The sequence below is a fragment of the Nicotiana tomentosiformis genome, chromosome 5, assembly GCF_000390325.3.
Source record: "Nicotiana tomentosiformis chromosome 5, ASM39032v3, whole genome shotgun sequence".
NCBI classification, from domain to species: domain Eukaryota; kingdom Viridiplantae; phylum Streptophyta; class Magnoliopsida; order Solanales; family Solanaceae; genus Nicotiana; species Nicotiana tomentosiformis.
Window position 1 is genome coordinate 96,348,488 of NC_090816.1, and position 72,089 is coordinate 96,420,576.

At 37.4% G+C, this 72,089-nt stretch overlaps 3 protein-coding genes and 1 pseudogene across 6 annotated transcripts; 2 read left to right on the forward strand and 2 right to left on the reverse strand.

Annotated features, from left to right (window-relative positions):
* Positions 1–21,002: 21,002 nt before the first annotated feature.
* Positions 21,003–34,343, forward strand: LOC104107422 (uncharacterized; annotated as a pseudogene).
* A 20,355-nt stretch (positions 34,344–54,698) lies between these two features.
* On the forward strand, positions 54,699–55,883 carry LOC104107420 (salt stress-induced hydrophobic peptide ESI3). Its single transcript, XM_009616220.4, has 2 exons — positions 54,699–54,890; positions 55,723–55,883. Exons 1-2 carry the CDS (start codon positions 54,810–54,812, stop codon positions 55,804–55,806), a joined length of 165 nt encoding a protein of 54 aa, XP_009614515.1. The 5' UTR covers positions 54,699–54,809; the 3' UTR covers positions 55,807–55,883.
* Positions 55,884–57,365: 1,482 nt separating this feature from the next.
* Positions 57,366–64,560, reverse strand: LOC104103542 (uncharacterized). Of its 4 annotated transcripts, none has more exons than XM_070175119.1 (4): positions 64,377–64,550; positions 63,866–64,101; positions 60,900–61,019; positions 57,366–57,690 (listed from the first exon to the last, which is right to left on the reverse strand). In XM_070175119.1, exons 2-3 carry the CDS (start codon positions 64,097–64,099, stop codon positions 60,906–60,908), a joined length of 348 nt encoding a protein of 115 aa, XP_070031220.1. In that variant the 5' UTR covers positions 64,100–64,101; positions 64,377–64,550; the 3' UTR covers positions 57,366–57,690; positions 60,900–60,905. The 4 variants fall into 4 exon arrangements, with proteins under 4 accessions (XP_070031220.1, XP_070031222.1, XP_070031221.1 ...); XM_070175121.1 differs by having other exon boundaries at positions 64,394–64,545; XM_070175120.1 differs by lacking the exon at positions 64,377–64,550 and adding an exon at positions 64,297–64,318.
* A 5,976-nt stretch (positions 64,561–70,536) lies between these two features.
* Positions 70,537–71,337, reverse strand: LOC138892834 (uncharacterized). The gene is made up of 2 exons (XM_070176580.1): positions 71,052–71,337; positions 70,537–70,907 (listed from the first exon to the last, which is right to left on the reverse strand). Exons 1-2 carry the CDS (start codon positions 71,335–71,337, stop codon positions 70,537–70,539), a joined length of 657 nt encoding a protein of 218 aa, XP_070032681.1.
* Between the last annotated feature and the right edge of the window lie 752 nt (positions 71,338–72,089).

The window sequence follows — 72,089 nt, forward strand, 5'->3', positions numbered from 1 at the left end:
TTGGGTTTTGACCAAGCGGGCCCGGGGTCGATTTTTCGACTTTTTGGAGAAAAATTTGGAAAATTTAATTTATGCAATATAATTGATTCCTTTAGCAATATTTAATATTATTGAGTCATTTTTGAACAAATACAAGTGATTTGAAGGTGAATTCTAAAGGAAAAGGTGTGATTGAGAATTTAGTGGCCTTCGAAGTGAAGTAAGTGTTGTGTCTAACCCTGACTTGAGGGAATTAGGAACCTTAGATTATTTGCTAAGTGAAATTCATGTGAGCGGCGTATATATGAGGTGACGAGTACCTATGCGCCGCCAATTTACCTGTTTTTCCATGTTTCTCTGTTTTTCTGATATTGTCTCATTCCTATCCCAAATTGTTACGTGTTATACTAGTGTTGTTCAAATTATCGTTCTTATCATGTTTACGGAATTTTCTGGTGATAATTGAGTTTTTATTTCAAATTTAAGATTGATATTATGGAACCAAATGTTGAAGTAAGGTTTGTACTTGTTATTCTATCTCCCTGTTGTTATTTATGTATTGCATTATGGTAAGGGAGAGTGTTAATGCACAAAGGGTGATGTCATGCCGTATTATGAGTATTAATGTACGAAGGATGATGCCGTTCCATATTGTGAGTATTAATGCACGAAGGGTGATGCCATGCTATATTGTGAGTGTTAATGTACGAAGGGTGATGCCGTGCCATGATATGAGAGTAAAAGCACAAAGGGTGATGTCGTGCCGTTTCTATTAATTTTATGGTGAGATTGAGAGTAAAAGCACGAAGGGTGATGCCGTGCATTCTTCTTTACTGTATTCACTATTCCTGTTGATTCATGGTATATTGACTGATGCTGCACTCTGCACTTTCTGTGCAGATTTTGATATCGGCTCAGGTTGATCGAGATTTGCTATTGGTCCGCTGTCCGGAGACTCAAGGTAGATCTGTCGGCATTCATAGACCTTGAAGTCCCCGTCTATCTTTTTATGTCCTACTGTTTTCTTTCATTCAGACAGTTGTATTTCTTTCAGACTATTACCTATAATAAGTTCTAGAATGCTCGTGAATTGTGACTCCAGATCCGGGTGGTAGTAGTTAATACAGATTTATGATATTCCGCACTTGTTATATTTCATCGTAATTAATTATTGCTAATTACTGAACGGAAATAAGGAATTGGTAAATGTTTCTCTAACGTTGGCTCGCCTAGTAAGTGAAATGTTAGGCACCATCACTGTCCCGTCGGTGGGAAATTTTGGGTCGTGACACACACTCACTCTCTCTCTCTCTCTCTATATATATATATATATATCAACTTCTATATTTTTTCCCAATTTTTCTTCCTTTGATATTCTCTGTTTTTAATGCTTTCTTGTTGCATAGAGTTTTGATGGAATTCATCAATAGATTTCAATCGTTTTACTATAGAGTTTTAACTTAGCAATTTCCTTTCATGTTGCACAATTGATGTTCGAATTAAAAATGTCAATCAATAAATTTTGAAGGGGTTTGATTCTCCACCATTGAAAGCCATTAAAAAGCTTCGAATCTTTGAATTCGAATTTGGGTTTTCAAAAACTACTATTTTTTTGGATTGGGTGTTGTTGCAAATAATTAAGAATAGTCGTTGGAGTATATATATATATATATATATATATATATATATATATATATATATATATACTTCTATGTTTTTTTCCCAATTTTTCTTCCTTTGATGTTCTCTGTTTTTAATGCTTTCTTGTTGCATAGAGTTTTGATGGAATTCATCAATGGATTTCAATCGTTTTACTATAGAGTTTTAACTTAGCAATTTCCTTTCATGTTGCACAATTGATGTTTAAATTAAAATTGTCAATCAATAAATTTTGAAGGTGTTTGATTCTCCACCATTGACAGCCATTAAAAAGCTTCGAATCTTTGAATTCGAATTTAGGTTTTCAAAAACTACTATTTGATTGGATTGGGTGTTGTTGCAAATAATTGAGAATATTTGTTGGAGTTTATATCTCAATTTTGAGGGTGTTTGGTGAAGATTAGACTCGATTTTGGCCTATTTCAGATTGAAAATCGAAGAAGAAGAAGAAGAAGAATATATGACATACAATATACTTACGAAATTCTATTAAACCTATATTATAGTTGTATATAAATTGTATTTAATTTGTATTATGTTGTAGTTATATATTTTTTTATTTGAATGTTGTATGAAAGTTGAAATATAGTTGTATAATGTATGAATCGTCGTAAGAAATTTATATTTAAGTTATAAATACTATCTTTTTACATAAAGTTGTTGATATGTATCAAAATTGTATAAAGGAGGAAGTTTTTGGAGTTTTAGAGAGAAAGAAGAACACACCACATACAAAATATATACAAATCAGACACAAAAGACATATTGCATAAAATTATATGAAAATTATATTTAAGTTGTATGATATTATAGATGTATTTAACTGGGTAAAAATAATGTATGAAAGTTGTAAATATGTTGTATACTATATAATTAGTTGTATAAAATTTATTTTTAGTTATATATTTGTGATGACCCAAAATGACATCATTAAATTTAATAATTAATTATGTGATCTAAGCACTATTTACCATTACTCGACTTGCGTGTGCATTCCGTAAAAATTTTCCGGAAAGTTTTCAGGTGAAAAATGGATTAAAATGTGAATTAGATGTTTAAAATACAAATGAATTGACTTTGATCAACATTTTGAGTAAACGGACTCGGATTAGTATTTCGACAGTTCCGGTAGGTCCGTATCGTGAATTGGGACTTGGGCATATGCCCGGAATCAAATTTCGAGGTCCCTATCCCGAGATATGGAATTTTGATAAAAAATTAAAGTTTAAGTTCAAATAGTGACCGGATGTCGAATTATGTGCAAATGACCTGGGAATAGAATTTTGATGAATCCAACAGCTCTGTATGGTGATTTTGGATTTAGAAGCGTGATCGGAATTTTATTTGGAAGTCCGTAGTGGAATTAAGCTTGAAATGTCGAAAGTTGAATTTTTGGGAAGTTTGACCGAGGGGTTGACTTTTTGATATCGGGGTCGAAATCTGATTCTGAAAATTTTCATATCTCCGTTATGTCATTTATGACTTGCGTACAAAATTTGAGGTCAATCGGACTTGATTTGATAGGTTCCGGTATTGTTTGTAGAAATTGAAAGTTTCAAAATTCATTAGGCTTGAACCTATGTATGATTCGTGATTTTAGCGTCGTTTGTTGTGATTTGAGGTTTCAAATAAGTTCGTATGATATTTTAGGACTTGTTGGTGTATTGGGTTGAGGTCCCGAGGGCCGAGGGTGAGTTTCGGATCATTAACGGATCAAAAATGGACTTAAATAGCTGCTGCAAAAGCTACTGCAAATTCTCTTCTGCTGTGCAATTGAGCCCCCAGAAATCGAGCCGAGGATCAAAGGCATGCTCGAGATCCATGATCGAAGGCAGGCTTGAGATCCATGATCAAAGGCAAGCTCGAAGGCCAGTGATTGATAGCCAGGATTGATGGCTATGATCGAGCCCCAGGGTCGAGGGCCATGATCGAAGCTATGATCGAGGACCATGATCAGACTCCCCTTAATCAGACTCCCCATGATCGGACTCCCATGATCGTGGTCTAGGATCGGACCCCACGATCGAGGTCAGCCTGGTCAGATCCGTAAGTTATAAAAATAGGGGAGGGGGGGCTTCGTCCCATTCGCCATTTTTAACAACTTTGAGCTTGAGCAGAGGTGATTTTTGATATATCTTCAAGGAAAAACATTGGGGTAAGTGTTCTTAACTCAATCTTGGTTAGATTACCCGAATCCATCACTGTTTTAACATTTAGTTGGTGATTTAAGTTGGAGAAATTTGAAAACCCTCTTGGTTAGATTTGTGGATTTGAGGGTCGAATCATTATTGGAATTTAGTCATTTTGGTATGGTTAAACTCGTGGTTGAATGGACGTTCATATTTCGTAACTTCCGTCGGATTCCGAGATGTGGTCCCCACAGGCAAATTTTGAGTTAATTTCGGATTTTATTGAAAAACAAAATGTAATATTTTCTTATGAAATTGATTTCTATAATTTTCGTTGATTGTATCGAATTAATTATGACTAGATATGAGTCGATTGGAGTCGAAAAATCGAGTAAAAAGCATAATACTTGATTAAATTGGAGCAAGTCGAGGTAAGTGACTTGTCTAACCTTGTGTGGGGGAAATTTCCCCTAGAATTGATATTAATGTGATTATGGAAATGTGTTGAAAGTCATGTACACGAGGTGACGAGTGTGTACAAGGCTAAATATGAAGGATTATATATTTTTTAAATTGTGTAGATCATTGTTGCGCATTTATTAAATTATTTTATCTTGTTATATTCTTCATCATTGATCTGTGATATATATTTTAAATTTATTTTCCTTTTTCCTGCTAATTATTTTACCTATTTAATTGAAACATGGTTTCTTTCATACTGTGCATTATTTGAAGGTTGATTTTCTTTAAATTAAATATTATTAATATGAAGTATTTGACTTTTAAATTTTGATATTGAAGCAACGTATTAAAAATTTGGAATATTATTTTTCTGAATTATTTATTCTTGAATATTTTCGTAAGATTGTTTTTGGATTATTCTGGCATGAGCCGTGAGCTCTTTATTATTGAAAAATATTGTTGTTGATTTTTTTTTGTGGAAAATTAAAATATTGGACACTTGAGGTGCAAATTGTGATATATTGCGATATTGATACGCATGCGGTGGTATAAGGTCTGGGTGTTGAAACACATGTGGTGAGATAAGGGTGGCTTGATACGCTTGGCTAGTAGGGGTGACTACTAGAAGTCATGTGGTGTGATAAGGGTGGCTAAAACGCGGGATGCTATTTCGGGAAAAAATATTTTCTTTAAATAAATTGTGAAGGCTCCCGCGGTGATATAAGGAAATGAGATATTGTGAAATTATTTATAATTTGGGACTACGAGACGGTACCTCGGTAGTGCCCTTGTTGATATTGATTTATGGCCATAGTTGCTTTCGATGAATTGTTGTGATTTTTATAAAGTTGAAGGAAATTCTGTTTTAATTCCACGAGATATTATTTGCAATTATTTGGTGTCATTAAATGTGACATATTATTTGATTCATTTCCAATGTCATTTTATTTTACTACATTGATAAACATTTTACCATGCCATTATTATATTCCAGTAGAGCTTCACCTGACCTCGTCACTACTCTACCGAGGTTAGGCTTGACACTTACTGGGTACCGCTGTGATGTACTCATACTACGCTTCTGTACATCTTTTTGTGCAGATCCAGGTACATTTTACCAGCCTAGACGTTAGTGAGTTACCTGCGCACGGGAACTTCGAGGTATATCTGCCAGCGTCCGCAGACTCCGGAGTCCCCTTCTATCATTTTAGGTTGTTTCCTTATATTTTATTTAGACCTTGACATATAGAGACATTGAGAATAAATTCTTAGAAACTTGTGATTTATTTATACCGGATTTTGGGAGTTGAAATTGTTTGAATTGTAATTTATTATTATTATTATTATTATTATTATTATTATTATTATTATTATTATTATTATTATTATTATTATTATTATTATTCTGCATTGATAGGCTTACCTAATCTTAGAGACTATGTGCCATCACGACACTCTACGGAGGGAATTTGGGGTCGTGACAATATTGTTGTAGATGTATCAAATTTGTATCAATTTGTACGAAGTTTTATTTTTAATTTGTATGTTGTTGTACCATACAAATTTATCACTGTCAAATTTCTATTGATATTGTTGATGGTGCTTCATCGACGGAGGTGGAGGCATTGAACATTTTACTTAATTTCGACTCACGTGTTCAGTCACAAAAATCAGCAACTTAAACAACTTTTAAACCCAACAAAACTGTCGACAAATCGCACACTTTTACACCTAAAATCAAGCCCAAAACCACCCATCAACAACCGCAAAAATCCGCTCGAAAACAGTCCAAAGAGCTTACAAAAACCATGAAAAACCAGTTGAAATTACCTTTAAAACGCAGCTTAAAAACAACATAGGGAAAGAGGAATTTTTCCTTCTTATTAAAAGTTAAAAACTTTTACGTGCAACATAGGGCAAGGGGAATTTTTCCTCATTAAAAGTTAAATTTTTTTACATGGCCGAGACTAATTAAGTAACAACTTTGAAAGAAAATATGATTTAAATCCAAGTGTTCCTTATTTCGTAACGAATCATGATTGCCTGTAATTGTCTAAGTTATCCATGATGTAATGTTCTCCAATATTTTTCTCAATTTTTTCACTTTGATAAAATAGAAAAATGGTGTAACTAAATCCCCTAATTTAAGACATTAGTAATGGATTGTATATAGAGAGATAAAGAGAGAGAATAGGGAAAGAGGAGAGTAGAGAAAAAAGGAAAAAAATATAACTAAATCCCCTAATTTAAGGCACTAATAATGGAATATAAATAATTTATAAGTAATCCTTAATATACAAAATTAGGACAATTTTGGTAAATAAATTTCAAATATTGTATAAGAAGGAAAAATCCCTTCTTGATACATGATAGGACAGATAGATGTGGGGAAAAATTAGGTTGTCACATACTCTTTCTTCATTTATAAATTCTTAAAATAAAGCAAGGAAATGAAAACTTGTGCCTATTAAAATGAACTACTGAATATTGATTATTAAAATAACTGTAGAATTTTTATAGTAAAAATACTTAATTACTTGCACACTCATATTTATCAAACCAATAAGTGCATGACATATTTTTTTTACATAAGAGTTATTACTTATACATGGTTAATTGATATATATTCTTATCACTTAATTATGATAAGTTAAATGATTTTATGCATTGACCTAACCCGAATAAATTGTTTGCTTTACTAAAAAGATTTTTAAATGACATAAAATTGGCCAAATATATCGTATGTTAAATTTAGAAATTAAGTAGGTCGTAAGCTTCAACGTCTATTAAAGGAGCTCGATCGAGCTCCAGATTCTTCAAATGGGAGCAGAGAGAGAGAGAATATTCTGCAAATGCAGAATGTAATTTAGAAAAACGTAAAGTATCTTATTTCATGTAATGATATATATATATATATATATATATATATATATATATATATATATATATATATATATAGAGAGAGAGAGAGAGAGGAAAAGGAAAAATATTTAGACTATTCTCTAACTAGCTAAGTGAGTTGTTCATAGCTGGTAACGAACTGCTAACTAACTAACAGATGGTGTGAGAGTTAAATACGGCTATAACTAAGTCTTAATCTCCCTCCTCAAGTTGGAGGTGAGGAATTTACTACCAACTTGCTAAGGACAGAGGTGTGCTTGATCCCAGTTAGGGCCTTGGTGAGGATGTCAGCTAGCTGATCATGTGGAGATATATGACGAAGAGAGATTAGACCATCTTGGAGTTTGTCCCTCACAAAATGACTGTTGACATCTATGTGTTTTGTCCGTTCATGAAAAATAGGTTTCCTAGCCATATGTACAACAACCAAACTATCACAAAAAACTGAAATAGGATGTTGACAAGGGACTGTAAGTTCCTCCAACAATCTCCTCACACATACTAACTCTTCAATCACATTGCGCACATATCCGTGTTCTGCTTTCTGTAGAAGACAATGGATTGTGTCTTGTTTCTTTGACTTCCAACTAATAGGACTACTGCAAAGTAACACAATGTATCCACTTACTGATCTTCTTGAATCAAGGCATGCAGCCCAGTCAGAGTCACAATAGGCTTCTAGTATGTAGTCACTGCTCTTTGATAAAAAAATACCCAATGTTGGATCATTCTTTAGGTATCTACAAAATATGCATGGCAGCCTTGGGGTACGGTTCTCTTGGTACTTGCATAAATTGACTTAGGTATTGCACATTATATGCTATGTCCAATTTTGTATTGGTAAGAAAGTTTAGTTTACCAACAAGCTTTCTATAATATGTAGGGTCTGCTAGTAAAGACCCTTCCACTGTACAATAAAAGTGAGGAGGAAAGTGTTGAATATCCCAAGCAATCATGTTCCTTCAGCAAATCAGTAGCAAACTTCTTTTGGGAATTTATCACTCCATTAGCCTTGTTGAAGACTTCCAATCCTAGAAAATAATACAATTTTTCCAGATCCTTTATTCTAAATTAGTTATGCAGAGAGGCTTTTAAGTTTTTTATTTCTTCCAAGCCTGCCCCTGTGAGGATAACATCATCCACATATACTGCTACAAATACTGTTGAAGTCCCAGCTTACTTATAAAAAAGGGAATAATCATTTGTTGAGTGTAAAAAACCTCTAGAACAAAGTGCCTCTGTTAGTTTGTCATACCGTTGCCTACTGGCTTGTTTTAGTTCATACAAAGACTTTTTCAACTTGCATAACAGACCAGGAGAATCCACTTGCAGACCTTGACGGACCTCTATATACACCTCTTCATGTAGATCTCCTTGCAGAAATACATTGTTTGAATCTAGTTGGAAAAGATCACAGCCCTTCTTCACTACTATACTAATTAAGGTTCTAACAATTTTCATCTTCACTACTGAAGAGAATGTTTATGTATAGTCAATTTCAGTCTGTTAAGTATACCCCTTCACCATAAGTCTTGCTTTGAATATTTCCACACTCTCATCTTCCATGTGTTTGAGTTTGTACACCTACTTGCATTCTATAGCTTTCTTTCCTGCAGGAAAAAGTACTAAATCCCAAGTTTGGTTAGTATACAAAGTGTCACGACCCCAATTTCCCTCCGTAGGGTATCGTGATGACACCTAATCTTTAAGACTAGGTAAGCCTAACACTTACTGAATAAATGGCAAAATTCAACCAACAACTATTAAATATGAAATAGAAATTTCTATACAAAGCCAACAATTCCACAACCGGTAGTACAAGTCATAAGCTCTACTGAGTTCGCTAGAAAACTTTTAAGTACAACTATTCCGGAATAGAAATAAACTGTACACAAAAAACTTCCAAAGGAGACTCCAAGGCCAGTGAACGCAATGACAAGTATATCCTGAAGTCTCCACAACAATATTTGATCCGCTATCAAACAATCCACAGACTCCGAAGTACCTGGATCTGCAAAAATATATGCAGAAGTATAGTATGAGTACACCACGGTCGGTACCCAGTAAGTATCAAGAGTAACCCCAGTAGAGTGGTGATGAGGTACAAGTCAAGACACTTACTAGACAAAGTAACATGTGCAGTATAGAAGTATAAAGCTAATAATGGGAAGCTGATATCAGTAAATGACTAAAAAATCAACATGTGATATAAACAATAAAGCAACAAGAACATCGAGAAGTATCGTTGAAACAAAATAAAGAACACAGAGTACAATAATATAATCAAGCCGTGCTAATAAAAGATTCACATTGAAATCACCCCGCGATACCTCATCTCATAGTCACAAGTCACGGGTCTCAACCCACCATCATGTACCGTTACGTGGTTCCTTCCTGAGATTTCTTGGAAGGGTAACGTAAGGCTAAGTAACCGATATCAGTGCAGTTATTTTCTGCTAACTGAGGTCCCGTCCGTACGCTAAATGAGATTGTTAATGCCGTACAGGAAAACCAATATCATGAGCATTTGAGAGAAATGAAATGAGCAATTGAGAATGAAAGCTGATTGCATTAATGAATGAAAGTTATTACAAAAGGCTACGCGGTATCGAGGGGAAGAGACACCAGTACAGAGAAATGTTTGCTTGCTTGAATGTATGAATGCTTGATCCCCCCTAATAAGGCTTAAAAAGAATAAACCAAAGTTATATGACTTGACCTATATAAGCTGTAGAAGCACACTGAAAGTAAATGAAGTAAAACTACTCTATATTTACAATGAAAAAGACTTAATCTTATGCAAGGTAGAAATAAGTCCGTCACGCGCAATGCTGTTGGAATCTACCTGTGGTTGGGCGCTGGTGAGGCATCAGGATATGTGTGCACGTCACTATCTGTGCGCGCGACACTCTTGGCATCATCATGGTCTGTGCACGTGGCATTGTCCGTGTGCACACATTGTTGGCATCTGCTACCTGATGGGCATTGGCGAGGGCTATCGGTGGGGCGATAGAGGCACATGCGTGCTTGTCACTTGGCGCTGCCGAGACCACGGGGCTGACCATGGCGCTAGGCATTGGGAGGCTTGCCAAGACGCCACGAGGCACGTCCAAGGGGTCATGTGGCATGACTGGAAAGCAACCGATGACATTCTCCCCCACCTAAGTTGGCGATGCCCTCTGAGCCTTACCTGCAAGATGATGATTGATCGGGCTCTTGTGGGCTTGGAGGTTTGTTCCCCTCGGTCTTGTGAGGTGGCTTTGTGACTGATGCTCCATGTATTTCTGAAATGATTTGAGGCGGCTGACATGGAAGACTGGGTGGATCTTCCACCATACTTGCTATTCACCCGGTATGTGGCTTTCCCAATGCGTCTTTCAATGGATAAGGGTCCGATGTGTGTTTGCAATAGGCGAGGGTCATGGGTCCTCTCTGCAAACAAGTACCACTTTGGTATTCTTACCATCACTTTGTCTCCTACTTGATGTTGGTCAAAGCAAAGATTTTGGTCGGCATACCTCTTTGCCCTTTCCTGGGCTTTGACAAGATAGATTCGCACTATCTCTAAATTTCGCTCCCATTCCTTCGAGGGCTGAATGTTCGGGGCAATTTTGGCATGTTTGGTTCATTCAAAGTTTGTAGGAGTAGCGGTTGTTGTTCGGTAACAATTTCAAAAGATCTTTTGTTTGTACTAGAGCTCTTTTGTGAATTGAAACACAATTGAGCAGTATCCAAAAGGTTCTCCCAATTCTTCTATGATTTGGTTGCAAAGTGGTAGAGATATTCCTCCAGCATGTCATTGAACTGTTCTGTCTGGCTGTCTGATTGTTGATGAAAGCTTGAGTTGTGACTCAATTTTGACCCGAGGCACCTAAAGAGATGGGTCCAAAAGTTGCTAGTGAAGCGTGAGTCGCTGCCACTAGCGATGTCTTTGGGCAGGCCTCAATATTTGACAATATGAGAGAAGAAGAGTCGAGCTATATCTTCTGCTGATATGTTATGTGGGGCTGATATGAAGGTGGCATACTCGGAAACCCGGTCTACCACCACCAAGATAGCTGCAATATCTCCGACCTTGGGTAATCCTGTGATGAAATTCAGGGAAACACTTTTCCAAGGTCTCTTTGGGATAGGTAGTGGCTCCAAGAGTCCCGCTTATACCGAGCGGTCCGACTTGTCATTCTGGCATGCTTGACAAGTCTTCACAAACTGAGGGGCGTCATCAGTCGTTTGAGGCCGATGATATGATTTCTGATTCTTTTTGTTTAGGGTAGCCAGAACCAAAGGTTCATGTCTTTTGACTCCCTTCTTTGACTGCATGGCCGAGATGTTTTCAGCGGCCATCTTTATGGGTATGCATGGTATGATGCGAGGTTTGGCCCCATTTTCTCCCATCATCAGGAGAATGTCGGCATAAGGTACCGGTATGGTGTTGGTTTGCCTCAGGAATTCCAATCCTACTATCAGTTCGAAGTCATCTATGATAGCTATGCGTAGGTTGAATTTTCCTTCGTATGGGACAAGCTTCATTGGCACTTCTTTGGATATTCCACTCACTGGCTGGGGTGGTGAGTTGATAGCCTTGACACGACCCCTACTCTTTTGCACAACTAGACCGAGGCGCTCCACCTGAGTCGAGGCTAAGTAGTTGTGGGTAGAACCTGTATCTATCATTGCCCAAATGGGTCTGCCGTTTACTTTCATTTAGATGAACATTAAGGTCCTCTCTTGTGTGGGAGGAGGCCTCTCATCCGCCTTCTTTTTCCCTTTCTTGGCGATTGGGCATGCGTCTTTCGTAGGGCTACCAGCACTGGTTCCCGCAAAGGTATTAGGGATGGAGCCAATAATGGAATTGAAGGAACCTACTTGTTATGCCTCGTTTGAGTCATCATCTGACTCATCTTCAACAGTCTGATTAGCATTGATCTGTGTATGTGGGCATTCATTGTTCAAATGTTGCCCACCGCAATGACGACATTTTGAAGGGGACTTTCTCCCCTGATTGTTGTTGACGGATACAACATTGTTGCTGCTTGAGGAAGGAGTCTTAGATTTAGTTGCACTTCGATTTCCTCCATTTCTGCTAGGGCCACCATTTCTAGGTTAGGTCCCGTTGTATCCCCCTCGGACAGGAGGTTGAGGCCTATCCTTCTGAGTTTATATATGATAATCGCCAAGGCATTCTGCAGCTTGAATCGCCTTGGGCAGGGTATCTACCCTTTGTCTTTGCAGCTCCATATGTGCATGGGGTTTCAAACCTTCCATGAATGCGGAGAGTTTGTCTTTGTCCCCCATATCCCATATATTTAGCATGAGCGCGGAGAATTTCCGCACGTAATCCCGTACTGACCTATCTGGTAGAGTTTCCACAGCTTTCTCTTTGCATTGTATTTCACGTTTTCGGGGAAGAACTACAGGCATATGGCTGCCTTTAGTTCTGCCCATGTCTTGAGAGTATCTTCCCCGGCCCTGATGGATTTGTTTTTCACCAACCACCAGAGTTTAGCATCACCCTGAAGATACATGGCAGCAGTTGCTACCTTTTTTGGCTTCTTCCAACTCTTCCACGACATCGAAGTACGGTTCGATGTCGAAGATGAAGTGCTCCACTTCTTTAGAATCCCGAGCTCTATTGTATGGCTTTGGCTCCGGAATTTTCAGCTTTTGTGGCATGGGGGCAAGGTTCACAACACCCTTGATTTGGTTTTTTCCTCCTCTAAGAAGGCCTTGTAGGGCAACATTGCAACATTGAGCTGGCCGGTCAAGTTGTCTATGGTTTGTTGCATGGCAGTCACCCTGTCTGCCTTTAGTTCTCTATGGGCTAAATCCTCGGCAAGCTCCTATTGGAGGTCCTCAAATTTTCCATGAATTTGGGCTGCCTCTACGGCTGCCGTCTGCCGGTCTCCCTCAGAGTCGCGACTGATGTTTTCTATGTCAACTTCGACCTGCCATATTCTGCGGTCCAGGTCGTCTAACCTTTGCACTAGGCTGGTCCTTACATCAAGAACTGTATCCACAATGGTCCGTAATACGTCAACCGTCTCTTCTAGGGTAGTGATGCGATCCCCATAATTCACCATGGTCATAAATGGTGGTAATGGAAATATGTTCCATCATTCGATGTCGAGCCTAGGCTATGATACCAATTGTTACACGTCATCTTCCTGAGATTTCTTGGAAGGGCTACATAAGGCTAAGCAACCATTGTCAGTGCGGTTGTTGTCCGCCAACTGAGGTCCCCTCCGTACGCTAGATGAGATTGTCAGTGTCGTATAGGAAAACCAATGTCATGAGTAATTGAGAGAATTGAAATGAGCAATTCAGAATGAAAGCTGATTGCATTAATGAATGAAAGCTATTACAAAAGGCTATGCGGTGTCGAGGAGGAGAGATACCAGTACAGATAAATGTTTGCTTGCTTGAATGTTTGAATGCTTGATCCCCACTAATAATGCTTTAAAAAAATAAACCAAAGTTACATGACTTGACCTATATAAGTTGTAGAAGCATACTAAAAGTTAATAAAATAAAACTACTCTATATTTACAATGAAAAGGACTTAGTCTTCTACAAGGTAGAAACAAGTCCGTTGGCAGCAACTTTGTCTTTAGCATCGGGGTCTGCGTGCTTGGGGTTTGCGCGTGCGCGACACTATTTGCATCTGCCTGCGGCTGGGCACTGGCACTTGGCATCGGGGTTTGAGCACGCAACATTATTCGTACGTGCGACGCTGTTGGAATCTGCTTATGGTTGGGCGTTGGCAAGGCATCAGGATCTGTGCGCGTGGCACTGTTGGCATCATCATGGTCTGTGCATGCGGCATTGTATGTGCGCGTGGCACTGTTGGCATCTGCCAGCTGATGGGCACTGATGAGGGCTATCGGTGGGGCGACAAAGGCACATGTGCGCTTGTCACTTGTCGCTGCCGAGACCACGGGGCCGACTGTGGCGCTGAGCATTGGGAGGCTTGCCAGGACGCCACGGGGCATATCCAATGGATCATGGGGCATGGCTGGAAAGCAGCCCATGACAATATCTCAATTCGCCCAGCATGATCACATGCTCACATTTACAATCCGCCCGGCGTGGTCACATGCTCATAATCACAATCCACCCGACATGCTCACAATCACGATCCGCACGACATGGTCACATGCTCACAATCACAATCCGCCCGGCATGGTCGCAGGCTCAATATTAACATGAAAACATATAATACAAGAACATATGGGCATGATCAATAAATGTCAAGTTTCATACTCCTGAGCTAGTATAAGTGGCACGCTACGGTGTATGCTTGTGCGAGTATACTACTATAGCCCAAGTCAACAAGTAATATCAAAGACATCGAGTAGCTCATCGAAACAACAAAGCAAGTCACGTAAGGTGTATGACAAACACAAGGAAAAGCATACCATCACACGAAAATCACCAACATAATGTCTCCAAACCATCACACATCATCCCTGACATTGCTACCCTTATCTATCAGATAGCCACTCGTATCACTCTATGTAATAGCCACCCTTATCACTCCGCCCTAATAATAATATTTGCCACCCTTATCTCTCTGATAACCACCCGTATGACTGCGTATAATAACCACCCTTATCACTCTGTACATTCAACAACGGTGAAATTCCACCCTTATGCTCCGCATAACAATAACAGTGAAATGCCACCCTTATACTCCGCATAACAACAAGGGTGAAATGCCACCCTTATACTCCGCACAACAACAACCAAAACCACACAACAATTCACAAATGCTAACATCATAACAACACGACGTATCAACTCATAACACAAGTGCCCATAGGCCACAACCTTTCCAAAGATCCAACAATATCAGTATTTCCACAACAAATAGCCCACGGCTCAAACACAATGTATATAAAATCTCAATAACAACAAAAGGAATGGGAAAGTAACTCAACAAGGAATGACACCCCCTTTTTACACAACTTCAATTAAAATTGATTAATGACTTTCGATAACCTCAATTCCAATTAATTGTTTAAGGATAAACTCAATAGTGAAAGTATTTCCATGAAATGGCAAACTTCTTCTCCTAGTGTATAAATTAGGCTAACAATAAAAGATATGGCACGAACTAGTACTACGTCTAAATGCATGAGAATAACCTGGCAACAAAAGGGATATCATGTACAACAACTTTAACTAAGAATAACTCCACAATAAAAGAAATCACATAGTGATAAAAGTGATAACAACTTTATACAAAGCATATAAGAGCAAACTCGACAAGTAAAGAATGTGATATGTAACGATAACTTCAAATAAAGCATGTGATTATAGACATGACGAATGAAAGATACAACATGTGCTAACAATTCCAAATGAATACATGAAAGAAGCCTAAGAGTCTAAACTGGTCAATTTCCACATATAAACCCTAGTACATACTAATCACCCCACGTACACGGCTTTCACATGACACAAATAGCACAAACGACTCGAATCCTAAGGGGTAGTTCCCCCACACAAAGTTAGGCAAGATACTTACCTCAAAAGGCTAAATCGATACTCTAAAATGACCTTCTCATGTGAAACAATCTCCGAACGGCTCAAATCTAGCCAAAATAATTTAATATCATAAATAAAAACCATAGAAAATAATTTCGGATAATAAAGATTCGATCTTTAATGAAAACTAAAAGTCAACCCAAAAAGTCAACCTCGAGCTCGCACCTCGAAACTCGACAAAATTTATAAAATCCGAACACCCATTCAAATACGAGTCTAACCATACTAATTTTATTCAATTCTGACTCTGAATCAATGTTCAAAACCAAATTATTCTCTTTAGAATATTTTTTGATAACCCCCTCTCCCCCAATTCTCCAATCAAAATATGGATTAATTTACAAATGAACTACTAGAATCATGTTAAAATATAAAAATTAAGATTAAATACTGACCCCCATGAAAATACAAGAAGAACGTCGCGAAAATCACTTCAATCAAAGCTCTAGAACTCAAGATATGCTCAAAATACCAAAAGAACGCAGTCTGATTTTTTTATACACATGCATTTCCGCTTTTGCACCCAAAAGGCCGCACCTGCGCATTTCCAGCTGTTATTTCCGCTTTTGCGGACCATTTTTCACACCTACGGGGTCCTAGATGCGGAGGCAACTTCGCATCTGCGAAGCACCAACACTAGTTCTCTTTTCCGACACTTAAATGAGCATAATTTCTCATACGATGTCCAAATTCGACGACTGTTTTTGCTATAGCTCCGTAATTGCGATAAGGATCTAATGCTTTGATCAAAACAGAAATTGGAGCTCATTTGCTTAATGTGGTACTATTTATTCTTGAAGAAGCGACGTCGAAACATAAAAAATGAGTGCATCACAATCCAAACCTATCTGAAACTCACCCGAAACCCTCGGGACCCCCTCCGAACATACCAATAAGTTCCAAAATATAATGTGGACCTGCTCGAGGCCTCAAATCACATCAAACAATATCGAAACTACCAATCGCACCTCAAATCGAACTTAATGAACTTATGAACTTTCAACTTCTACAACTCGTGCTGAATCATATCAAATCAACTTGGAAAGATGTCAAATTTTGCATGCAAGTCCCAAATGACGCAATGGAGCTATACCAACTCCCGAAATTGAAATCTGAATCCGATATCAATAAAGTCAATTCCCTAACGAACCTCTCAACCTTCCAAACCTACAACTTTCCAACTTTCGCCAAAATACATCAAATCAACCTACATACTTCCAAATCCAAATTTAAATCCGGACATTTTTCTAAGTTCAAAATCACCATACGAAGCTATTTAAATTATTAAAATACTATTCTGGATCGCCTACAAAAAAGTCAAACTTCGGTCAACTATTGCCACTTAAGCTTCTAAAACAAGAATAGTCTTTCCAAATCAATCCGAATTATCCGAAAAGTGAACCTGGCCACACACGCAATCCATGATACATAATACGAAGCTGCTTGAGACCTTAAGCCACCGAACAGAATGCTAATTCTCAAAATGACCGGTCAGGTCGTTACACAAAGCTTCAAACTCTAGTGTCATGGCTGCTTGACATACAAGGTTCATGACTACCTCCTTATATGAGCATTGCTCATAATCATGAGAAATGTCTCTCATAACCTGCTGACTATTTGCACTCAGTGCATTAAAAGAAATATGTCAGTTATTGTTAAAAAATGCACTAAGTGAAGATGTGTGTGTGCCTAATGTTTTAAATTTGGGAGAGAGTATACATACTCCTTCAAATGAGTAGGTGGATGAAGTGTTATAGAGGATTTCCTAGGCTCTAAAGGTGTAGAATGAAGGTTGTTATTGGGACTATTGGATAGGTTCAGGGCATTTAGAGTAGTTGGTTGTTAACATAATCGGTAGGCAAATTCAAGGCATTTGAAGGTGTTCTACTGTCAGTAGAATTATCTGATGTATTTTTAGTTGCAGGTTCTTCCCGCCTCCTAGATACATGAGTGTTGGTAACATATCTGGATACACTTTCATGCTCATCTAAGGTCTTACCCATAGGCTCTAAACAAATAGGTTCAACATGAACTAGCTTCAGCATAGAAGGAAAAGTAGAATGGTTAGAAGAAATTGCAAAAGGGAACACATATTCATGAAATTGAAAATCTCTAGAAACGTGTATCTTCATAGTTGCCAAATCAAGTACTTTATAAACTTTTGTATCTAAGGGGTATCCCACAAAAACATTAGATTTAGTTCTTGGTTCAAATTTATCCTTATGAGTTTTTAGAGTAGTGGAGTAACACAAACAACCAAAACCTTTTAGGTATGAGTAGTTTGGTTTTCTTTTACAAAGGATTTCAAAAGGACATTTGTTATTGAGAACAGTAGAAGGGAGCTTATTTATCAGATAGGTTATAGTTAAGATACATTCTCTCCAATATCTTAGGGGCAATTTGGATTGATATAATAATGCTCTAGATATCTCAAGCAAGTATTTGTGCTTTCTTTCTACTACCCCATTTTGTTATGGTGTGTATGGATAACTTTTTTGATGAATGATTTCTTTTGACAGATAAAACAATATAGTCTCACTGCTTGTAAACTCCAAACTATTATCAAACCTTATAGTTTTTATAGTAGTTATGATTTGATTCTCTATCAATTGGACAAAGGCTTTAATGACCTGAAGTGTATTGCTTTTGCAGCTTAACAAGTGCGTCCAGATTGACCTGCTGAAATCATCAACCATGATCAAGAAATACTTATGGTTGTTATGTGTGGCTAAGTGGTAAGGCCCCTATATGTCTACATATAGCAAGTCAAATACTTTGGTGAAAGTTGTAGTTCAATGAGGAAAGTTAGTCTTGTTTGTCTGGCCATAGGATAGACAGTGCATAGAAAAGGCTTTTGGGGTGCAAAGGTGGATAGTATGGAGGAAATCTCCGTCATTATTATAAAAGTCGCATGCCCTAATCGATTATGCTACAAGTAATCAACACAATTTTTTAGAGATGAAGATGAAGAGGACAAGGAAAATTTGACATTAGAACAAGCTTTATTAATGTTTGAATGGAGCTTATTTACAGTTAGAGGTGAATGAGATTAAAGACTAGAACAGACTTACTTACTGATTGGAATGGAACTATTTATAGCTGAAGATGAATGAGATGGAATACTTTGCACTACATCCTTATCACAATTAGTCACAGAACAATAATGCAAACACTTAGAAGTAGGAACAGAAGCTGAACCAAGGAACTGAAACTTCGAACAAAGGAGGTATAGACCATTCCTTGCTCTACCAATCTCCAGAGTCCTCTTCATTGAAGGGTCCTGAAACACACATGAGTAAGAATAGAAATTAACATTGGATTTTAGATGCATTGTTAATGAATGAACAAAAATAAGGTTGAATTTGAAACTAGGAACAAATAATACTGTGTTTAGAGTCAATTTTGGACTGAGAGAATCATTTCCAATTTCTTTACCTTTACTCTATATGCATTTGGACCAGAAAAGAATAGGTCAATGTTCTAGTCTTAGTTAGCAAAGCTTTGTTATAGGACATATGGTTTGAGGTTCAAAAATTCAATATCCAGTAGTCTGCAGATGAATGGAGACATTAACATGAAAGGTTACCAATTATTTTAGCATGAGTAGAGCAAACCAATATACCTGCAAAGTTTGCAACTACACTAGTAATATTGTTTGAAAGTTTATCTGTATTTTTAACTTGGAAGTTCTCCAACAAATACAACAATTGATTGTACTGTTCCTTGGTCAAGTTTTGGATCCCTTGATTCTGGACTCGATTATAATTCTGGATGCTTTGATTTTTGACTCGATTTTGACCATAATTTCCAGATAACATTTCTTCAGATTTTCCATGTACATTTGCTACAGATGTTGTATTCTTTCCTTTAATGAACCTGGAGTTCTATGGGAATCCATGCAGATTATAACATTTTTCTTTTATGTATCCAAGATTTTTATAGTAATCACAAATACATGTGGCATGCTCGAGGAATAGCCACCGCTACCTTGAGTATAACTTCTCCCTTACTACTCAGATTTTAATTTGTCTTGAAGGTGTTGTTCCGTGGCCTATTAACATTCAGAGATGTGGACTCTAGGATCATCTGATTTCGTGGCCTAACTTCCCTTTGCTTTTCCTATTGAACAGGGATGGAAAATGCATGTTCGATAGAGGGCAATGGATTCAACATTAAGATGCTTTCTCTAACAACCGTGTATATTTCATTTAGTCCCATCAAAAACTTGAATCAAACTCTGATCCTGTTCAGCTTTATGCATACTCGTTTTAGCTCCACAAGTGCATTGGCATTTGTACTAGGCATTTGCATTTAGTATGTTTAATTCTTCTCAAAGTTTCTTCATTTTGTGTAATATCCAGTAATGTCTGAGGCTCCTTGAGTTAGATCATTAATTTCTCTCTAAATTTGATAAAATTTGACTTCATTGGTTTGATTGTACCTATCGTTTAACTCTTGCCATAGTTCCTTTGCATCACTTACTTACTGCCAGCAATATGTTATTTCCTTTTGGAGGGAATTTAAATTCCATAATTTTACCATACCATCACATCTTTCTCACTGACTAAAAGTATTAGAATTAGGATCTGGCTTTTTGCATTTTTCATTGATAAATCCTATCTTGTTTTTTACTGAGAGAGCTTGAAGTATTCCTCTTCTCCATGACCTATAGCCAATTCCATCAAATGTCACTAGTACTAGTGCATATCCAATACTTTTGGATGGATGCATGTACAATGGGCTACTAGGATGCAAAGTTTCCTAATCAATCGCAGATGAACTTTCCTCATCTCTAGCCATGGATGAATCAGCAAAAAAACGAATTTGAAAAAAATATAGTTAATCAGGTAAAACAAAGTAAACAGCTAGCTAAAGGAACCAAATTTCTAGATTTCGATTTCGTGAACCCTAATTGAACAGAGTGATAATGAAATTGAGAAGAATAATGAGAAGAAGGTGATGCGAAACTGAACTCGATGCTCTGACACCATGTGAGATTTAGAGATTGTCTAGGTCATAAGCTTCGACCTCCATTGGACTCAAATATTTGCTAAGTTGCAAGTTTTATTCTTGTTTATTGGCAAGTAAAAAGTTTTTCAAATTTTAAAAAATAGCTTTGGTCCGAAGAAATCAAAGAAACAAAAAAATATACTAATTAACGTTATACTCCCTTTAAGTTTCTATAAGAGTATTAGTAGTTCAGAAGGATACATAAAAGTTCTTTCACTTCTTTTTGTTTGTTCTTATGAGTTTTTGTGTCATTCACAGTCAAGAAAGTAATGTATGCCATTGGTATTTCAAAGTCTTCAAGAAATAATCAAACTCATGGAGAAGAATGCTCAATTTAGTCCCTCTAACACTGAACTAATAATGCAATTATTGAAGTTTGTGTCTGGAAAACGCCTACCAACTGAAGGATTGATTGTCTTTATAGATGTTTACAGCAATGAGCCACGACAATTGATTGTAGATATGAGTTCCAAGAAAACCCACTACTTCATCACCCAAGTGACGAAAAAGAAGAAGACAAGTGTGTCACGACCCAATTCTCACCGGAGCCGCAATAGTGTCTAACACTACTCGCTAAGCAAGCCAATAGTCGCCAACAATAATGAAATTGGAATAAGCATGCACAAATAACTCAACAACGGAAAAATACCATCAATATCTAATAAAATAAATGAAATACAACTACAACCACCCCAAAATTCGGTGTCCACAAATGCATGAGCACTACTAAATATCAACATAAACCAAAACTCTAGTATAATTGTTTGAGTAATAGAATAGTACTGAAGGAAAATAAAAAGAAAGAAAGTCAAGATCTGCGAACGTCATAACAGCTACCTCAAAGTCTCCAGGAAGGTACTAGCACGGATCTAGCAGTCACCACGTCCGAAGGCACCTGGATCTACACACGAAGTGGAGAGTATGGTATGAGTACAACCGACCCATGTACTCAATAAATAACATAACTAACCTTGAGCTAAAAGCAACGACAAGCTTAGAGGGATACTGTCAGAACCACTATAATGACAACACAAGTATAATAATGACAATGACAATAATTAACTCAGAGAAATTTCCATAATCAGCTCGTCATGGTATAGAAATTTAGACATGCTTTCACATTCACAACTAAAGACCAATACTGATAAGAACATGACATGTATAACTAGCATGAGGAATAGTACATCTCTATGCCTACATGCCGAATATGAATGACAAATGTATGATTCCACAATGATATTTCTAGGTACCCGCACTCTTATAGTACTCAATCTGTCTATCTCAAGTGCCCACTCATCACACATACAAAACTCAGCACTGTATGAGTGCCTGGCATTAATGCCCCTCACCAAAGCACATGTATATATCATTGTGCATGTGCTCACTGCTGGTGTCAGACTCCGGAGGGGAGAATCCTGTCCAGGTGCTAATATAAATCCTATAAGGCCTACTGCGGCGTGCAACCCGATCCACAATAATAAATATGCCAATAAGGCCTGCTGCAGCGTGCATCCTAATCCACAATAACACTCACAATCTGACTCTCAGGTCCACCTCAGTCATCAATCTCTCAAGTATTAAGGGCTCACAAATCTCGTACCACTCAGCCCAAACAATGATAACATGTGATGTAATAGTGAATGATAATAGAGATCGAGATATGATATGCAAATGCAAAATCATGTATGAGTACATAATTGCAGTTAAAGCAAATAACTCAAAACAACAAAAATAACCTCATTAGGTCTCAAACAAATAAGCATATAGCCTAAACATGATTTCTAACATGAATCACAGCTCAGTAACTCTAACAAGTAGGAATTACATAGATAAAACAAGACTTGATAGCAACCCAGTACAAAATCAACTCGGATCATGTTTATCACGGTGCATGCCCACCCGTCCGTCACCTAGCATGTGTGTCACACCAACACAACACAAATAACGCATTTTTAGGGATAAATACCCTCAATTTCAAGTTTAAAAATATTACTTACCTCAAAACGCGCAAATCCAAACTCCAACAAGTCCTTCCCATGCGTATCAACATCCAAATGACGCGAATCTAGTCACAAACAACTCAATATCAACAAATAATTCCATAGGAAACAACTTCAAACAATAAAGTTTTAATCTTTAACAAAATTAACAAGTCAACCCAAAAAGTCAATCTTGGGCCCACACCCCCGGAACCCGATCAAACACATAAATTTAGAACACTCATTCCGATACGAGTCTAACCATACAAAAATCATCCAATTCCGACTCCAAATCAACCTTCAAACCCTCAATTTTTATTTTTGAAAAGTGTTTACAAAATCCACAAATTTCTCTACTCTAAATCACCAAATAAATGATAAAAATAAGGATAGAATCATGATAAATGAATAAATCCAAGTAAAAAACACTTACCTCAATCCAAGACGTGAAAAGCTCCTCCAAAATCGCCCAAACCAGAGCTCTACAACTAAAAATATGAAATAATAACTCTTAACCCTTGCAATGGGATTTTAAATCTGCTGCCCAAGTGTTATGCATCGCGATCGCGAAAAACAAATAATCACTACCCTCCAAAATAGTTTACGCGAACGCGGAGACACAGTGTATACCTACGTGATCGCGTAGGCTTAATGTCTGATGCTCATGCTGACCATTCATCTATGCGAACACGTGCACTATCTTGCGTTCGCGATGACCTGAGCCTCACAAAGCTACGTGAACGCGGAAACCAGATACACAGAAAATCAGCAGTCCAACAAAGTCCAAAATAAAGCTGAACTTCATCTGAATCACATCGCAGGCCCCTTGGACCTCATCCAAACATACCAACAGGTCCCTAAACATAATACGAACTTATTCAAAGCCTCAAATCACATCAAAAAATATCGAAATTATGAATCACACCTAATTCAAGCCTAATGAAACTAATGAACTTCCAACTTATAAAATCAATGCCGAACCATATCAAGTCAACTTCAAATGACCTCAAATTTTTTACAATAGTCCCAAATGACACAATGGGCCTATTCCAACTCACAGAACCAAAATCCGAATCCGATATCCATAAATCCAACTCTCTGTCAAACCTCTCAAACTTTCAAACCTTCAACTTTCCAACTTTCGCCAAAAAGCCTCAAACCAACCTACGGACCTCCAAATCAATATCTGAACATACGTCGAAGTCCAAAATCTTCATACAAAGATATTGGAACCATCAAAACCCCCTTCCGGGATTGTCTACACAAAAGTCAAACTCCGATAAACTCTTTCAACTTGAGCTTCCAACCTTGGGACTAAGTGTATCAATTCACTCCGAAACCTCCCTGAAACCAATCCAACCAACCCAGATAGTCAAACAACCACAAATGAACATAGAGAAAGCAATAAATAGGGAACGAGGCTACAATATACAAAACGGATAGCCCGGTCATTACATTCTCCCTCTCTTAAATAAACGTTCGTCCTCAAACGGGTCTAGAATCACACCTGGAGTCTCAAATATGTGTGGATATATGCTCCGCATATCCCTCTCGGTCTCTCAAGTAGCCTTCATGACTGGTTGGCCTCTCCATTGATCTTTCACTAAAGCTACATTCTTTGATCTCAATTTTACATGCCGATCCAAAATGGCCACCGGCTGCACATCATAAGCCAAATCCCCATCTAACTGAACCGTGCTAAAATCCAAAACATATGACAGATCATCATAATACTTCTGGAGCATAAAAATATAAAACAATGGGTGAACACCCGATAGACTAGGTGGCAATGCAAGCTTGTAGGCCACCTCTCTAATCCTCTCAAGCACCTCAAAAGGGCCAATATACCGAGGGCTCAACTTATCTTTCTTTCCGAACCTCATCACACCCTTCATGGGTGAAACTCTGAGCAACATCTTCTCATCCACAATATATGCAACATCACGAACCTTCCTATTAGCATAACTCTTTTGTCTAGACTATGCTCTACGAAGACGATCCTGGATCAACTTGACTTTATCTAAGGCATCCCGAACCAAATTAGTACCCAACAACCTAGCTTTTCCGGATCAAACCAACCAACTGGAGAAGGACATCACCTGCCATATAAGGCCTCATAAGGAGCCATATGAATACTCGATTGGTAGTTGTTGTTGTAGGCAAACTCTGCAAGCGGTAGAAACGGATCCTAAGAACCCCCAAAATCCGTAACACAGGCGCGTACCATATATTCCAAAATCTGAATGGTGCGCTCGGACTATCCGTCTGTCTGGGGTGGAATGTTGTACTCAACTCAACCCGTGTGCCCAACTCTCATTGAACTGCTCTCTAGAATTGTGATGTGAACTGCGTGCCTCGATCAGAAATAATGGACACGACATGCCATGAAGATGAACAATCTCGCGGATTTAGATCTGAGCCAGCCACTCTAAAGAATAGGTGGTCACAACCGGAATGAAATATATAGACTTAGTCAACCAGTCCACAATCACCCAAACTGCATCAAATTTCTTCAAAGTTTGTGGGAGGCCAGCAATGAAGTCCATGGTAAAACGCTCAAATTTCCACTCGGGGATTTGAAGTCTCTGAAGCAAACCGCCCGTCCTCTGATACTCCTACTTTATCTGCTAACAAATCGCCTGACCTCTAATGCTCGTACTTCATCTGCTGACAATTCAAGCACCGAGCCACATATTCTACTATATCTTTCTTCATTCTTCTCCACCAATAGTGTTGCCTCAAATCCTGATACATATTGGCGGAACCCGGATGAATGGAATACCATGAACAATGGGATGCCTCAAGACAACTCACGCAACCCATCCACATTGGGCACATAAATCTGACCCTGCATCCGCAACACCCCATCATCTCCAATTAAAACCTCCTTAGCATCATCGTGTTGCACTGTGTCATTAAGGACAAGCAAATGGGGGTTATTATATTGACGCTCTCTGATGCGCTCATACAAAGAAGATCGAGAAACCACGCAAGCTAGAACCAGCTAGGCTCCAAAATATCTAACCTCACAAACTGATTGGCTAAGACCTGAACATCTGATGCTAGCGGTCTCTCACCAACTGGAATATATGCAAGGCTACCCATACTCACCGCCTTTCTACTCAAGGTATCGGCCACCACATTGTCCTTCCCGGGGTAATATAAAATAGTGATATCATAGTCTTTTAACATCTCTAACTACCGGAACTGACTTAACGGTATATGTATCAGCACTAACATCCCTCACAAAGGCCAAATATGCCAAACATCCCTTCTCAACCATCTGTTAAGCCTTCAAGTACGAAATCTCTCTACTGGGAACATAATCCAAGGAACCTCTCCACTCTAACCTCGGCATCCCTAGCATCGCTCACGTCACGGTCTTAGCATGACAATCTAGAATAGCATGAGACGGCGACAACCATTCCATGCCCAATATCACATCAAAATCAATCATGCTGAGTAATAAAAGATCAACGCTCGACTCATAACCCCCAATGGTCTCCACACACAACAGATATACACGGTCCACAATAATAAAATCACCCAACGAGGTAGATACATGAATAAGCATAACTAAAGAATCACGATGCATGTCCAAATAACGAGCAAAGTACGATAAAACATATGAATAAGTGGAACCAGGGTCAAATAATACTGAAGCATCCCTTTGGCATACTGAAACAATACATGTGATCACTGCGTCTAAAGAAACTACCTCTCGCTTGGTGGGAAAAGCATAGCATTGAGCCTGACCACCACCTGATCGACCTCCCCCTCTAGGGCGACCTCGAGCTTCCTGAGTTCCACCCTGAGTTGGATGAACGGGTGGTGTAGTAACTGGTGCAGAAGTAGCAGCCTAACCTTTTTGCAGAACGGAACCTCCCATAAGACGGGGGAAATACCTTCTCACATACCCCAACTCCCCATACTTGTAGCTACCTTGATCTAAAGATGGCGGCGGGGCCTGAACTGGACCCCGAGAACTAAAATAGCCACTAGAAGTAGCCGGTACTGACGAATCCTGAACTAATGGAGCATGGTATGAACTCTGAGGTGGGAGTGCACTGAAATATGATTGAACTGGACGAGTACTATATGAACCATGGCTAGATGATGCAACATGATGAACTGAATGAGCCACCTGAAAGGGACTAAGAACGACCCATGTTGTGATGGAACTAACCTCCATATGAGGCACAACTAAAACCACCTGAACTACGAGGCCTCTTGGCCTCCTTCTCCTCACGCTCCTGACTGCTAACCAGCTCCAAGTGTCTAACAATATCTTGAGCATCCTCTGACTATGTTCCACTGAACTCTGGAGGCTTAAGCCTCCCAAACCGTTCCAGTCTCTTCTGCTCCTCATCCCTCATAGGTGAGCCAACCTCGGCCCGAGCAGTAGCAACTGGCTGAGCTAGGAATGGACCTGGTGTCTGGAGTCCCTGAGGTAACTTCTCTGGAGTACGGGCGGCGGGAGACTGGGCACCTTCCCCGGCTGGAACTGGGACTGCCTGAGCCAGGCTCGTGCACACAGTAGACCTTTTGAAGGCCTGGAATCAAATTGGGCACAACTAGTGCCTGAGCTGGCCCTACAAGCTCAACAACATCTGGTATCTGCTCCTCATCTAGAGCAACTGGAGGCTCAACAGGTGCTACTCTTGTTGTAGTATGAGCCGTAACTCTAGCACCTCCGAAAATTTTTGAAGTACTTAGGCGCTATTAAGAAAGTTGATGTGTGCTAATTATATTATTATGTGTGCAGACGAGGACTATTAATATGATGTATATCAATTAGATATGATAATAAGTGTACGAGGCATATTATAAGTGATGTGGGGTCTATGGAGAGCCCTAAGTCTATGTCAAGTTGGAAATTACATGATAGACTAAAGTTCCAAATGGGTACTCACAAGACCATATTTTGGACCAGCATATATACATATTTATAAGGAGTTATGTGATGTTCAACATATAAAATGAAAGATCTTCAAGTCTAGTTTCTAACGCTTCAAACTCTTTGTCATTTGGACACTCCTACAAGACGTTATGACCAAATTACCGCAGAATCATTCTGCGGTCAATCTTGCGACCACGGAATCATTATGCGAACCGCAAAAGTGGTCTGCGGACCGCAGAACGGTCACAGACCTGACCAGTGTAGCCCAGTTCTGGGCATCAGTTTCGCAATCCCTTGTGCGGACCGCATACCCATTGTGCGGTCCATTTGGCAACCCAGACGTGAGTTCGAAGGGTCCATTTTCTTATTTTTATAACCCGACCCATTTTGATAAATAGGCTTTGGGGCTTATTTTTGGGCGATTATCTGATGGTTTTAGAGAGAGGTAAGAGCATTTTAGAGAGAGGAGGAGGAAACCTAACATTCTAATCATCCAATCTTGATCAAGCCTTGATGTCCAACAAAAAACCTCATAAGTTCTTCATCTAAGAGGTAAGGTTCCATACCCTAGTTTTTAATTTCGAATTTGGGTAGAAGATGGTTGATTGAGAGTATGATTCTTGGGTATAAGAGTATTATTTATACATGCATGTACCAATAAGGTTTGTTGGAGGATATTTGAGCTTAATTAAGTAAAGATTGGATTGGAGAATGAAGGAAATCTTGTAGAAGAACCTTGTAGTCAAATTTGCACACCTAGTATTTGATAAAATGCTCAAATGAGATGAAACCATGAATATCTTTCTAATTTGTGTTCAATTTTGTTATGTCTCAAATTATATTGGGATTGTTAGGATTTTTGGAATGTTGTAGTAATTTAAGAAAAGCTCAAAGCGAGGTATGTTGGCTAAACTACTCTCTTAGAGTCGAATTCCATAATGTTCCCGTAAGTTTCAAGTATGGTTGTCTAAAGTTCCTAATTCCTATGTTCCGAGTTATCCCTTATAAACTTGACTATTCTGAATGAGCCTTATGTCAAAATCTATAAGTTCAAAGTATGGGTTGCGTATTAAAATGTTATGGCTTTGAGTCGTGTTTCAAATGAAGGCTAGTATGCCAAATTGTGTGAGAAAAACTCGATATGCTTAAGACTCTTAATTGCTCATATGTGTACCTAAGGTCTTGATTGAAAATGTCTTGTTGTTGATAATCTATAAAGATGCTTGAAAATGAAATAAGTAAATTGGGGATATAGAATGTGGCTAACATGCCAAGAATGAAAGTTATACTTATGACTAGTGGTGCCAATGAAATAAGATGATGTGAGAAAGATTATGAAATGAGATTTGATTCAACTATTCCAAAATTATTTCAAAAATAGAATTGCCTAAAAGTTTATGTACTCAAGCCATGCTCATATGTAGTTATTTTAACTAATGTTATGCTTGGTGAGTATTTTCAATGTGTTTTGCGTTCTTACATATTCGTGAGTAGAAATTGTGTATTGTCCTTTTTGGGGAAAAGTATTTCAAGAATAAATGGTGTGTTACTTGTTTATGATTTTAACTTGCGCATCGATTGCCAATCATTTTACTCCATTCTTGGAAAGAAATCTATTGTGCTTAAATTCTTCATTTCTAATGAACTTAAAGTTGTGATTTCCGGAATATTATATATGTTAATATTTATGATGATGATACATGAGAGGGAAGAAATAAAAGTGTGGAATATAAAATACTGCTACTGTGCCTTGAATAAAGAATCTTGTGAATGGCCAAAAGAGCCAAGGAAATATTGTTTTTCTTATTGGTTGAAAATACTAGTGGAGATTCATACAATGTGAAAGATGATGAGGTAAATACATTTGTACTTATGTTACCTTTGTGTGAAAAAACAAAAATAATATTTTTGGGAAGTATCATTAGCAAATCGAGGAAGGGTGGGTTGTAATAACCCACATCTAAAACTACGCGTGCCGATGTAGGAGAGGATTGTGATTATTACTCTTATTTGGGATGAGATTGATGGGTTGATATTATTCCCCTTAATTGTGATGAAACTGGTAATAATTATAGATTGGAAAAGTCAACCCACACGGCATATGTGGGAAGGCGGCCTAGCTGATCGGGTGGAGATCGGATGCCATGTTGCGCACATGGTGGTACTACTCTTGGTAACACTTTTCTTTCACATCACATGTCGAGCCACTTTGTTCATGGGGATATGTCCTAGCCGATCGGGCATGATTGGACTCCATGCTACAAACACGTTGGTATATCGGTGCTAATGATCTCTCAACCAATAATATATATTAATTTCGTATTTTGTAAATTGTTATGTTTTAACTGGACATTTAGATATTGTTGATTGTGACTTGTTTTTTCTATGATTTCCCTTTCTTATCTGGGCATTCTATTTTGAAAAAGGACAATTAGCTTTACATACTAGTACTATTCCATATGTACTAACGCCCATTTTGCTGGGGGCGCTGCATCTTCAATGGATGCAGGTGGTTCATCAGCGGGCAACTTTGGTCCTCGTTAGCAGTTACTCCCTATTCAACAGGTTTTGGTGAGCCTTACTCTATTTTGGGCCTGATATAATTTGATGTTGTACTTTGTGTTTTGAGGTATAGTTGGGGCCTTATTGTCGGCATTTCCATATTACTCTTCTGTTGTACTTAGAGGCTCCATAGACAGGTTGTGGGTGGTGTTTGATGTGGGAAATTGAACTAGAAATATTGGTATTTGGAAAATATGTTTTTCATTATATCTATAAACTTGTAATATTTTGGAAATTATGAACGAAGCTACTAATGGAATGAAATGGGATTTGTTAATGAAATCTTTTCAGTATTTGATTAATGGAGTGCATCTCCTCTTTATTTATGAATGAGTTTGGGTAGAAGGAAATCTAATAGGCTTGCTCGGCCGAGTTCACTCGGTTGAGCGCCGGTCGCGCTCCTCGAGTTCGGGGCGTGACAGCAACTTGGCGTCTACCGCGACCCCGACCTCTCGCGGACCTAGATGGTAGTACTGGTGGTTATCTGCCTGATCCGATCGCACGTGTCCTCACCATCTGTGAGAGAATAGAAGTATAGAAGTTTATATTCCGGTATTAGCAAATTCGCACGACAAGAATACACGAAAGTGAAGTTTCCTAACAATTCTGTAGCTTCTCGAAGATAAGTATAGACGTCTCCGTACCGATCCACAAGACTCTACTAAATCAACTCGTGAGACCTAAGCAACCTAGAGCTCTGATACCAACTTTCACGGCCCAACTCCCACCGGAGCCGCAACGGCGCCTAACACTTGTTAGGCAAGCCAATAGTCATCAACAACAATGAAATTGGAATAAACATGAATAAATAACTCAACAACGGAAAAATACCATCAAATATATGATAAAATAACTTAAATACAACTACAACTACCCCAAAATCCGGTGTCGATAAGTACATGAGCACAACTAAATATCAACATAAACCAAAACTCTAATACAACTGTCTGAGTAATAGAACAGTACTGAAGAAAAATAAAAGGGAAGAGAGTCAAGTTGTGCGGACGTCATTGCAGCTACCTCGAAGTTCTAGGCAGGTACTAGAACGGATCTAGCGGTCACTACGTTCGGATGCACCTGGATCTACATACAGAGTGTAGTATGATTACAACTGATCCCCATGTACTCAATAAGTAACAAAACTAACCTTGGGATAAAAGCAGTGACGAGCTTAGAAAGATATAGTCAGAACCAATATAATAACAACACAAGTATAATAATGATAATGACAATAATTAACTCAGAGAAATTTCCATAATTAGCTCGTCATGGTGCCGTAATTTAGACATGCTTTCAAGTTCACAACTAAATACCAACGGTGATATGGACATGCCAAGTATAGCTAACATGAGGAATGGTACATCTCTATGCCTACATGTCAAATATGCAAGTCAAATGTATGATTTCACAATGATATTTCCATGTACTCGCACTCTTAGAGTACTCAATCTGTATATCTCAAGTGCCCACTCATCATACACACAGTCACTCAACACTGTACGGGTTCCTGGCATCATTGCCCCTCACCAATGCACGTGTACATATCACTGTGCATGCGCTCACTGCTGGTATGTTAGACTCCGGAGGGGCAGATCCTGCCCAAGCGCTAATATAAATCCTATAAGGCATGCTGTGGCGTGCAGCCCGATCCACAATAACACTCACAACCCGGCTCTCAGGCCCACCTGAGTCATCAATCTCTCAAGTCTTAAGGGCTCAGAAATCTTGTACCACTCAGCCCATACAATAATAACATGTGAGTGTAACAATCAATGATAACAAAGACAGAGATATGATATGCAAATGAAGAATCATGACCGAGTACATCATTGTAGTTAAAGCAGATAACTCAAAGCCGCAGAATTAACCTCATTAGGTCTCAACCGAATAAGCACATAACCTAAACATGATTTCTAACATGAATCACAACTCAATTACTCTAACAAGAAAGAATTACAGAGATAAAACACAACTTGATAGCAACCAGTACAAAATCAACCAGGATCATGTTTACCATGGTGCACGCGCACACGGCTGTCACCTAGCATGTGTGTCACCCCAACACAGCACAAATATTGCACTTTATGAGGATAAATACCCTCAATTCCAAGTTTAAAAAATGTTACCTACCTCAAAATACACATATCAAAACTCTAACAAAGCCCTTCCCGCGCGTATCGGCCTCCGAATGACTCTAACATAGTCACAAACATCTCAATATCAACAAATAATGTCGTAGGAAACAACTTCAAACAATAAAGTTTTGATTTTTAACTAAATCAAAAATTCAACCCAAACAGTCAACCCCGAGCTCACACCTCGGAATCCGGTCAAACTCACAAATTCCGAATACCCATTCCGATACGAGTCCAACCATATCAAAATTATCTAATTCCGACTCCAAATCAACCTTCAAATCCTCAATTTTTATTTTTGAAAAGTTTTTACAAAATTCCCAAATATTTCTACTCCGCATCACCAAATAAATGATAAAAATAAGGATGGAATCATGATAAATGAATAAATCCAAGTCAATAACACTAACCCCGATCCAAGATGTGAAATCCCCTCTAAAATTACCCAAAACTGAGCTCTACAACTTAAAATATGAAATAATAACTAACATTTGAAATGAGATTTTAAATCTGCTGTCCAGGTATTATGCATCGCCATCGCAGGACCTACGTCGCGATCGCGAAAAACACATAATTACTGCCCTCCAAAATAGACTACGCGAACGTGAAGACACACTCACGAACGCGAGGCTTACCAGACCTGACACTTTGCGAACGCGTGCACACCTACGTGATCGTGTAGGCTTAAAGCCTGACGCCCCAGCTGACCACTACTCTAAGCGAATTCATGCACCATCTCGTGTCCGTGATGACATGAGCCTCACAAAACTAAGCAAACGCGAACACAATGAATAAATTTCCAGCTGCCAATGACAACGCTTTGCAATCGCGTTGCTTCCTTCGCAATTGCGAAAGAGGAAACCGGATACACAGAGCATCAATAGTCCAACAAAGTCCAAAATGAAGCTGAACTTGATCCGAATCACACCCGAGGCCCCTGGGACCCCATCCAAATATACAAACAGGTCATAAAACATAATACAAACTTAGTTGAAGCCCCAAATCACACCAACCAATATCGAACTCACGAATCGCACCCCAATTCAAGCCTAATGAAACTAATGAATTTCAAACTTCTAAAATCAATGCCGAACCATATCAAATCAATTTCGAATGATCTCAAATTTTTCACACTAGTCTCAAATGATACAACAGACCTATTCCAACTCCTAGAACTAAAATCCGAACCCGATATCAATAAAGTCAACTTTATGTCAAACCTCTCAAACCATCAACTTTCAAACTTTCGCCAAAAAGCCTCAAACCAACCTACGGACCTCCAAATCAATATCTGGACATACACCTAAGTCCAAATCTACCATATGAATCTATTGGGACCATTAAAAATTCTTTTCGGGGTCATCTACACAAAAGAAAACTCCGATGAACTCTTTCAACTTTAGCTTCTAACCTTGGGTCTAAGTATTCCAATTCACTCTGAAACCTCCCCGAAACCAATCCAACCAACCCGGCAAGTCACATAACCATAAATAAATATTGAGAAAGCGATAAATAGGGGAACATGGCTATAATACACAAAACAAACGGTCGGGTCGTTACAGAGTGATGCCAGATTTAACAGAACAACTTGTAATGGGAGTTGGACACAGCATGATAAAGGAAGAAAATATTTGATGAGTATGAGAGTCTGATTATTGGGTATAAAAGAAGCTTGAGGTACAAGAACAAGAAAGACTCCTCTCTGAATTGTCGTTGGATGATGAAGGAGTATTATTTGGCTGATTATCTTCTTCGTGAGTTGCAGTCCAATGAGGCTAAAGAGTTCGTTATCCATGCAATTAAGAAGAATCCCAGATCAAATATTGGAGGAACGAGTAGTGATATTTCAGATGATGTTCTAGAGTATAATATGTTCATTGATCGTGTCTTTCAAGAAGGGGTTCATGTCCAAACATCATTTGTTAAACTGATTACTATGATGTTGGAGAGAACCTCCTCTAATGTTTATTCAATGGGACAATTACAGTAAAATAATGGAATGTTGGTTCTTGTAAATCTGACCGATTCTGATGAATTATTTAAAATGTTGAGCGTGGAAAATCAAGAATGTTATTATTAGGAAGGTGATGAGGTGAAATTGGATTTGGATGCTATATTGGATTTTGGGGATCATGATTTAGTGATGAATGACATGTTGTACTAATTATGGAGAGTTGAATCTTAGCGAAAAGGATATTTTTGATTTTGAAGTTTCTTTGAAAACCAGGAATTTGTTTTTGAACTTTTAATTGGGATTTTTGTGATTTAGGAGCAGGATTATAACATTGACTTATATGTCACGACCCAAAATTCAACTAGTCGTGATTGCACCTAACTCAACCCTCTAGGTAAACCAATTTATTAATAATTCAACTCAAGGAGATCTACTGAGAAAATAAATGATGAAATAATAGAACTTTTATACAAAAATCCCAAGGATTGGTAGTACAAATCATGAGCTTCTAAGATTTAGAGTTTACAAAGCTAGTATGAAATAAATATATCATCTGTTCGAAATGTACATAAATAGATTTATAAATCTAAAGCTACCAAGAATGAGAGGAAGCTATAACCGGAATGCAGATACATATTAAATGCTAGCTCCTGCCATACACAGCAATATCAACTCCAAAATATGCACACAAGGTGCAAAAGTGTAGTATGAGTACAACCGACCACATGTACTCAATAAGTAACAAACCTAACCTTAGGTTGAAAGTAGTGACGAGCTGAGACAAAGGTCGGAGTCCAACACCAATAGCCAACTTAACAATATAATAAAAGTGGTAAAAGAAATAACTCAGAGATATGATGCTCAGCTCGTTAACAGTTATGGAAAAATAGTCATGCTTTTCACGTATAACAGTAAAACCCAAATCCTTCACCAAAATCACCAAAATCACCAAAATATGAGTGAGTCAGAAAAACTATGATTTTTTCCAAAATATTTCAACAATAAATAAGATGTTTCATTATCAGATAGCATGAGGAAAATACTTCTCCATGTCTACATATCAGTGTGCACGTGAAATCATGAATGTCACCAAAACCGCGTAGCATGAGGAAATGTATCTCTATGCATGTATGTTAAGTATGCATGTCAAATGCAATATATCACAGTGATGAACTCATGAACTCACACTCTCAGAGTACACAATCTCATTGTCTCACACTTTCCACTCATCACGCTCAATCACTCAACACACTCAATCACTCAGCGCTGAACATGACAGATCCAGCCCTCAACACTCTTAGTCACTCAGTATTGTACAGGGAAGATCTAGCCCAAGGCAGATCCAGCCAAAATGAATCAATAGCACATGCGCTCACCGTGCATACTCCAGAGGGGAAGATTTAGCCCAAACGCTATAACAAGCCAATCATGGAATGAATCAATAATACCTGCTGCGACGTGCAACCCCATCCCATCATGAATCAATAATACCTACTGCGGCGTGCAGCCCGATCCCATCACGAGTCAATAATACCTTTTGCGGCGTGCAATCTGATCCCATCAATATCACTCACAATCCGGCTCTCAGGCCTCAACTCGGTCATCAATCTCTCCAGGCTCTCGGGCTCACAATGTCATGAAAATCTACCCAAAAATAATGATATGATATATCAATAAATGGCAACAGAGAAAGAGATATGATATACAAATGAATGAGTATGACTGAGTATGTAATTGCAATGTAACCAAATAACTCAACAGTAGAAATGACCTCAGTAGGTCTCAACATGATAAGCATATAGCCTAGACATGATTTCTAACATGGATCACAGCTCAATCACTCTAGTACATAGTAAGTTTATGAATAGAAACAAGATTAGGTCACTACACAGTACCACATAATCAATCGAGTCACAATTCACATGGTGCACGCCCACACGTCCGTCACCTAGCATGTGCGTCACTTCTATACCAAACACATATTACGTATATTCAGGAGTTCATACCCTCAGCACCACGTTTAGAAGTATTATTTACCTCGAACAAGCCAAATCCAATACCGAACAAGCCAGACGATGCTCCAAAAATGCCATCATGTACGTACCGACCTCCAAACGGCTCGAACCTAGACAAAAGAAACTCAAGAACATCAAATAATGCCAAAGGAAACAAACCCAGCTGATAAAAGTCGAATCTTTAATCAAAGGCCCAAAGTCAATCAAAATGTCAAATCCAGAACCGCACCTCGGAACCCAATAAAACTCACAAAATATGATATCCCATTCAATTACGAGTCCAACCATACTAGTTTCACTCAAATCCGACTTCGAATCAATGTTCAAAACTCAAAATTTCACTTTATAAAATTTTAGACAAAATCCCACAAATTTCACTTTGAAATCATCAATCAAATGCCAAAAATGAAGATAGATTCATGAAATATAACCAAAAATAGAGTATAGAATACTTACCTCAATCCATATATTGAAAATCGCCTCCACAATCACCCAAATTCGAGCTCCCAGACTCAAAATATGACCAAATGAACAAATCCTCAATATTATATATTTTTACCCAGTTGTTCTGCCTCGTTTCTTGTGCCAAATGATCCAGACACTCACTTTTGATGCCTCCAATGGATTCCTTGTGCAATTTCAGTCATGTTAGGATTTTGAATCACTCAATTTGACCTTATAATGAAGGAGATATGTTAGTTTCAATATTTGAAAATAGTGCAGATTTTTAAATACGAACTCAATGGTAATTTTATAATTAATCTGAAATATTTAGCAACCCAATTCTTAGTAAAATGACCATAAATTCCTCATATGAAGTCAAAACTTGATGATTCCAATTGCAATGGTTCCGAAATTACGATACGGATCTAATACTTCAATAAAAACAGAAATTGGAGCTCATTAGCTTAATGTGGTATAATTTATGCTTGAAGAAACGACTTCGAAACATTAAAAAACGAGTGCAACATAACCCAAACCTATCCGAAACTCACCCGAGCCCCTCGGGACCCCGTCCGAACATACCAAAAAGTCCCATAATATAATTCGGACTTATTCAAGGCCTCAAATCACGCATAAAATATCAAAACCACGAATCACACCTCAAATCGAACATAATAAACATTGAATCTTTCAACTTCCAAAACTCGTACTGAATCTTATCAAATCAACTCGGAATGAACTCAAATTTTGCACACAAGTCCCAAATGACATAACGAAGCTATTCCAATTCCCGGAATCACAATCTGAACCCGATATCATCAAAGTCAACTCCCGATCAAACTTATGAACATTCCAAACCTTCAAATTACCAACTTTCGCCAATTAGTGTCGAAACCTTCTAGAAATATCCAAATGCAAATACGAGCATACGTTCAAGTTCAAAATCACCATACGGACCAAACAGAATCATCAAAACTCTGATCCTAGGTCAGATATTCAAAAGTCAAACTTAGTCAACTCTTCCAACTTAAAGCTTCTTAGTTGAGAATTATTCTTCCAAATCAATTCTGAATAACTTGAAAAAACCAAAAATGACAATTCACCCAAGTCATAATACATCATACGATATTGCTCAAGACTTCAAATAGATGAACGGAAATACAAATACTCAAAACGACTGGATGGGTCGTTATAGTATATTAGTTGGATAAACTAGGATAGTTAGATCATTTTGGTGTTTATATATTTTGATCATTTTGGTATTTATGTAACAAACAACAAATTCTTCGGTAATAATTTTGCAGTGTAGGTAATGTACTCTTTTTCTCAAGGTCTCTATGACTCTTGAGTTCACTCTTGTTTTTTATAATGAAAAGTTCATTATCGAGGATGCTCTATTATACTTTGGTTTGCCCATTTGTTGATGTCCAGTTTCTTTGGTTTGTCTGACATTCTCTTTTGATGTTTTGTTTTGCCCTTTTCGTCGTTCACTATTCTTTATTGTTGTGTGTAGGGTCAGTCTGCTTATGATCTATCTATCAAACTGCTAAAATTTTAGTTCTCCAAGAACTCACAGTTTATATATTCCATTAAAAGATTAATTTAAAATGTAATCCAAAGCTTGCATTATTTTATGTTACTTTTCTGCTCTACGCACACAGAACCGACTGCAATTCTACTTTGATGATTCAGAGAGCTATTGCTAAGGCACCATTACCTTCACTCCATGTAATTTACTCTTTACTTTTATTCTTTCTCTCGATAATCTACTTTCTCACTTGTACAAAACAAGAAGCAATTACAAATTGATGATAAAATTACTATGTGTCACAACTCACATGTGTTTAAGTATGTAGGCCACAATATTTTGAGGGGCAGTATCATTGATATCCTCTCATTAGCTGTCTTTTTACAGGTCCAAAGACACACACAAATAATATCTTTCAAAAATCCTGTACAACTTTACTAGTGGAGCAAGCTATAGAAAATTTGATATATCATACTTGTAAAAGAAACAATCGAAAGAGAAAGATTAAATGCGCTTACGATAAGTGCATAGAGTTTTATTAATAATCTCAATGATCTTGTAACTCAAAAGGATTGGACATGGAAGATATTTCTTCTCTTCTTTTCTTGTTTTATTTTTGTAATTCCTTTGGATATGTAGGCAAATTTATTTATGCAAGATTTGTATGTAGTGATATGGTATTCTGCAAAAACAACAGCTAATAAAAGAAGTTGAATTATTTTAATACTTGAACAAAAAATTCATTTGTAGCAATGATTGTAGGAGGCTTGAAGAAGAGTCTAGGAAAAATAGAATGTGCTGAATTAACCATTGATTTTTAGCCAATGTAACTTTTGGCCTCTGAAAGTAATACTTCCTCAAGCATGAACAACATTGAATTCACAGTTACTCAGTTTTGCATGTTGTGTTGCCAAAATAAATAGCTAAAATATGGAATATTTTCTCTTTTACACTTTCATTTATGCACTTACTTTTAGGCACCTCAAACCTTCCGGAGCTCAGCCCCGCTTCCATAATACTGCAGGTGCGACAAAACCTTCGCTTCTGCGAAAATCCTTAATTTGCCTGCCTTCACTTCTGCGACCATGTCCTCCGTATCTGCGGACTCGCCTGCCCAACCAAACCATGCTTCTAATACCTCACGTTCGCTTCTATGGACTCGCACCTGTGGACCAAATCTCGCTGGTGCAAAAATACCACACTTGAACTACCAACTAGCTCCAAAAACAATTCGAAGTCTATATAAAAACACCGCCCCTTAGGACCCTGTCCAAATACACCAACATGTCCCAAAATATAAGACGAACCTACTCAAGGTCTCAAATCACACAAAATAACATCAAAATCACAAATCATATCTTAATTCATGCCAAACCAACTCTAACCAACTCGGAATGACCTCAAATTTTGCACACAAATTTCAAATGACATAAAGAACCTATTCCAAATCCTAGAACAACGCCTCAAACCCGATAGCCTCAAATTCAACTAACGGTCAAACCTATGAACCTTACAAACCTTCAAATTTTCAACTTTCGACAATTAAAGTCAATTCAAACTAGGAAGCTCCAAATCTAAATTCGAACAAATGTCTAATTCCAAAATTACCAAATGAACCTATTGGAACCATCAAAAAATCAATTCGAGGTCATCAAAAAACCAATCTGAAACTCTGTAAAACTTTCACAGGCATGCCGCATGGGGAGACACGCCATGCAGGGCATTAGTGGGGAAATCCAAAGAGCTAACTTCTAACAGACAGCAGAAATTTGTACAAACGCAGCGCCCCACGCGCCGCGGCAGTGAGAATTTCTCAGAGTACGAATCAAATCTTAATTTTTGATGTCCAGACTTGGTCCTCGACCCCCGTACACGATCCCGGCTTAATCCCTTGGGCTTTTACTCAGACTTCAAAGTTCCAAATAGCTTGAATTAGCTATGCAACATCTATATCACTTGAAATCACTCCAACAAGGCATAAAACATATAATAAGTGCAAAACACTACCAATTAAAGCTCAAACACAAATAAAGTGCAGTGAATTAGAGGGCAATAAGTGACTAAAACACGAGATTATAGCCTCTCATCAACATCCCACACTTAATCCTCGAGAAATCAAACCATACTTTTTATAGACATGACCTTTTTCAACAACTCTCATAACTCATCACACCAAGAATATTTAAAACCGATTAAGTACAATACCGTAACATCCTAGCCTCAAATTTTGACTCAAAAGCGCCACGTATTTTTATAACCCGCTCACTTACTCTAACCCAGAGGTCAGCGACATTACCTTCATTCATGAATCAAGTGCCCTCACACAACAATAGAGAGTAGTTCCACACACAATAAAATTTAATAACAATCAGGAACTCAAGATAGAAAGAATTTACTCACTCTCATAAACAACATTCATATGCCACAAAAGATATACCATAGGCTTGCCCATAGTGTACTACTCCACTAATTGAGCTCATTCAGTCAAGGATCAAGTAGGATTGTAATTGGTTGTAATGTAAGCTGTGGGATGGGTAGGATATATTTGGATGTAAGAGTGACTACACCTCCCTAATCACTTTAATACATACATTTCATTATTCAAAACCCCACACTTATGTCAAACCAAAACTCCACCTTCACATCAATATACATTAACTCCCCACTTCTTTAAGAACAAATACATCAAGAGCCACCACTATCAAAGAATATTTTTCACAATCATACACTTATTTTTTTCTTTCTTTTTCAATTCAAGTGGCTCTTTATTTTTACTACAATGCTCTGTGAGCTTGACCAATGAGGTCTCTTCTATCTTCCTCCTCTTTGTCAGGATCTCCTTCAAGAATTTGGCATAAGCTAGCATTTGGGAAAGCACTTCTGTGAAGGGCAAATTTACATTAACCTGTTTCAGCATATCCAGAAATCTCTCAAATTTCTTATCCAGCTTTTCTCTATATAGCTTTTGAGGAAAAGGTAGAGCAGGCATATGCTCGCTCTCATTAGATTCCTCCCTTCTCGAATTACCTTCCTTCTTCTTTTTCTCAGTTGCTTTCTTGCCTTTCTTCTTCTTATCAATATCATTCTTTAGCTACTCCCCACTTTTTTTTTATAATTATCACCTCTTTATGGATTGGAGTGATATTTTTCAACACTTACCCGCTTCTCAAGGTCACAAAATTCACTGTTTCTTTGGGATTTCTCTCATTATTAGCTGACAAAGTTCCTGGGATCCTCTCAGACAAAAAAGTGGCTAGCTTCCCAACCTGTCTTTCCATGTTTCGAAAACCAGTACATATTTCTTTGATAGCTGCTCCATGTTCCTGTATAGTTGCACTATGAGTTTCCAGCCTCTCATCAATTTTCAGAATGAAGGCCTTCATGAGATCTTCTATGCTACACTGAATGGGATGTTGAGGCTGAAACTACTGCCTCTGCTTATTTTGGTATGTTGGTGCTCTTTTTTCCTGAGGTCTAAAGTTATTTTGTTGCCACGCATTTGCATTACCTCCATATGAACTCTATGAAACATTGGGGTGCCTCTGACTCATTGCATTATAATTTCCCACAGCATTCACTTCCTCAGTTGAGGCTTGACACTCATGAGTATGGTGTCCTCTTCCACATATATCACAGGCTGCTTAGGCTCACTCTGTATCGAGGCTAATGTCAGTTTTCCTATCTCTTTATCCATAGCATCAAGTTGTACCTGCACAGATGTGTTAGCATCAACCTGGTGAATACCAGTTGATCTTGTTCTTTCAGCACTCTCATAGGGCCATTGATTTGCATCTTCAAATAACTCATCAAGAATTGTGACTATCTCCTCTAGAGTCTTCTTCATCAACTGACCTCTAGTTGCATTGCTCAATACTCTACGTGAGGCCAGTGTCAATCCATCCTAAAAGTCCTGGAGTTGCATCCAGAGTTCAATTCCACTATGTTGACACTTTCTGACTATTTCCTTAAACCTCTCCCAAGAATCAAACACAGTCTCAGTATCTTTCTAGCAGAAGTTATGGATTTATCTTCTAAGCTTTCCCGTCTTAGCTGATGAAAAATATTCATCAAGAACTTTTCTGGTCATCTCATCCCATGTTCGAATCGATCCATTAGGTAAACTTTGAAGCCATTGCTTTGCATCATCTTTGAGTGTGAAGGGGAATGTCCTTAAGTAAACTACATCTTGTGACACACCATTGTATTAAAAGGTATTAATAATCTCCTTGATGTCCATTAGATGTGTATTTGGATCTTCGTTTGGCTTCCCTCTAAAGACACAGCAATTCTGAAGGGTTTGAATCAACCCTTGTTTTATTTGTTGCAATTGGAGGTGGTCTCACACTTGATAATCCTTGATTTTAGATCGGTCTAGCATAATCGCCAAGTGGTCTCCTAGGAATGGGATCTATATTTCTGAATCGGTCTGCACCCAAAGGTTTATTTTGAGCAATTCTACGACCCTTCGTAGATAATCTGTGCATCTCTAAAAGTTACTTCCTCAGCATTTCATGCAGTTTGTTATCATCGTATGGCTACTTCTCTCGCATCCAAATCCACATTATCTTCACTGTTTCCAGCCATAAGTTCTTTGGTTGGGGAACGCCCAACCTTTTCTCTTGTCTCGGTGAGATTTCTTTCCTTCTTTAGATGTCGTAGTTGTTTTTCAATTTCTGGCTCATATGGTAGCACTTTCTTCGCAGAAGTTCGAGTCATGCACCAATCTAACCAGTAATCTGCACACAGTCAAAGAACACCAAACGCAAAAAGAGAAAAATAAAATAAAATAAAATAAAAAATTCTGAATAGCACTATAAACTATTTCAAACACTGTTGATTGCCAATCCTTGGCAATGACGCCAAAATTTAATGAGCGCAAAACACACACTTAAATATGCTCCCTAGTCGAATATAGTATAATATAATATCATATCCACACATATTGGAGTTAAACAGTATTATCGTAGTTTGCAGCTAGATTGCTATCCAAAATGATTAAAAATTTAGATTTATGTCATTAATACTAAAATTAACTAAGAATCTAGAGCTAATTGACTAATGACAATCGAAGCAAGGACTAAGCAAAGGAAGATATCAATGGGAGAAAATAGGATTTTGATAGGATAGGTGCAAGATAACTGTCTATGATTTAACTCTAGAAAATTCATTTATAATTTTCAAGTGAGTCTCTCAAATTCACTTAATTATCAGTACAATTATTTGGTAGAAACTCATATCTCGATTAAGTCTCAACCTTTCAATACCAATTTAAGCTCTTTGAAGATATACAAGAATACGTAATGGATTGGTCTTTAGGAGAACCTCTATCGATTATCCTCCTAACTAGGTTTAATCAATAATTCAACTAGCCTCTTTCGATTACTAAGAAGAATTAATTAACTTAACCAACAAGATAATGCAAAGATATCACAAGTTATGCCTCTCTCGATTACATGAACATGTGAATATAAATGCAATAATTAAATCATCCAAAATGATTCAATACATAAAAGTAGAGTTATAATCCACAAACAAATATCAATACACCAAATCCATCAAACCCTAAAGAGAACTACTCCATAGATATGGAGTAATTCATGACAAATATGTTTAAAGTAAAGGAAAATATAAAACGATCCAAACTCGGGCCTTGAGTGAGAATTGAATGATGAACTCATTTTTCTTTTGCTTCTCCAACTCCTACTTAGCCTCCCTAGGTCTCCAATGTGTCAAAAGACCAAAAAATAACATTTTCCGTGTATTTATACCAAGTAAGGTCATGCCCAAATGAAATCACCTTTTCCTACGCGAAATAGGACAATTACTCTGTAAATTTTGCACAGGCGCGCCGCATGGGGCGACGCGCCATGTGGGACATTATTGGAAAAATCTAAAGAGTTGAAATCTTCCAGGCAGCCGAAAAATACACACGCGCGGCGCCCCACTCACTGCGGCTGTGGGGATTTCTCAGAGTACAAATTTTTTCGTGCCTTTTGACATCGAGATGTGATATTTTGACCCCCAAACGTGATCGCGGATTAATCCCATGGGATTTTTCTCAGACTTCAAATCTCCAAATAGCTCGAATTTATTTTGTAACATCTACATAGCTTGGAATCACTCCTACAAGGCATAAAACACATAATTAGTGCAAAACACTAGCGATTAAAGCTCAAAACGAATAAAGTGCAGTAAATTGGAGTGCAATAAGTGACTAAAATATGAGATTATAGCCTACCATAAATACCCCCACACTATATTTCCGAACTGGCCTGCACCCAAAGGTTGATTTTGAACAATTCTACGACCATGACCTAACTTATCATTTTGTGAATTGGCATCCCGTTCAATGGTATAAGGCATCGAGTAGCTTCGTAATATATATTATGACTTACGTGTGTGGTCGATTTTGATTTTCAGAAGATTCAAAATTTAATTGAAAGAACAATTCTTATTTTTGAAGCTTAAGTAAAAAGAGTTAATCGGGGTTTGACTTTTGTGCAAATGACTCAGGAATGGAGTTTTAATGATTACAATAGTTTCGTATGGTGATTTTGGACATAGGCGTATGTTCGTATTTAGATTTGGAAGTCCGTAGGACAATTCGGCGTATTTTGGCAAAAGTTGAAAAATAGAAAAAATTTGAAAAGTTTCACCATGAGTTGACTTTATTGATATCGGGGACAAAATTCGATTCCGGAAATCAAAAAAGCTCCATTATTTCATTTCTGACTTGCATGAAATAATTAAAGTCATTCCGGATTGATTTGATACGTTTCAGCACAAGAAATAGAATTTGGAAAATTTCATTAACTCATAAGTTTGATTCGAGGTCGGATGCGTTATTTCGGTGTTGTTTGATGTGATTTGAGGCCTCGACTAAGTCTGTATTATGTTATGGGGCTTGCTGGTATATTCGGACAGGGTCCCGAGAGGCTCGGGTGAGTTTCGGAATGGTTTCGGGTCATTTCTAGGCCATTTTTAATTGCTGGTTTTTGGCTTTAGCACTGTGTATCGTGAGGAATTTATGATGCACAGGGTTGACTTTGGAAGCTATCTCGCAATATGTAATAAATTTGGAGATGATCCAAAAATTAAAGTTATAGTTCTTTGTGTCTAGTTTTCATAAAGGTAAACCATTTATCCTTTGGACATTTATACAGAAAGTTATTATCGATTTACTGAAGATTGGTATTGCAGTCCTTTGGCCTGGCAGTATGCATCACAAGAAATTTCTGCTACACAGGGCTAACTTTGGAAGCTTATAGCAATCTATAAGGAATTTGGAGATAATTAAGACATAAAAGTTGTATCTCTTTGATTCTAGTTTTCAGAATGGTAAACGATTCATCACTTGGACATTTATACAGAAAGTTATGATCGATTTACTGAAGTCTGGTACTGCCTTTTGTTTTGGCTAGAAATAATGAGGCAAGTCGTATTTCACAGATGTGACTTGCCTGGAAAAAAGCTTATATTCAGGAGTTAGCCATTTTTATTCATTCTTGACGATTTTAGAGCTCAGGAGAAGCAATTTTTGGGAGATTTTCAAGAGAGACATTGGAGTAAGAATTTCTAACTCAATTTTGGTTAAATTACCCGAATCCATTGTTGTTTTTAATATTTAATTGGTGTTTTAAGTTGAAAAAATTGTGTAAACCCTTAAGGTTAAGATTAAGGATTTGAGGGCCGAGTTGTTATTGGAATTTAGTAATTTTGGTATGGTTAACTCGTATCGGAATGAGTGTTCGAATTTCGTAAAAGTTCTGTCGGGTTCCGAGAGGAGAGCCTCACATTGACTTTCGGGTTGACTTTTTAATGTAAAATTTTAAGTCAACGTTATATTATCCGGAATTATTTTCGATGAATTTTAATGAAGTTATATAATTTATTTGGATAGATTTGAGCATCCGGAGATTCACACAAGAAGGCTATTTTGGAATATCGGCCTAACTCCATAAAGGTAAGTATCTTACCTAATCTTGAGTGGGGGAATTACCCCTTAGGCATTGAGTCTTATGTACAAATTTTGTGATTGAAAGTCGTGTACACGAGGTGATGAGTACGTACTCGGGCTTATGTGTACAAATTTTATTGGTTTAAAGTCTTAGACATTTTTATGTATTAAATTGGATAATTGTTGGTATTTATTAAATCCTCTATTTGCCATACCTCAAATACTTGTTTGTCGAATTTGTTTTTATATGATAATTTGGTGTGATTGCCACTTTAATTTTTATGTGAATTCCGTGTGTTTGTTGAGTTGACATTTCCTAGAAATAATTAATTAAATAAGTTTAAAAAGAGGCATTTGTATATTTATCTAAAATTTGGATTAAAGAAGGCGTTGTCATGTGTTGAGCTATTTTTCCATCCTTGTTATTGTTTTTAGGTTTTATATACATTGTGTGGAGCCTTGAGCTATTTGCTGTGAAATTAATTAATTTTGTTGTACTTTTGGAAAGGTTGTGGCCTACGGGCAATTTGTAATTACGAGTTGATTATGTGGTGTTGTTGTGATAATCTTCTATGTAAATTGTTGTGTGATTTGGGTTATTGTTGTACGATGTATAAGGGTGGCATTCCATTGTTAATATTATATAGGTATAAGGATGGAATTTCATTGTTGTTATGTGTGTTGGGATATTGTCTGGGCGGAGTGATTAGGAAGTCTATTAAACGGAGTGATAGGGGAGGCTATTAAATGGAGCAATAAGAGAGGCTATTATATGAGTGATAATAGTGGCTATAGGAACGATAAGGGTGGCTATTGATATTGTCAGGGCGGAAGGATAAGGATGGCTATTGATATTGTCAGGGCGGAAGGATAAGGATGGCTATTGATATTGTCGGGGCGGAGGGATAAGGGTGGCTATTATATGGAGTGATACGGGTGGCTATAGGAGAGATAAGGGTGGTTATTGTCAGGGATGATCTGTGATGATGTGGGATTATTGTGTTGGTGATTTTTATGTGATGTTGTGATTTCCTTGTGATTTTTTTTTATATCTTGTGCAACTTGTTTTGTTAATTTAGTAAATTTGATAACAGTCTAATACATGTTGAAATTATGAGTATGTGGCTATTGCCGCGCGGATTATCTTATTGGCACGTGAATTATTCGTGCGGTTGTGATATGAAATGTGAGCACGAGGTACCGTGGATATATAATGATTACGATATTGGCACATGAGTTGTCCGTACAGTTGTGAAATGAGATGTGGGCACGAGTTGTTGCGAGTAAATGATGATTTTATTATTGGCACGTAAGTTATCCGTGCGGATATTATATATTGATATTTTGGCACGTGAGTTGCCCGTGCAGTTGTGATAAAAATATGGGCATGAGGTGCAGTGAAAATATAAAAGTGGGTTGAGACCCGTATTACGAAAATATGAAAGTGGGTTGAGACCCGTATTTTTATGATTATGAAATAAGGTGTCATAGGGTGACTTTTATTTGAAAGAATTATATTCAAAAATATTATTTGAAAGAATTATATTGAAGGATATTTATTTGAAAGAATTATATTCGAAAGATATATATTTGAAGGGAGTATATTCGAAATATATTTATTTGAAAGGATTATATTCTAAAGATTTTTATTTGAAAAACTTATAGGTGAAAGATTTATATTTGAAGGACTTGATTACTTGGTTGTACTTGTGTTCATTATTCATTTGAGCAATATTTATGGTGTTCTTGTGGCCTTGTTGTTTGTATCCTTGATTGATTCTTGTTGCCATCATTGCTATTTGTTTCCTATTATTTTGTATGCTATATTGCACAGGTTATTAGACCAGTGAGTGTCTTGACTGTATCTCGTCACTACTCCACCGAGGTTAGTCTTGATACTTACTGAGTACCGACCGTGGTGTACTCATACTACACTTCTGCACATTTTTGTGCAGAGCCAGGTACTGGAGATATTGGACTTGAGCAGAGTTAGTGTGTTGATAGCAAGGATTCAAGGTGGGGCTGCTTGGTCATCGCAGTCCCTTGGAGTCTTTCCATTTTATTGTACTGTCAATTATTATTCAAACGGTATTGTATATTAGATCCTTAAGATTATTTCATGTATTCAGTTAGAGTTTGTGACTTGGTATTACCAGTCTTGGGAGGTTGTTTGAATATTTCCGTTGTTGGTTTTGACACTTGTATTGAATTCAAAAAAATTACTTGAATTGTTATTATGATCAGCTTACTTAGTCTTAGAGACTAAATGCCATCACTACGCATGTGGTAGGATTTTGGATCGTGACAAACCCGTCTCTTCTTCGTAGATAATCTGTGCATCTCTAAAAGTTGCTTCCTCAGCATCCCGTGCAGCTTGTTCTCGTCGTAGGGCTGCTTCTCTCGTAGCCAAATCCACATTATCTTCACCGTTTCCAACCATAAGTTCTTTGGTTGAGGATCACGAAACCTGTTCTGTTGTCTCGGTGAGATTTCTTTCCTTCTTCAGTTGTTGCAGTTGTTTTTTAATTTCTGGCTCGTATGGTAGAACTTCCTTCGCAGAAGTTTGAGTCATGCACCAATCTAATCAGTAACCTGTGCACAGTCAAAGAACATCAAACGTAAAAAGAGAAAAACTAAAAGAAAAATTCCTGAATTAGCACTATAAACTATTTCAAACACTGTTGATTGACAATCCCCGGCAACGGCGCCAAAATTGGATGAGCACAAAACACACACTTAAATATGCTCACTAATCGAATATAGTATAATATAATATCATATCCATAGGGATTGGAGTTAAATAGTATTATCTTAGTTTGTAGCAAAATTGCTTTCCAAGATGATCAACAATTTAGATTTATGTGATTAATACTAAAATTAACTAAGAATATATAACTAATTGACTAATGACAATTGAAGCAAGGACTAAGCAAACAAAGATATCAATGGGAGAAAATGGGGTTTTGATATGATAGGTGCCAGATAATTGTCTGGAATTTAACTCTAGTTAATTCACTTCTAATGTTCAAGTGAGTCTCTCGAATTCACTTAATTATCAGCACAATTGTTTGGTAGAAACTTCTCTCTCGATTAAGTCTCAACCTCTTAATATGAACCAATTTAAGCTCTTTGAAGATACGCAAGAATGCGTAATGGATTGGTCTTTAGGAGAACCTCTCTCAATTATCCTCCTAACTAGATTTAATCAATGATTCAACTAGCCTCTTTCGATTACTAAGAAGACTTAATGAACTCAACCAACAAGATAATGCAAAGATATCACAAGGTATGCCTCTCTCGATTACATGAACATGTGAATATAGATGCTACAATTAAATCATCCAAAATGATTCAATACATAAAACTAGAGTTATAATCCACAAATAAATATCAATACACCAAATCCATCGAACCCTAAAGAGAACTACTCCATAGATATGGAGTAATTCATCACAAATATGTTTAAAGTAAAGGAAAACATAAAACGGTCCAAACTCGGGTCTTGAGTGAGGATTGAATGATGCACTCCTTGTGCTTTTGCTTCTCCAACTCCTCCTTAGCCTCCCTAGGTCTCCAATGTGTCAGAAGTCCAGAAAATAACGTTTTCTATGTATTTATACCAAGTAGGTTCGGGCCCAAACGAAATCACATTTTCCTACGCGAAATAGGACAATTACTCTGTAAATTTTGTATAGGCGTGCCGCATGAGGCGACGTGCCATGCGGAGCATTAGTGGGGAAATTCAGGTGCAGCGCCCCACGCGCCGCGGCTGTGGGGATTTCTCAGAGTACGGATATTTTCGTGCGTTTTGACATCCATATGTGATTTTCGACCCCCGAACGCGATCACGGCTTAATCCCTTGGGCTTTTACTCAGACTTAAAAGCTTCAAATAGCTTGAATTCATTCTGTAACATCTACATAGCTCGAAATCACTCCTACAAGGCATAAAACATATAATTAGTGCAAAACAATAGCGATTAAAGTTCAAAACGAATACAGTACAGTAAATTAGAGTGCAATAAGCGACTAAAATGCGAGATTATAGCATGCCATCAAAATTTCCTCTCCAAATCGCCTCCTACCGAGTCTAGGTTTAAAAAATAAGAGAATGAGTTCAAAAATCACGTCTCCTAACCCTTTAACCAGCTGCAAATATCGCATTTGTGACACTTGCGAACCCTCGCAATTGAGGACCAAAGCTCTCATTTGCGAACCCTGACAACCTCAGCATTCATCGCAATTGCGATAGAGGCTTTGCAATTGCGAACTGGAGGGCATCGCAAAAGCGAACTATTGTTCGGAAATGCGAACAAAGGTGAAATCTACAGTCTTCGCAATTGTGAATGGGGCTTCGCAATTGTGGCATCAGAGCCCCCACTGTGACCTTTGCAATTGTGATGTTGGTGCTCGCAATTGCGATATCTGAGCACCGATACTCTAATTTCAGTCCAAATCCATTCTGAAACATGTCTGGAACTCATTCGAGCCCTCGGGACTCCAAACCAAACATCCACACGAGTATAAAAATATTATACAAACTTGCTCGTGCGATCAAAATACAAAACTAACATCTAAAATTACGAATCGAACACTAAAACTCATGAATTTCATTGTAAAATTCAAGAATTGCTAAAATTATAACTAAACATCTTAATCCTATCTAATCAACTCCAAATGACACTAAATTTTGCAGGCAGATTCTAAATACCATAATGGACCTATTCCAAGTCTCAAAATCAAATTTCAAGCTCAAAATCTAAAAGTCAACCTACGGTCAAACTTTTCAACTTTGAATTTCCAAACTTCGGCAAATTAACACAAGTCAACCTACGGACTTCCAAAATCAATTCCGGGCATACACCCAAGTACGAAATCATGATACGAAGCAATCAGAGTTATAAGAACACAGTTTCGGGGTCGTTTATACAAAAGTTAAAGTTTGGTCAATATTTTCTAATTTAAACTTCTAAGTCAAGATTCAAAGGTCCAAATCAACCTAAAAGTTTTTCGGAACGAAACTAACCAACCTACAAGTCATAAAACTATAAACACACATATGTGAAGCATAAAAAGGGGTAACAGACACAATTACACAAAACGACCGATCGAGTCGTTACACCCTAAGTTTACTAATACAAATGGTTATCATACTGAGACTACAAATGATTGAAAGATTGAATATCTTCATGTTTCCACAATTACAGGGGGTAAAATAATATGTATATAAAAATTTACCCACACTATTCTACAATTTTTACTACATCGCATGTCAGAGTAAACTAGAAGCTTTACTTATGCAAAAGTAGTCACAGTAAACTAGAAGTTTACTGAAAGATAGCACATATCATGGTAAACTTCAAGTTTTCAAGTGCAAATACGTTATCAATCAACACAACTAGTATGATGAGCTAATTGAGAATTCAAATAAACATATACTAAAGAACTAGAAGATTTTTCAAGAATTCTCTTGTGTTGCTTGTTCTCATAATAAATTTATTATACCAGCTAAAGTTGGGACTAAGACTCCTGAATTGTGGAATATATAAAAAGTGAATATTGGTTCATTCACCTATCATGTGAATCACTTATAGATGCATATATGATATGGTTATATATGTGTTTATTGTCGGCCTACAGTTTGGCATTTGAAATTGCTTTTCTCAATTAAGAGCATAACTTTCACATTATCAATCAAGACAATTTATTTTGATAATGTTGGTTTATATCCAAGCTGGTTTAGCATTGAATACCTCCTATTAATGGCTAAACTATTGCTTATGGGAACAAAGCTTCCTGTATTGGTCTAATAATTTTTAAAATTACATACAATAACACTTGTATGCATCAGACCAACAAGATATATTAAGTCCTCCCACACAATTGGTTTCGGATCAGAAATCAAATATTTTTTCTATCTAATAACTTTTAATGTGTGGTATATGATTAATTTCTCTACCACAAGGCACAAAGTTAGGTTCCCCAAAGAAGATTGGGGACATATGATAGTTTTTCTAACATTAAGGGGATGAAATATGCATCTAGAAAATATGTTATATGAACCAAATTATCATTAGTATGATCCTCATTCAGAAGATAATTCAAGTAAAATGCCAGAAGCAATTTTTGATCCAAAATTAAATATCATATTTCATATGCAAGTGCTCCTATTAAAATTAAATTTTCTTAAGGATAGAGTTTACTACACGCATGAAGTGTGATAGACTAATCGGTTCCAAAGATAACAATCCTTGAAAAAGGATAGGAGTAAATGATCAAAATGATCATAATGAGGAGGAAATAAGCTCTATAAGAGCCCACGGCATAATATTTTATGAAACTCTAGAAGAAGTTCAGGTACCTGAAAATAAAGAAAGTGATGAGATCTTAACAAGTTATGTCGCTTGCGAACCGATACAAAATAATTGTCGATAATATATTTGTTACGATATAGTGCACAATATTGTAAAAGATTTTTAGGATCAGACATGTAGTCTAGACAACTGAAGATGTCATGCCATTTAAATGCAAGTTATAACCTATATGACTCATTTGATCAAATTTATATGAAGATCCCTAAAGGATTGAAAATGCTTAAAGTATATAATTCAAAGTCTCGAAAAATGTACTCGATCAGATTATAAAATTCTTCTTACCATTTAAAACAATCAGAGTGTATGTGGTATAATCGTCTCACTGAATAATTGATGAATGAAGGTTATATAAATGATGTCATTTTTATAAAGAAAACAGCATCAGAGTTTGTTATATTTGATGTTTATGTTGATGAGATAAATCTCATAGGAACTCCAGAAGAGCTCCAAAAGGTAAAACTTTATATTACTCTGCAAATTGAATATTTAGTAGGCGAGATCTTTATCCATCAGTTTGCCTATACAGAAAAGGTCTTAAAATGCTTTTACATAGATAAGAACATCCATTGAGTACCCCAATGGTCGTTCGATCACTTGAAGTGAATAAAAATCCGTTCCGACCTCCATAAGAGAATGAGTAACCCCTTGGTCCTGAAATACCTTATGTCAATGCAATTGGTGCACTTATGTATCTTGCTAATTCTACAAGGCCTGATATAGTTTTTTTTTTTTGTTAATTTCCTAGCAAGATATAGCTTTTCTCCTACACAGATATTGGAGCGGAATTAAATATATTTTAATATTTAAAGGGAACTCTTGATATGGGTTTATTTTATGCTAACAAAGGTAGTGCAGATCTTGTTGATTATGCAGATGTAGATTATTTATCTGACCCATATAAAGCTCGATCTCAAAAAGGTTATCTATTTACATGAGGAGATATTGCAATATCATGGAGATCTACAAAATAGTCCTTTGTTGCTACTTCCTCCAATCATGCTAAGATAATAGCTATTCATGAAGTAAGTTGAGAATGTGATGGTTGAGATCAGTGATACATTTCATTAAAGAGAGATGTGGTACGAAATGTGATATCAAAATACCTACAGTCTTATATGAAGATAATGTTGCATGCATAGCCCAATTAAAGGGAATAAAAGGAGATAAAACGACTCACATTTCACATAAGTTAGTCTTCACACATGATCTCTAAAAAATAGTTATATCGATGTGCAGCAAATCCGTTCAAATGATAATCCGGCAGAATTATTCACTAAATATTTACCAACTTCAACTTTTGAGAAGATGGCATACAAGATTGGAATGCGAAGACTCAAATATTTGAAACAAGGTTTTCATCAGGGGGAGTAAAATACATGTTATACTCTTTTTTCCTTACTAAGGTTTATCTCACAAGGTTTTTCTTGTAAAGTTTTTAATGAGGTAGCTAGCAATGTGTATTACTAAATATGTATACTCTTTTTCCTTCACTAGATTTTTTTTTCATGAAATTTTTCCTAGTAAGGTTTTAATGAGGCACTTAATAATGAACATCCAAGGGAGAGTATTATGAAAATAGTATATTATAGATATCCATTTAATACTCTATTGTATTATCCATTTAGTACTCCGTTGAAATTTATCTACAAGCAGTTGATGCCAGACAGATTGTAAGCAACTCAATTAAATGACTTGAAGTAGTTTCTTATTAAACAGGCAGGTTGCGAGCAGCTTATGCAGATAGCTTACAAGTAGCTCAAGAAAAGTCTCATAACTGCTTCCTTTCTTTTATAAATAGAGAAAGTTTCAGTTTATTATGTACATCATTTGTAATTAAATAATATATCAATCTCACTTTATATTTTTGGATTATTTATTTTGCAGTCTTTATTTTATAATAAAATCGTGTATTAAGTTTCGTAATTTATTACAAAATCCAGCTGTATTAATTCATCAATATGTCTTGTCTTAATGTATTCTCATTGTACAAAATACGAATCACTTGCCGAACAGCTAATGACTTGAGAAAACGTTTAGAATTTTAACATGATATGCACCCAAAAAAGTGCAGATTTAATGGAAAGTATTGGTGGTCAATGAAAGACACATATATGTAGCCATAGGATTCCACGTGTTGAGGTGCTTCCACGTGGTCTGCTTAAGCCCTAATTAGCTGACACATATTATATACTCCTTTTACTTCTTCTTCCTTCTTAATTTCCCAAGTTTTACAGATCACGAAACCTAAAAGGAAACACAAACAGAGAAAGAAATTATGGGTTCTGAAACTTTTCTTGAAGTCCTCCTTGCTATCATCCTTCCTCCTGTTGGTGTCTTCCTTCGCTATGGCTGTGGTGTATGTTCTTTTTCTACCCTTTTTTCCTTTTATATTTATACTTTTAGCATCATTCTTTACTCCCTTTAGAAAGAATAAAAAGATCTGTTGCCGAATGCTTAGTACTAGGTTTTTGGTCTAATTCTAAAAAGACGGTTGTATTTCATGTGACATTCTAAAAATAAAATACCTTTTTATATTTGTAAATTTTAATTTTAATTTTTTCATTTTACTCTTGTCGACGTGATCTTACTGCTACAAAACATCTATTAGGAGTTCATGTTTGGGACTAGAAATTTTATTACATGTTTATGACTATCTAAGTATAAATCTTTTTTTTTTCTTGAACTCCTAACATCTATAGGGTCTGGTTTGTTTAGATAAAAAAAAATAGTGTCTGGTCACCCCATTAAATTGTTAAGTAACTAAAAATACATCATTTGAAGAGAAAGAAAAGGATATGAGATTGAATAACTGTAGCCTGTAGGCATGTTTTATGGATTGCATGTGGCTTTGCAGGGAATAATTTGAAATTCTATATCAAAATAGCACTTATCGTGATTAAAAAGCTGGTTGATTTAAGTATATAATGAATTAAAAAGTTGATTGCTTAAAGTATATAATGAAAAAGTATTCCAAACGGATCAAGAAAATGTAACAAAATTAAATTCGGAATCGATCAGCATATTGAATCTTTTAAAAATCAGAAAAAATCTAGTTATTGATGAGCTGCGAACGCAGCAATTCTTGTCATTCATGCAGTTGTGTAATACCTAATAAATATTTACTCGGAGTTGTAGATTATGTTGATTTTGTTTGTAATAATCATTTCTTTTTTGGGGAAAAAATGCAGGTGGAGTTCTGGATATGTTTGTTGCTAACAATTCTGGGGTACATACCTGGCATTATTTACGCACTTTATGTGTTGGTTGGATAGTGTAACACTTGGTACTGTAAATATATGCCTCTTTATCTTTGTATCATTCTCCAATAAATACCTTCTTTCTTCTTTTCTTTTTTTTTTCTCTTATTCTACCTTTTTTTGTTGGATTCTTTTAATTTTCCGTGGTGATCCAGTAGTACCAAACTTCGTTTTATGAATGTAAATTGGGCAAACCTTTGTGTGGAGTTGCAACTACGTTTTATCCTGAACAGAGGGATAATTACGCACCCTTGCAATTAATTTATCTGATATATACAGAGAAACCGGTACATTAATCTAGTAATCTCTGAGTTTTAGCTCTGTGACATAGGTGAATTTTATGTTGCGTGCCACGACTAGCTTTTTTAACTTTTTAGCATGAGCTATAAACTATTTACAATTCGTGGCCGAAAAAATATATAAAATTTATATAATTTTTTTATATAATATAAAATGTATATATATAAAAAATAAATAATAAAATTGGGCATACGGTGTCATTTTTCCCATGATAACTTGATATGGCAATAACAGGTGACTGTTGTATTATACAACTATACAATTTTTATTTTTATTTTTTATTTTATTTTCACTGAAGACCACTACAATTTATGTTCAATATAACCTGTTATGTGTTATAACATGTTAACTGATAGTATAAAATTTTATTTGCTTCTTTAACACAATTAGTAGAACCACATAAATACAGTTGGAGGTCGAACACATAATGTGTGTGTGTATATATATATATATATATATATGATCTCCTATGTTAAACTATACACATACATTATGTGTTATTATTGGATCTCCTACGTTGGACTCTCTCTCTCTCTCTTTCTCTCTCTCTATATATATAGAGAGAGAGAGAGAAAGAGAGAGAGAGAGAGTCCAACGTAGGAGATCCAATAATAACACATAATGTATGTGTATAGTTTAACATAGGAGATCCAAGCAAGGCAGATGGGAATTGAAAGGTACGTATAGTTGCCTCTATATCGACGAGAGTTCTGACTTTTTTCAGGATAATTGAGAAATATCAAAAGTCAGAAACGATGTTACGTTCATTTAGCAATGTTGATCTCGTTCTGGGTTCATTTATTGGATAGAAGTGCTTTGGTCGAGTATCGATACATTCTTAAAATTTGTAGTATGGGTTACTACTGAGTCGTTTTGGTTTTATTTATTGGTCAGAGGAATTGGAGATGAATAACCTATTTTCCTTTAGTTTTGGTGTAGTACTGTATCGAGATGGACTAAAATCCGGATAATTGATGACATCTATTTCTATTATAAAGGACATACATATATACTCCAAGTTCCAACGGTCGGAGGGCACGAGAAATGCTTTAATTAAAGATAAACTCAACCCAGAATATGAACCATAATTGAATAATAATATACACAAATTAAACTCAAGTATTATAGGCAACAGTGAAATCTAAATGTCAATACTGATAGTAAAGGCTCTTTGCTGTTAATAATTAGAGCTCTTTAATACTTTTGACCAGAATTTGTCCTATAGTTTAGATTGTTTCACCAACTTGCCACAAATAAAATGGACTGAGATAATGTAGCATAATCTGCAGAATGAATTATTAATGGAAGCCTGTCGTCAAAATAAGCTGCTCTGAGCAATTAGCACAAAGTTATTTTTCCCCACAAAGATAAATAGTTTAAGACAAAAATTAACACTCCCATGACAGAACATCCAGGGATACTGCTCAATTCATTTGCTTTTGGCAAGTTTTTCAGCCCCTTGAATGGGGAGGGGTTCTTCCCATGTCAATGCTACATGCTATCGTCTATTCGCTTATCCAAATCTAGGCTACCAGTGCTAATTTTCAGCTTCCAGCCTTGTAGAATCATCTGAAAACCGCCATTGACGTGATACCATTGCTGCAAACAAACAAATGAATTTGAGAAAAACTATATGAGAGATGGATTCCATGTGATAAAAGTGCTGCAGACAAGCATCTTATATGACTAAATAAATGTGTAGTATCAGAGATGTATAGGAAGCTGTTCTATGTTCTTACTGTAGTATCCCAATAACACTTGTTTGACCTGGATTACTCTATTTCACTTCATCATTCAATATAACCACTCAAGTAAAAACGAAAGGTAGTGAGTAGTCCTCTATCTGGAAGCAGAAAATACAAACAGTGGCCCTAAATTCAGTTAGCCATGGCAGCAATGAGGTTCCTCATGGAAAAACTATTCCTCTGGTTCATTGGAAAAAGAAAAAAGAATTCAGAACCTACCCACATTTAAAGGAAACATACAACAGGAAGTTGGAACCAGTGCAAAATCGAAAATAGGGTGCAGCATAAATCAGAAAAAGGAATTCTCATTAATTTACAAAATTCTAATAAAGTTGGACCTGTTGGGTGACAGTTTAGGAGAAGCTCGGTAGATGTTGATTCCTTTGGCTAACTATCGGCTAGCATAGGGATGAATAATGGCCTACTGCAAGATAATGGAAGAAACTGTGACACAGTTTCCTGTGGTGAAATGACGTCTCTTTAAATTCAGCAAGTGTGACGAGTAATTTCACTGGACTCCATAGTTTCGTACGCGTGTGGACTATCCAAGCTTCAGCATGCTATTGACAGGGTAACTTTTTGACCACTATAATTCAATTTTTTATAAACAAGCTCAGAACTGCTATGGCAAGAACCTATCACCTTCCACAAAAAATTGTATGCTGGGAATTCAGCAATATGAATTTGGACTGAAAAACAAGAAGACAGAAAGAAAAAGAAAAAGAAAATTGAAAATAATAAATGAAAAGAGAAGAAAAAGAGCTACAGAAACATTATTTTCATTAAAGAGATAACCCTCTTATAGATACCATTTTTCCCCAGCTGAGAGAGGGGGGGGGGGAGCAGCCCTGAAATACAACCTCCGGATTTCTAGAGAGCCATTAATGCGAATTAGTAATCTCTAGAGAAATATCAATGACCTGTTCCATGTGCATAGGCTAGCACAGACTTGAGAAACAAATAGGATGCTCAGAAAAAGTTATATTGCACACTTGGATATCACCCCAAATTCCAAACTAAAATTCTTGAGCAAGCATGTATTATTGTGTATTGTGGAAGAAGTTTTCAGAAAACAGCCTTTAGGTTGTTTTCTTTTTCCTGAAAACAGAAAAATGAAAACAATTGTTTTTTATTTTATGAAATAACACAATTGCTTTCTGCAAAACAATTGTGTTGTTCTCCGAACAGTTTAGTACCAGCGCTACAAATGTAGATTGAGCAAAGCGGGGAAGTGCTGATAATTAAGCTAAAGGTTGATTGAGCAAGAAATCTGGTACAGTCATGACCTTTTGGATTGTACATCAAAATTCCTGATTTATATTGGTTTTAAATGCAGTCAAGACCCTTCTCTTTTTACATTAAATAAGAACAATATTACTTTTTTATTAAGGAATAAGAACAATATTACTTTAGTAATCAATCTATGTTGATGATATTATCCTCACAAGAAATAATGCCGTGTTTATGTGGGATTTAACCAAGAAACTACACATAAAATTCTCTCTCAGAGGTCTAAGCCAGCTTCACTACTTGCTCAACCTTGAAGCTCAATATTTTCGCACACGGATTACCATCTTCCAGAGTAGGTAGACAAAAGAACTACTAAATCGAGCCAAAGTCACGGACTGCTCTCACTTAAACACTCTCATGGCATTGAAATTTCAGCCCTCACAATACACTCAAAACATAGACCCTGCTTAGTAGACGCCCTCTAATACCTCAGCAATTACACACAACCTGAAACTGTTAATGCAATCAATAAGGTATGTCAGCTCCTCCACGTCCAGTGGAAGAACATACAAAAGCAATCGAAAGAATTCTTTGAAATTAGAAGAAATAATCCATTATGGCCTCACATTCCTTTCACAAAGTCCATTCAAAACTTTATGGGAACTGCGATGCAGAGCAGGCAGGTTGTCCTAACACAAGGAGAAGCACTTCAGGGATTGCATCCACCTAAGCACCAACTATATTTCTTAGTCCTTCGGGAAACAACCAACGGTCTCCAACTCTAGCACAGAAGCGGAATATCAATCCATGCATCCACAACTGTAAAATTACATTAGCTAACTTTTCTTCTTCGAGACATTGGTATCCAATTATATCACTCGCCTCAGCTTCTACAAGACAACAAAGGTGTACTTTATATGTAAATTAATCAAGTATTTCATGCTTGGAGCAAACATATCGAGAAAGACTACTATTTTGTTCGAGAAAAAAGTATTTCTTGGTGCACTCACTACACGCTGTATTCCTTTTGCGCTTCAAGTTGCAGACATCTTCACTAAACCACTTTAAAGGGTTCATTTTCCTTCTCTTTGGTCAAGCTAGGAGTGCATTCAGTCATTTCCTCCAGCTTGAAAAGCGGTGAAAAGGAGAAGTATAAGCCTAAAATTTATCCCCAGCTGGTATATGAAATATAAGCCAAAACCCACAGCTTATTTTCTCAAAATACCACAATTAATGTGCTTCATGAAAAGAAGTGGTTTTTTAACTCAATGACAAATGCCATCAATGCTGCCAACTTACTGCAAGCGATGGGCTTTAGCAGAAAACGGAGAGCAAACAGCCTAATAAAGGATGATTTGGAATATAGAAGACAAGACCTGGACTATCATCTCAGGTGTGTCAAGAATAAATAAAACTTTTAATACAGGAACTTCTTCAATTCAATATAACGTCCATAATGCATAGTCAAATTCAGTTAGCTTGAGTAGGTATTAAATTTCATATCCCAAAAGCACTCCCCCCACCCCCTCCTCAGTTCGAACATTGGTTAATCTTAGTTTAGCGTGCTAGCCGCTGCTTTCTTTCTTCCAGGGGAAGGGAGTTGGTTTATAACCAGACTCTTAAAGTTTTCTGCTAGGTAGAGTATTTCAAAAAAATAAGCTAGAATAGAGGGTGTGATAGTCCAATTCTACATAGTTCTGTGATCCGCCTCGAAGCACACAAGCACAAATATGCTTTAGACAGGAATATGCCATAAATTTCACAGCATAAACGTGTTTGTTACCAAACCATTTCATAGACAAGAAAATGGAAAGGAAAATGGTGATAACCTACCAACTTTCAAGACTGATAAACATCAGGAAGGCGGAGCCCCACACTTGCAGCAGATTTGCCCAGCACTTTTGTCATCTCATCGGATCTATCTACTGCAATGTTGTAAGAAAATAACAAGTCCTGCAGAAATAAAGGAAGTCACTTGATTTGTAAAACGCAATTGTAATATCACAGATTCCTTAATACAAGAACAACACAACATCCAGAGAACCATGATGAAAGAAGAGATGGGAAGGTCACTACACAAATAAAATGCTGAAGTTGAGAAAAGAATATTCCCCATGACTCCCTTTAATTTATTTCAACTTTATGGTCGAGTAATAAAGGATAAAACCACAAGGTATACATAGGGCTCAATCAGAAAATATCTTCAGCGATATGAACATATATATATATACACACACACACACACACTGCATCAATCAGAAAAGACAATTCATTTTCGATTCAAAGCCACCTACTGTTAACAAGTGATAAGCTTTAGGATTTTGCATATCAGTGGAATATGAATACCATAGGAGTGTCATTCAGAGTAGCAAAAGCTATGAAAGGAGTCTGAAAGACCAGCATTTTGTATTTTTATTTTAATCATGCATAGTAAAATGCTGCATGTGTTGGTAAGACGCTGACATTGTGTGTTTGACAAAATGACTCAGCTCAGTTGGATGGAGAATGCCTTATTATCAAGTTTAAGCAATAAAATCTTAATTCAAATTTTTAACAAAAAAAGATGGAAAATCTTTTTCTTCTCCCTCTTTTTATTTTTTGAGTATTAAACACCTATATAATTATGATTAAGTTACGGATTACCTATAAGCTTATCACATAATCCTCCTATATTACCAAAGTCTTCCACAAATAGAAACACTGTTGCTTCTTGCTCTCCATTAGTCATTTTTACAATAAGCAAAAAATTATTTATATTGACAAATATATTAACAAAGTTGACCCTAGTGATGATTTTCTCATGGTATTTGATGCCATGCCACAATATTACACCCATGAGCACATTAACTTCCTCTTCGACAACACTTGTCTTGATGAAGATTTCATAATCCATAATCATCTTATATGCAGCTTTTGACTGTCGTGGGTTAACATAGCTAGCGATGAGATGGATGATGTTGCATCAGCACTTTTATGATGAATTTCTTTACCCCTATTAAAAGAAGATAGGTAAACAATTTAATTTTATTCCCTTGATTCACAGTTCACACAGCATAGGATGATTACAATCTGATGCGCATTCTAATCATACGAATAAGTTTGTGAAACGTTCATTAGAAATGACCAATGTGCTCAACACTTTCTGATGATCTACTGCTCATTACTAGCTACTATATGTTTATATCAATATCAATCATGCCTCAATCCCAAACAAAGTTAGGGTCAGCTATAAGAATCTTCAAGACTATTCAAACCTTAATCATTCCAATACTACTTTTACCTAAAAATACTTTGCCTTAAAATTAAGGTTTCTCCAAAACTAGAACCCTAGAAGTTCTTTGAATCCCACAATTATCCATACAATGGCATTCGAGTCTATAACCAGACAAAAGAGACTCCTAGCCATCAGACTTTATGTAAGTATGACAAAATAAAACAAAAAACTTAACCCAACTAATTGGTATTGCCTCTATAGGTCCCTAATAAATTCACGTAAATTCCAAGGAACTGCAGGTCTTCTGAGACGATCTTTCTCCAGGTTATTTTAGGTCTACCTCGTCCTTTTTAGCACCTTATTATAATGGTGCTGCACCATCTCAAGCGTGATACAACCTAGGGATAACCACACCCCAAAAGCTAGCTATTAAGGTGGGAGAGCCCAAGGCTATATAAATCCTACATCAGCACATTGCAATACCGATGTGGGACTCAAGTTTCATACCTTGCAATGGACCATAACAAACCACCATGCTCCGCATCCGTCGTCCCCGACGGCTGTGCGCTAGACTTTTCTAGCCTCGGGCGAACACTGCAATACCGGCGTCACCGTCCATGGCACGGCGGACACGGAAGGCGGCTCTGATACCATTGATACAACCTAGGGAGAACCACACCCCAAAAGCTAGCTATTAAGGTGGGAGAGCCCAAGGCTATATAAACCCCACATCAGCACATTGCAATACCGATGTGGGACTCAAGTCTCATACCTTGCAATGGACCATAACAAAGCAGCCTTTTCTTATTTTATGCTTTATTGTGCTATCTACACCCTTTATCGAATACGATCACCGGTAATATTGCCATGATTACACATTCCCCTCAACATTAACATTTTTGTGACTCATTTTGTAGGTGTATTGGACATTAGAGGCTCCACATGCACTCCATGTAACATTGTTGTTCTTACTACCATCTACGGGACTTGCATTTCACTCCGCTATATGTCTTAACTGAACAAATTAAGTACATTATAAACAAATCGAGATTTTAAAAATATCTTTTTATGTCCTAATTCATAAGATACTCTTATTTATTTTAAGAACTTCCTATAATGTTCCACCATATGACTTTTCACTAATTCCGATTTTAAATTCATTTAACAATTAAAAATCTAATTTCTTTTATAACCGAGAAATTCCCGAGAACCAATGGCGCACGGTTCGAAACTCAGTGGATAAAGACCCGCCCCTCTAGCCTCCTCCATTTAAATATCACGGCTTTGTGTTCGACAGGGTTCGAAACCATGACATGCACCTAACCCAAACATCATCAGTGTACCACTAGACCAAAGCCCTGGGGGAAAATCTGAACTTTAATACGATGTTAAGTCTATAAACCTGACTTTTAATTACTTTTTAACAATTGTTTTAATATATCCTTCCATTAATATACTCCTAAGTCAAAATTAACTTCCTGAATTTCATCCTAATCAAGAAGCATCTTAGAGAAACAAGAGGAGCTAGTACAAACAAAGAGATAGCGCGGCAAAAATTGTGGATAGCTAGAGAAATGAAGCTAACCTTATGATGGTGGACACTGTTGAGAAGGTAAGCATAATTTTGAGCAAGATTAATCCTCCGCTGAATAAAAGATGGGTCTTTTGGGCATTCAAGATTGCTCTTCTTCCTGAACTCTTCCCTGATGAAGTCAGTGAAATGAACCTTGTGTTCTTCCTTCCCTATGTGTTTTTCCACTTCTTTTAGTAGATTCCTATACACCATTAGCGAAGATCTTAAACGTTCGGAGGACCCCATTTCTGCAAAATACCATCAATCTCAGAAATTTGAACAGTACTCTAATAAAAATCCAAACTTTGGAAACAGACTACTGGGCGAAAAAGGAAAAGATTCAATTTTTTGGGGGGATTGTTTTCAAAGATTCTTTTTCTTGAATAGTTCTCAAAGATTTAAGACATAAAAATAGGAAGTAGCTGTAAACATAAACACGTCACATTTGTTTATGAAAGCATCTCATTGTAGCGTGAAATACAGACAAAATTGATTTAATACAAAGAGAAGAAAGAAAAGGAACCTCAATTGAGAAATCACACAGCGTAGACTTGTTTGAATCAAACTGGGTTTTGCTTTTTGCTTATGGTTTTAGCTGGCTGTGGCCTGTGGTTGCTGTAGTGCAAAAAAGTGGACTTGGGTGAAGAAACCGGTTCCAGGTTGCAAAATGGTCTTATGTGAAAAGATACAGAAAAATAACAAAAATGGTCACTTATGTTTGGTGTAGGTTTAAAATAGTCCCTCAAGTAGAGTCCAGAACCCATTTGTGGTTTTTTTGGACTAGTGTGACGAAAATGTGTGTTTAAAAAAAAGTTACATTTTTAAAAAGAGCGCTATATATATAACGCTTTTTTAAACCGCTATATACAAGATGCATAGCGCGGTATATAACCGCGCTATTATATACCGTGCTATATATGTATAGCGCAGTTATATACCGCGTTATACATAGATAAATAAACGGTCCCCCTCCTTCTTCCCCACACTCAAACCAGACTCCCCCTCCCCCAAATTAAAAATTCTTAGCCCCTCCCCCCTCCAAATTTCCTTCTAAAAAAATTATAGTGGACCCACTCGTCACACAAAAAGATAAGATTGTAGGTCTCACATCCTAGCCAAGCCTTCTATTGTTGTGGTTTCCTCATTTCGGGCTCAAATTTTCAATTCATCGACTTTCAGAAAAACATAAATCGAGGTATTCCGATTTAGTTTATGTCGAAACTCGTATAATAATGCATATTAGTTGTTTTGAATGTATTTCCATGTTGTTTTATATTTTTTTTGCGATTAAACTAGTATGTTATTTTTATCCGGACTAAGATATTAGTGTTTTGTGTTTGTTTTGTGATTAAAATGTATTTGTTGTTTTTATCTAGTTTAGATTATTTATTTGCTTAAAGACTAGTGCCCTTTTAGCGTAATAAAATGTAGAGCCTTTTAGCGTAGAATCCATGTAGTTAAAGTATCTTTTATATTGATAGATCAAACACAAACTTTGTCCAATTAAATATGATAAAAATTAATTATTTAATTTACAAAACAAACATACAAAATTATAAAAATATTAAAATTGACACACACAAGAATTCAAGATAGCTTGGTGCTACTAGACCTCAAATATCGAGCCTGAAACCCATAGGTATATACTCTGTCCAATTAAATATGATAAAAATTAATTATTTAATTTACAAAACAAACATATAAAATTATGAAAATATTAAAATTGACACACACAAGAATTCAAGATAGCTTGATGCTACTAAGCCTCAAATATCGAGTCTGGAACCCATAGGTATATACTCTGTCCAATTAAATATGATAAAAATTAATTATTTAATTTACAAAACAAACATATAAAATTATGAAAATATCAAAATTGACACACACAAGAATTCAGGATAGCTTGGTGCTACTAGGCCTCAAATATCGAGCCTGGAACCCATAGGTATATACTGTGTCCAATTAAATATGATAAAAATTAATTATTTAATTTACAAAACAAACATACAAAATTACGAAAATAATAAAATTAACACACACAAGAACTCAGGATAGCTTGGTCCTACTGGGCATCAAATATCGAGCCTGGATCCCGGACCAATTAAATAGCTTGGTCCAATTAAATATTGTATAATTATAAAAAATAATTATTTAATTTACAGATCAAACATACAATTAATGTTGTTTAATTTACAGTATACGACATGGACGTGCCGCCTATGCATCCCGGACCTGTCTCCGATGAGCTATTAGTGTTACAGGGTGATCAAAGGTCCTCCTACGTATGGGAGGGAGAGTTACTGGCCCAGACTCTCTGCGCCAGGAGAGTGGACGACATGTGGGATTTTATGAAGTACAGAAATCTCCATCCCCGTGTAGTCCAGCGCCTGCAGGATACGGGCTTCTACAGGATTTTGGAGATCGGGCGGCTGCAGCTCGACTGGTCTTTGATCATGGCCCTGATAGAGCGGTGGCGACCGGAGACACACATTTTCCACCTGCCCATTGGCGAGGCCACCATCACGCTGCAGGACATGGAGGTTTTATATGGGATGCATGTTGATGGACTGCCCATTGCACTGCCTCAGGCCATGAGAGAGATGACGCGTGGGCAGTATTTGGACATGCTACAGCATCTCACTAGTTTCAGGCCACAGGATGAGACTGCACACTCAGGGGCTAGTCGCATGAGTTTGACACCTATTCGACAACATTTGGAGATATTGCACCCCGACATCACCGGGGAGACAGATGATCTGCATATTCACGGGTATACGAGGTTGTTGTTGCTCCTTCTGTTTGGGGAGGTCTTGTTCCCGAACACTTCAAGGAACCTAGTCAGCTTGCGATTTCTTCATCATCTTCAGCTGCTAGATGATTTACCCCAATACAGCTGGGGTGCTGCTGTTCTCGCCTACTTGTACAGGCATCTGTGCTAGGCGAGCATGGGCACCCAGCATGACGTATGTGGATTTTTGCCGCTTCTACAGGTGACAACATATTCGAATACTCTGTTCATTCCTTCCAATTCTATCTAGTCAAAAAATTTCTTAAACTTTACGTCAACTTTGTATGTTAGGTTTGGGCTTGGGAGCGGTTCCTGCAGTTTCAGCCACCTCTACCACCATTACCTCCGGATGTACCACCTCCGTTTTTCCCTCTAGCTAGGAGGTGGGTTCTCCGAGAGGGCCTACATAGGAGGCCACACATTATCAGCGGGATGATCGTTTCAGGGCGGACGACGCATATGTAGCATGGCTAGAGGCACAGGTCCATACTTGGGATGGTCGAGCTGACCTAATTCCCCCCCCCCCACAGATCCAGACGGAGACTATTCAGCTTTATATGCCCTGGTACCGACGCGTTACCCAACTTTTTGTCGGGAATCCCATTCATCAAGCTGGCGATCGGTACGTTCCATACGTCGGGCGTCACGAGGCCCTGGTATGTTTTCTGTTATTATTAATTATATAACTGTAACTTAGTGTTCTGTAGTTTATATTTTATACGTTATGCAGGCTATTGTCCTACATATAGTCTGCCAGATGGGACTGTATATGCAGAAGCATGCCGGCGAGGGAGCGGCCGCTTTGCACGATTACGGTCGGTAGGTTGCAGAGGTGGCTGTCCGGACACTGCAGCGAGCTCGAGAGGATCAGCGCTTGGGACACGACCCTGCTTATGTGGCGCCAGAGCAATACAAACGAGGTAGGGGTGTCATACAAGGGAGGGGTGCCCCACGAGGCAGGAGTGCCCCTCGAGGTAGGGGTATCCCACGAGGCAGGGCTGCCGCACGGGGTCGTGGTGGGCGACGCGGAGGTGGTCCCTAACAAGGGGGCATTGAGGCCCCTATTGATGATGTTGGTGCTGATCTGCCGGGTGACCTACATGACCCGGACGAGTATCCCACCAGCATGCCGTCATACAGCCTTGGGATGCAGCTCACTCCAGGGACTTCGCAGGTGATCCCGTCAGGTCCGTTATTGATCACGGACACGGACCTTCCCGGAGAGGATTGGGAAGCATACTTCCCAGGGTCATCGACCGCTGCTGAGGATCGGCCGACCCGAGATTTGGATAGTGGGCGCCGGCTCAGTTATGGATCATCATTACACGCGCAGGTATGTTTTTATTAGTAATAAATTTAAATTTGTTTTTTCTTTTCTCATTTATTTTCCATAACTTTATTAATTTTCTTATTAAGGCTTCATCCCCGCCCGTCATGGAGGCCCATTTGTGCGATGCTGACATGGCTGCGACGGATGATTATATTTAGGAGCCCGACGAGACCATGGTAAGACAATTTAAATTATTGTGACTTAATATATACTTTCTTATACTGAGCTGACTTATTCTTCTGTAGGTTTCTACTGGACCGACGACCCCTTCTACCGATCCTGCCAGCACCACTGATGATCATGCTGCAGCGCATCCTGCTATAAAGAGGCACCGTGATGAGGATGATCCTGATAGCATAGCCGGGTGGGATGGGATGTGCCTCAGGCCAGCGGCTGCATTGAAGCACACAGGTTGTGGGACACATTGATTATTTTTTTTGCATTTTATGTAAATAATAAAAACATTTTTTTATGTTTATATAATATGCGCATTATGTTTTTATTTCCCCGTTCCTTCTTTATTTTAATACTACAACACAAACACAAAACATAACAACTTAACATAATTTAAATTTAGTACAACTAATGAAAATACATGACACGGGAAACATAAAGATAAAGTAGTACACTCAACAAATACATGTCATTGTTTAGTCACTGCCCCCCATTATTCTCTGCTCCAACCACTTAAATTTCTCTTCCATCTTATTTTTTTCTAATTCTGCCTCTTTCAGTTTCTCCTTTAACTCCGCAATTTCTCGTTTATATTCTTTTTCATATTTACACTGTTTTAAGGTCAAATCATGAAGATAATGCAAAGATCGTTTGTAGCATTCCTTCTTACATGGTTCATCAATCCATACCTCAAAATTACAAAAAGGTTCGTCGGGAACCCCATAAAACTTGTCCACACACATCCAGTAGCGGCGTCCAACTTCACCATCATCCCAACAGTCATTCATCAAACATATTTTTGCCGCACTGGCACCTTGGTACATAAAGGCGTTCAGACATTTGTTAAAGCGTTAAAAAAACCTTGCTTTTATGGAAAGTTTTGCTATTGGTTATTGTTAAGCGCAGAAAATAACTAGAATGTGCCCGTTATTTATAGGCAAGGCAACACACATAACGTAGTATTTAATCGCAATATATATATTCACATAACGTAGTATTTAACTGCGCTATGCTTTGCATGTTAAAGATGATTATAGATACAAAACAGCTTTTTCTCAGACGGGCAGCTTTTCAGTTCGACAAGACAATACACATAACGTAGTATTTAACCGCGATATATATATATATTCACATAACGTAGTATTTAACCGCACTATATATATATATATGTTCACATAACATAATATTTAACCGCGCTATGCTTTGCGTGTTAAAGATGATTACGGATACAAAACATAGTTTTCTCAGACGGGCAACTTTTCAGTTCGACAAGACAATACACATAACGTAGTATTTAACCGCGATATATATATATTCATATAACGTAGTATTTAACCACGCTATATATATTCACATAACGTAGTATTTAACCGCGCTATGTATATTCACATATTTATCAGAAATCTACCTTTAATTCAACTATTTTTGAACTATATTTATCAAATATATTCACATATTTTTCCATTTTTAATCCAATACTATTTTTGATTACATGAACGGGAGGCAGAAACGCATTAATTTACTCAACTGAAAAATGTTAAATATCAATAAGATTTAACAACAATGGAAACATAATTTTATTTGATACATCTTGCAACATAAACAAAACATCTACTTATTACAATATAACCTCATTGATAGTTGGGAACATTAGAAGAACACCCACCACGATCTTGATTACCACCGCCACCCAAACCAGCCGAAGGACATTTTCGACGGTCGTGTCCTGTTTGCGAGCATATACCATATTTATGCGCATAAATGGTATCGCTAACATTCATTTGGTTCTGTATATGCGTTCTCTTCTGCACCTGTATTCGACTCAAATAGTCCTTGTTACACACCATTTTAAATGGTTCCGGCGGCCAATAATGCTCAGCACCCACTGGCTGCAACTACCCACTATAGGTGTTTAAGTAAGCAGTAATACTATATTGTTTATCAACGTAGTTGATTGGCCCTAAACCTGTATGTTGAAAGCACCTGATGGCATGTGAGTACAGCATGTGGTAGATGGACCATTTCCCACAAGAGCATAACTTTTTAGATTCATTTATGGTATGTACATTATTCCCCCGATTTTGATGGATAGCGGTGCGAACTTCAAAAATATTTCTGTCGTGATCATATTGCAAAAATGAATGCTAACGTGCTCGCCGCCTGCATTTCTCAAATCTCTTCATCGGCAGTGGCATAAATTCAACACCCCCTTCCATCAATGACGTTGTAGTTGTACTCTTTTCAATAAACCTCTCCGCCATCTGCTTGAACGACATCCGCACCATGGCTCAATAACCTGTTGAAAGACTCTGACACGTTTGTAGTCAGAATTCCCCATCTTCTTCCACCATCCGCATGTAAAGTCCACTTCTGAAGCTCATGTCGCATCAATTAATGATAGGCTCTCTCGTCTTCCTGCCTGATAGATTCCATGTGCCTCCGGAATTTATGCTCTTGGTGGTCTGTTGCTGCCATCCACACCAAATCATGGAGATCCTTGTTGGGATGTGCCTTCTGGAAATTAGCCTTAAAGTGCCTCACACAGTAACGGTGGTAGGAAAAAGGTTCTTGCCTTGCAGGCAAGTTCTCTACAGAACTTAAGATACCATCATGCCGATCAGATATTAGACAAATGTCGGAATACTGTTTGACAACGTTCTCTTTCAAATGGTTCAAAAACAGCGTCCACGTCTCTTGGCTTTCATTGGCACAAATAGCAAACGCTAGAGGAAATATTTGTCCATTAGCATCTATTGCAACGGCTATCAACAGCTTGCTATCATACTTTCATAGACATAGAGTGCCGTCTATGGATATTACCGGCTGGCAATGCGGAAAACCATCAATTGCTGGTTTAAATGCCTAGAACACGTAATTGAATATATATTCTGATTTTCCCGAACTACGCTCAAGCTTCCATTCAACAACCGTCCCGGGGTTAAAGTGTTGCAGTGCAGCCATGTACTTGGGTAGAGCTGCAAATGACTTATCCCAGTTACCATAAACAATTTCAAACGCACGTTTGCGCCCAAGAAATGCCTTTCTTTTGGCAATGGTATGACCATATTCCTGGTGGACTGATGTAATGCACTCTTTGATTTTATACCTTATGGACGCTTCAACGTGTGGAATAAGGACAAGAGAAATCAAGTCAATATCCAAGTTGTAGTGATTCCCATTGAATGTGTCCATTTCAGATCTGTGAGTGGGAATATATTTACCCACTTTCCACATACGTGTGTTCTTCTTGCTCGCATGCAGCATCCAATGTCAACCCGTAAACCATCTGCGACAAACAACCTTGTATACATCCGGACTTGACTCCCATACCGTCATCTCACGATACTCTTTTATGCTGTACATGTTCGCCGCCCTACTTAGGCACACTTTATCAGGAAAAAACATGTCTTTTGCCAACACCGTTGGTCTAGAATCATCCCACATTGTTGTCCGAATTTCATCAAAATCTCTTGTGAGAGCATCCATATCTGGTATACTTGGCAAGTTATCATGGTAGGGAATCTTCCTTGAATGAAACTGGACTTGGGACTCGTACACTCTTGGTCTAACGGGGGTAGAGCATACTCCCTCGTCAAATCAGGTCACTCATTCTCTTCCTCCTCGTCACCATCCTCACGAGGGAAGGGTGTGTCGTCTCCGGAATCATCAGCATTGTTGTCATAATCACTGTTCTTTTCCTCACTCTGTGCATCTGCCAGATCCCGATTTAATATGTCGTCTTCGGGCAATTGAGTGAGGACAGGTGGTTCAACTTGCTCATTTTCACTGCACAAACAACAAAATAATAAGCTACTGAAATTAATAAATACTTTCCATATAGTTTTATCACTTCACTTACAAGTCGTAACGTGTTGACATTCCTTGATGGACATTATCATGTTGGTGATGACTCCCGGATGGACCACAATGATCCAACACACCAG

Excerpts from the sequence above, each read along its gene's own strand:
- LOC138892834 (XM_070176580.1), bottom strand. The coding sequence starts at position 71,337 with ATGGACACATTCAATGGGAATCACTACAACTTGGATATTGACTTGATT. Across the intron at positions 70,908-71,051 it reads TGTTGAATGGAAGCTTGAGC|CCGTTGCAATAGATGCTAAT; the intron begins GTAGTTCGGGAA and ends AGCTGTTGATAG.
- LOC104107420 (XM_009616220.4), top strand. The coding sequence starts at position 54,810 with ATGGGTTCTGAAACTTTTCTTGAAGTCCTCCTTGCTATCATCCTTCCT. Across the intron at positions 54,891-55,722 it reads TCCTTCGCTATGGCTGTGGT|GTGGAGTTCTGGATATGTTT; the intron begins GTATGTTCTTTT and ends GAAAAAATGCAG.
- LOC104103542 (XM_070175119.1), bottom strand. The coding sequence starts at position 64,099 with ATGGGGTCCTCCGAACGTTTAAGATCTTCGCTAATGGTGTATAGGAAT. Across the intron at positions 61,020-63,865 it reads ACAGTGTCCACCATCATAAG|GACTTGTTATTTTCTTACAA; the intron begins GTTAGCTTCATT and ends TTATTTCTGCAG.